The sequence below is a fragment of the Mytilus californianus genome, unplaced genomic scaffold (genome assembly GCF_021869535.1).
Source record: "Mytilus californianus isolate M0D057914Y unplaced genomic scaffold, xbMytCali1.0.p SCAF_14, whole genome shotgun sequence".
Lineage (NCBI taxonomy): Eukaryota > Metazoa > Mollusca > Bivalvia > Mytilida > Mytilidae > Mytilus > Mytilus californianus.
The window spans coordinates 4,243,478-4,304,836 of record NW_026262626.1 but is presented as its reverse complement, the minus strand read 5'-3'; the positions used below and the strand labels follow the sequence as shown (position 1 = coordinate 4,304,836).

The following is a 61,359-nucleotide window of genomic DNA, read 5'->3' as shown; positions in this document are numbered from 1 at the left end:
TATTGATATACGTTGGTATTTTATCCTTCGTTTGATTTAGGAATATTGATGAATTCAGATTATACATCGTAAAATTAAGATCAGAATGATGATCACTTAACTAGGGAGAAACGTAAATGAAATGATACTTGGTAAATAGCGTGATTAGAGAAATGAACATGGAACTATTTGTAAAATCAAACATCTAATATCATCATCCTGCTGATTGTATCCAATTCTAAATAGTTAATTGGCTGCATAATAGTGGTTTTACTAAACGATCAGTAGTTATTTTAGATTTTAACGTACAATTGATCATTTAATAGAGCCATCTTTTTCATATGATTTCGGGAGATGGAGTTTGGTTACCTTTAGTCGTAGATAAAATAGTTGCGATGACCACAATACTTTTCACCAACTAGATCGGTTTAGTTTTATTTTACTTGCGTGTGCAATTCAGTATAACCAAACAATTAATATTCGTTCTATGACAATATGACAGATTACGTAACCGAAGACATTGTGTAAGAACTAGTTTTGTCTGACGATTGTTTATTTTCCATGCAAAAGAAATTAAATATGCATTAAAATGCAGAAGTTATTTTTTAAAGCCATACTAAAATCAATAAAAAATCAAAGAAAACAGCAATGCAACAATGATATATTTAAATACCAAAATTGATTCCAAAGTTAAAGAATTGACAGTAAAGCATTCTTTTGACTTCAGATAAGCAAATTAAAATTAAAATTTTGAAATTGCATGTACTATAAAGTTTACATTTACTGTGATATCTGTTTAATTAACCAGGATTAAGAAAAAGTCATCAAGTTTCATTCTATATTATCCCCTGTTCTGTCTTTTGTCATTTTAGATATATAAATTGACAATGAGAGTCGGCTAGGAACAAACATAACGACAAAAGAAATGATTACAATTTTCCCATTGTGAACTTTCCAATTCTCTGAAGCCACATTCCAACAGCGTATACATATTGAGTATATATCTCCCCGTTCATACTACAATCCTGAGGCTGTGTTTCGTCAATGATTTCCTTGATAGAGCGTAGATGCTTACAAGGCAGCTATTCCATCAAGGGTTCCAATTTTTAAAGTTGAATTCTATCTCTCCGAAAGTGAAACAGACGCTGGACGCTATTATATATTTGTTTACCGTTATGAATATCTGTGTAACAGATGAACACAGACATGTTCCACTTGTCGCGATCACAATCCCGTTTTTTTTTCCGTCAATTTTGACATTATGAAATACGACTTATCACCGGATTTGTACTCACATGAGCAACACAACTAGTGTAAACATAAAGTCGTTGCCTGTTTTTAATTTTTCGTGTTGCTTTATCTTTAGATTTCTGTGCAATGTTTTGTTATTGTTGTTTATCGTTTTGTCATTTTTCTGATTGGTCATGATGTTGTATGTTTAATTGAGTTTGAATAACTTATGAGTTCCGATTGCTCCCTTGGTTTCTCCTTTTTTATCATGATTATGATACATTGCATGATTATTTAACGTATATGTTATACCAACCACAACAGTACAAACGGATTAATAATAGTGCACATGATTATCAACAAGCCAAACCTCCCATATCAATCACAATGTTGAATATTTCATCTGATTAAACAAACGTATATTATTGACTGTGCTTCACGGTGACTATGAGCTAATACGCTTGAAGGGAAGTTTGTTAGGGAATAAAAGAAGAAGACCGGTATTTTTTTTTATTCGCGATAACTTGAAAATGAAACAGAGTTTTGCTATTTTGCTATCCTCTATCAAAAGACTAGTTTTAAAAAATCCATTTAATGAAATTTATTTGTAATGACATATTTACATGCATAACAATGCATCAACAGTAAAAGAGAGAACAATCTACAATTAATGGGTTTGTGTTGCTTTTGCGTCAATTTTCTGGGAAATTCGTGATGTTTTACTTTTCTATAAATTTGATATTTATTTATTTAATGGTCTTTTCTATCCTATATATCCTAAAAAGTGTATTTTCACTTTCAAAATTTTGCATTCGGTCATTTATAAGGGTAAGCTAATTAACAAAACAATTGTTCGAAAAACTACAGATCTTCTACCTCAGGAATAGATTACCGTAGCTGTATTTGGCAAATATAGATAAGCAGTTGTGGTATGCGTGCCAATGAGACAACTCTCCATTCAAGTCACAATGTGTAAAACGTAAACAATTATAGGCCAAATAAAGGCAATAGTAGTATACCGCTGTTCAAAGGTCAAAGTACGGCCTTCAACACGGAGCCTTGTCTCACACCGAACAGCAAGCTACAAACGACCCCAAAATGACTAGTGTAAAACAATTCAAACAGGAAAACCAACGGTCTAATCTATATAAAAAACAAGAAAGATTTGTGAACTACATTAACAAAACGACAACCACTGAACAACAGGCTCCTGACTTAGGACAGGTGCATACAAATCACTGTTGACAAGCGGATGATGGTAACTGAAGTTACCACGATCCCAATATGGCGGAGGGGAATCCCCGTAAGATCTTTCCCTCTTAATTTCTTCGTTTTTAAATAAATGTATCTAATATTACTCAGCCGTCGTTTGGTTATTAACATTTGCAATGAGTCTGTAAAATATTAATCTTGTTGTCCGTTACTTAGAAAATAGAGAGTGAAAAAAGTACGTTAATGATGGTAGCTGTTCATGTTATTTTTGAAAGATCGTGGTAACTGATTTCTGGGATGGTGGTAACTTGCCATAAGGTTGTATAAAACGAGTACAGTTTTAGCAGTGATATATGGGCCCTCTCACCCTTAAATTAATTTACGTTTCGTATTTCGTCCTATATTATGATCCATAGTTGAGTACTACGTATCGGTATCAGGAGCAGATCCGGACATTATGAAAAAAAGAGGGGTGTGCTAACCAGGGTTTCTCAGAAAAAAGGGGGTGCTAGTACCTTATTTAACATTTTTTGTCAATTTGTCACATGAAAAAGACAAATTTTCCAATAAAAAGGGGGTGTCAATCCCCGGCACCCCCCTTTTTGGATCCGCCACTGAGTATCGGTCTGGATCTTTATATATAACCAATTTCATAATATATATTCACCATTGATATTTTTGTATTCTATCGAAAAGACAATACTATGGAAGTCACCAACGAAAGTGAAAGAAGCAGGATTGTGGTAATTTTTTTTCTATCGAAAAGACAATACTATGGAAGTCCCCAACGAAAGTGAAAGAAGCTTGATTGTGGTAATTTTTTTTTATATTGTACACTGGTCTACACTCATTTTAAAATTATTTATCTGCACCATTATTCAAAGTCCTTAAAATTGATAATTGCTTTTAATATATTCATTACAGAACATCTAGAATTTCTGTTTTACTTATGTAAAACATAAAATGTGTAAACAATTCCTTCTATTCACTATATGCTTTGATAAATGTAGATGTGAGGGGTTATGATTTTGAGATATCAATAGGGAAAACAATACCTTTCCGGCAATGAAGTTAGAAAATGAAAAATATGGAATGATTGGGGGCTTATATTTTGTTTCAAGAATTTGCGAATTTAACTGACATATACACCTAATAGTTGTAATTAATATGATGCGATTTAAAGGATGTGTGTCCGACAAGTTTGAATGGTATGAAACGTTTTCCAGAGATTCCTCTCTGGTTTCACTTTAAAGCTGAACACAATTATATGTTTATTTCCTGTTTCTGTTTCCCAAACCTACTATATTGAGGAGGGGAGGAGGGGGTTTGATTCCGAAATCCAAAGCTTAAAAGCTTGAAATCAAGCGGCCCCGAATTTAAAGAAATTTTAATCCCGACATCCTGAAATTTGAAATAGGAATTCCCGTATCCCAAAAGGATCAATTCCAAAATTCCGAGCTTAAAACCGCCTTATCTCGGAGTCCCGAAAAAAGTCCCCACCCCATATTGTGATGCTCTAAGAAGGCATTCTCTTATGCCTAGCATTTCTTGAAATATGTTTAACTTTTGATTTTTCCTTCATTACCTCAAAGTAAAATGTTTTTTTTTTCTTTTTTTTTTTTTTTTTTTTTATAAAACTCCTATATCTATCTATTCATTTTTGACAAGAAACAGGAATTGCATATAAATCTGTTTAAGGCTTACCCTTTTGAATTTTCAATTGTTTAATTATTTGATTCTTTGTTGAAACATATATAGTTTTTTAATTGGTATTACAACACTGTTTGTGAACTTGTTGCATTAAAGACAGTTTCATTTTACAAAACATTTTAATTTGTTTCCCCGACACATTTTTGTCTCTTGCGCTAGTACTGATCTATTCTCCAATATAGTGGTTTCAGTTAAGATGGGTTATTGTGTTTCATTTCATGTAAAGAGATGTTAAACACTATATATTTGAAAAGAAACCTCGTGTAATATAAAAGTTACCATCATCTTCTAACTATTTTGATCGACAGTTACCACCATCCCATCTTGGAGTTACCATCATCATCGCATTTTTATTGTGTTCAATTTTCTCAGTAACGGACAGCTGTTTAAGGTTAATATTTTACAGACTCATTGCAAATGTTAATAACCAAACGACGGCTGAGTAATTTTATCCACATTTATGTAAAAACAAAGAAATTAAGAGGGAAAGATCTTACGGGGATTCCCCTCCGCCATATTGGGATCGTGGTAACTTCAGTTACCATCATCCACTTGTTAACAGTGCAAATGCAACGGGTTTAAATTTATTCACAGGCGCCAACCTTCACCTAACCTGAAACAGTAGAGTAACATTACAACATAAGAAGAGACACTATAAAATATCAATTGAAATGGCTTAACTCGATCAAAAAGACATACAAATAAAGACATATTTTGGGGTCTTCAAAATCTTCATACTTCGTACTCTTTTTGGCCTTTTAACATTTTGTATCCTATCATAACTATTGAGTCTTTTGGAGACGACACGTTCGTCTGGCGTACAAAATAAGAAGCCTGATATCTTTGATCTGTTTTTTAACATATTTTAATGGTATTTAAATTTGATAATGTATTAGGGTAAACAAAATACCTTTCTATATATTATGTCGTATTACGAGTTATGACTAATTTACGTAGTTTGACAGGAGAAACAGGCGGGCTGTTACTAGTGGAGAATGAATTACTTATTTTTTCCAAGCATCAGAGTTAATTCAATTGTTTTTGTGTTTTTCATATTGCTCAATATTTAGTCTTCTCTATAGTGTTCTGCTGACTGTTGTTTGTTTATATTTTTTTCTCTTATGAGTTCGGTTTTGTTTGTCTTACTTCGACGAATTTGTTTATTGCCACCACGTGTTAGCTTCTCTCCTTTTTTTAACATTTGAATGTACAAAGTTGTTGAAGATGTATGTAAATAAAATGTGACTATTTCCATGAAAGCTACATTTCTTTTAAATTTAGATACAACATCCTTATCTAAAACTAAAAAATATAAACCACATGGATTACAAATAAACTCGATAAGACTAAAATCCGTCTTAAATATATTGAAAAAGTACGAAATATATTCGTGATTATGAATATGTCAGAATATAACGCACATTTTTTCTTTGCATAAAACGTATCATCCCACCCTAACCCCATCTTAATCTGCAATGGAGTTACCTATATGTTTGTGATAATAGCAAAATAGCCATTTACAGAACCACATTGTTGCACAGCACAATAAAGGGGAAATCTTGTGAAAAAAATATTTCTACAAAATCTGAGAATTGTTTGCTTTTTTCAAAGCTTCGTTTATACTTTTTATATCAATGCATGTCGGTTCCTGTTGTGAAATTTCATAAAGCGTCTTTAATAGAGCACCGATGGTTGCTGTTTCGCCTTTTTTATTACACCAGGTTTTGAGCAGTTGTCGACAAAATTCTCGGGCACTGTCCTTTGTGTCATGCTTAATGTGGCACACCTCACTTCCGGTAAATCCAAAGTACTCCCCAGTTATACCGAGGTGCGACGGAATGAGAGCTTTACTGAAATATGTGACTAGTTTGTCGTTCAATACCATTTTTTCTATATTCTGAATGCTTATTCCCAACCATTCATCTGCAAAAGATAAAATATAAATGAAAATAAAAATTATGTAATTAAAATGTTTACCGAAAACTAATTGTTTTTCATATGCATCAATTGGTGAATAATCATTTATGATGATTGCATATATATCCTCTTTTTGCTGCATTTCTCCACTTCAGATATTTTACTTTAGATATTCAACTTGCAAGCTTAAACGAACATGTTAGAAAAATAAAATAAAGTTATCGAGAGTGAAGAAACGTTGTACATCCATAGCAAACAGAGGGAGACATTGTATTTTATTCAGTTATTCAAGTGCAAAATCCGTGTCGAATAGGACACACGTTTTATTGTCAATGAAGCTAAAGCTTCCAATGAAGTGATGTTTTAATTGACAATTTCTTAGAAGAGGGACGAAAGATACCAGAGGGACAGTCAAACTCATAGATCGAAAACAAACTGACAAGGCCATGGCCAAAAATAAAAAGACAAACAGACAAATAATAGTACAGATGACACAGTATAGAAAACTAAAGACTAAGCAACATGAACCCCACCAAAAACTGGGGGTGATCTCAGGTGCTACGGAAGGGTAAGCAGATCCTGCTCTACATGTGGCACCCGTCGTGTTGCTTATGTTATTACAAATCCGGTAAATAGTCTCATTCGGTAAGTCACATTCGTGAAAAGGGAAGGGTATTGTAGTAACGACATAAAGAACATATCCGATATCATTTGTGAAACGGTTATTCCATAACGGTCAACCAACTCGTGATGGCGTCCGTAAAATTTACGAAGGGATGATTTCAACTTCACCATTTGGAACTCTTGTCTTAATAGCTTCCTTGTGAGCAGCAATCCTCTATCAAGGAAATCATGATAGGAAACAAAAGCCCGGGAATATCGTATCAATTGGGAGATATATACTCCGTGTGCAGGCGCTGCTGGAATGTTGCTACATAGAAATGGAAAGTTTATAATTGGGAAGCTGAAATCATCTCTTTAGATGTTGAAAAGAAACAAAATCAAAACAAAATGTTTATATAAAAAAAAAGAGTCCACTTACCTACTGTTGTTGGAAAACGCATGCTACAAGAAAAAATATTTATAATTTATTATACTTTATGTCAAAATGCAAGAATGGTTAATACGAGGCAGATAATTTACTCTATCCCATGGCAAATCTATGTTACCCTTCACGGAGACACTTGATCAATTGTGCGCTTTATTAAAAACGGATGGTTGCTATGTACAGAACATTCAGTATAATAAATTAAATAACACATATCTGAGAGGGTGATAGAGCAGATTGCTACCACTCAAAAAGACATTATCAACCTTGGCTTCGCCTCGGTTGACAATGTTTTCTCGGGGAAACAATCTGCTCTATCACCCTCTCAGCTATGTGTTATTTATATAGTGACAAATCATTATTACACAATTTTGATAAAATGGTAAAAAAATAATTACAAACTTTGAAGCAGTACCAAACAAATATAAATTGTTAATCAGTTGCTTGGTGTTTGGAATGAGAGAACAACCTTAGGATACAAATAACCAAAACATTTTGACTTTAAATCTTCTGCTATGTTTTCTTTGTATTGGTTTTTATATATTTTATATTTATGTGCATCTTTTGCATTCTTTTTTCATTAAGTTTTTCTAGCGTAACTGTAATCTTTAGCTATATAATTCAAACCCAGAAATACAGAAAACAACAAAGAAATGTAAAGCACAGAGAAAAACAAAAAGTTAAAAAGAAAAGCTAAAACTCTATACTACTGTTAAGGTATAGAACCACTAATTCGGGCTCGGTCAAAAAGAAGAAACAAGAATGTAGTACATATTTTAAACAAACTAGTTCCTAGAAAAGCAATGGGGCTATGAATTAGTGGTTTTATTCCTTAAATGCAGCTAGTGCAGTTGATGATGGATATAACGATTGTGATACAAAATTACATGATACTGTGAGACTACCTATACATACCTTTGTCTAAGTTTTTGGTTTTCATTTTCAAGCATCTGTACTTTCAACTGTAAGAACTCAAATTTTTGCTCTAAAGCTTTACTGAAATTAATTATGGTAAAGAAATAATAAAATTATGCGCTACCGAGATCTAAAGTTAATCTTTGATAATGTTGCAATATGCAAACATCTAAATTTTATCAAACAACACAATGTAAAATTTCAAAGGAATGTTTTATGTGACTTTTGGAAGGTTGAACAATTAAAATTCCAAGCCCTTTACTTACTGTAAATGCGTAATTTAGTTTTCTTCACTTCAATGCGCATATTTTTTTTGGATTTAAAATAGCTGTGTACCATATTGAAGGTATCCGCTTGCCATAACACTTGGTTTCATTAGTCTGTACCGAGTCTTGACTATAATAGTCAATCTCACATTACCTGATTCTATTTCCCACAAAAATGGTAAGTAAAATTGAATGTACCTCAATATATAATACATTATTTACTCAATGATATTGCGAGTATATATATTATCGAGTTGACCCAGCTTTGTTAAAATTATCTATCTGAATGTAAAACTACTTCAGTTTGAGAATTCAATCGAATTAAATCAATGTAACATAGAAAAGGACATGAAATGTTTTCATTTAATAAAGTTTATTAAATTTTGTAAATACCTTTTCTGACTACTTACATATTCGTGTCATGTTCAGCATGTGCTAACTGGATCTGGTCTGTTTTAAATTGCAGGACCTTTTCATTTCTATTAGAATCGTCCATCCTTCAATATGTAAAAAAAAAATAATGACAAAATGTCACTAAACTTCACGTTTACACTAATTCCCTTGAATATTGTTTATGTAATTAGCATCAATTGACTCCAATATTGAAAGTACTTTGTTCAGGTATCTCAAAAGCAAACACCCATGCTTCCCAATTATCGTTTCATTTTCCAATGTAAACTATTTTTTTATGTTGATTGGTCTTCTTCTATTATAGTTTGTGATAAAAACACTTTTAAGAACTGTGAAATTGCAAAAATAACAGTTGAATTCTTTAATATGTGTTTTGGTAGCGTTGAATCAATTCTACTAATGCAAAGGTCTCAAAATATTGTAGTCAACGCAAGAAGTCGGAAGCGCTGAAGCAATTACGACATAATTCAAAAATAATAACATTTATATTCTACTTCGCTATGCCTATACGATCATAAAGATTGTCTTAATAATGTGTAAATAAAACAAAAAACAATGTGGGATGGGAAATCGCACTGATCAGTTGAATAATAAATAATGCAAAATCTGTAAAGCATGGTCTACAAATCACAGAATAAATTGTAGGAAATCTACAAATAAAAAAAAGTACAAGAAAGAGATACATGTACTTCTATGAAATAACACATTATGAATGAAAAATATACGTGTCAATTCTGATCAGTGAATTTTTCTCGACGAAAGAAAGGCGTGAAATCGAAAGATTTATATGTGATAAAACCGAATTACTCAAGGTGTAAGTAAATACTTATACGCCGAAGTTCAGAAATTAATGATTTTTAAGGAACATCAAAAGATGATGATTGTGGATTGGTGTTAAACATCCTATGGCATATTTCACATGCATATCAAGACAAGATGTGAATGTGATTCGAATATTAACCCCGCTATGCACTAGACCAAAACGTTGAGCCTGACATTTAACATGCTAATTCACGATGTAACATTCTGCAAGAAGACATGTCATCCTACCTAGACAAAATGACTGACTGCAAGTCTTTTTACTTTTAAATACCAGATGTCTAGCAAAGCAGGACAACATTCCAATATTCAAGTCTTTCTTGTATAAAAAATGCAACATCACGCTCTCAATTCAAGTACACTACCATGAGACAACTGATGTGGGTGGGTGCAGCTGAAGCCTATATCACTATATGATTTAAGATTACAAGGGGCCAAATAAGTGACCTTATCATACCTTCTCCAAATTTCAATGAATCACTCGTCATTAAAATAAGTTTCATTTACCTTTCCTTTAACAATTTGTTGTCTTTTTCTAACACTCTAATCCGTTCTTCCAATTCAGCATTGATTGGTCTATAATATAAAATACAATGGTTTGCCGAAAATAAAACATACTCAATGGAAAGTGATGGTGAAATAAAAACATATTCCTATTTCAAACATGTAAGGTAGAATTTTATTTTTAAAAATGAAATTATTGTTTATGTTCTTAGCATGAAGGTCCAAAATGTTCATCTGCAAAGCGTTGGTATAGAATTAGATATGATTATACACTTTTTCTAAATTATAGCACAATCTTATAAATATGTATACATACTGTATTGCCATTGCATGTGGGCCACCAAATGTTTCATCTATCACTGTTGTCGACACAGAGATGTTTGTTTTAACAACCCGCTCTGTCGAATTTAAACAATACGCTGTGCTGTTTAATAAATATTAAAATTCATTACTGATTTCATGTATTTTTGAATAATTAATAAAATATGTTTACACTAAAGTCGAAGTTGAATTTCTAAAAGATCCTATTGCATGTGGCCTCCGGCATTACTGAGATATATTATTTGTCGAAATGCACATCTGGTGCTGCAGTAAAATTCATCTGATACTGCAGTAAAATTGGTACCGTTATTGATACTAAATGTATACGATATCATTTTTTTTTCTTTTAAGAGTGTTAATGTTTTTTTTTTAATTTTCTGACTGTCATAATTCAGTCCTAAATATTCCTAATGAAGATGACTTTAAACGCTACAAATTTGACATTTGTGACTTTGATTTGCAAGGAATATTGTTAATTGCCTTTGTTTTCATACTTGGCCGGAATCCGACAAGTATTAGATACAATACAAAGGTAACAAAGAAACAGGCCGTTAACAACCGTTGCCGGATAGTTTTTCTGCACGAGTAGTCAGGTCAAGGTCCGAGGCGATAGCCGAGGACCTTGACCTGACTACAAGTGCAGACAAACTATACGGCAGGTTGTTTCCGGCCTGTTTTTTGTTACCTTTGTTTTGTATCTGACTTGTACGACGTTTCAAGAAGGAAGAAGTACATTTTGCATTTAGAAGAGGTAGCAAAACTAAAGATATTAGAAACTTAAATGGCCATATACCAGTTAATGTAAGTTACAGTTTAAACCCAATTTTTTTCTCCCTTCCCTTCAGCCGATATTTTTATCTAAAAAAATTCAAGAATCTAATAACTTTATGAAAAGAACCATTTCAAGTTAAAGGTGAATGTTATACACATTTGAGACTTTTTGAAATGCAACATCGCAAGTAAGTAATGTATAAAAAAGATTTCAGAGGTAAGCAAGCTACCATTTGATTTTATTGGGGGGGGGGGGGGGGGGGGGAAGGGGGGGGGGGGAAGGAGGGTTAAAATAAATTTAAAATAAACAGGCCTCATCCTTTTTTTGTTGAAAAAATGCAGGATGTGCCATGTCCATGTCTTGTTATTATATATATATATATATAGGCATATGTTTTGAATTCAAAAAAAATGTTCATGCTTATAGGTTTTTATATGTCTCTGATAGTGTTGATCAGGATTAAACACGCGTCACTATATGATCCAATCAGAGCTTACCGTCCAAAATTGATGACATAAGTTGAATGATTTTCTTCACGATTTGCTGCATATTTGAGCATGTATTATACCGACACTTTTTATTTATAGGATCAATCATGCATTGGTGAGTTGATAGGGATTTTATCTTTTGATTAGATTTGATTTTTATATATATATATTTCCTGTCTTTTTATTGAAATATAAACGTTGGTACCAGCATTTCTTTCAGCATTGTCCAGAATACTATTCATATCCATATATTGAAAAAAAATACATTTACGGACCGACCATTTAGCTTCAAAAGAGGGTGTGTTCTTTTCTGCGTAAGAAAATTATTTAGTTTTTCAACGCTACAGCCCAAATATTTTTTGTTCGAAATCAGCACTATTATATACGGTATTCGGAAAATCAGGAGTCAGAACATTATTTTCAGTGTCATCTGCTTGACCATAATATATTTTTTCTCATAAAATTGGGGATCAAAATGTTTTTTTTATTAGGAAAAAACCGTAACCGCGGCCTTTTGAAGTTAAATGGTCAACCCCTTAGTGTACTAATATGGATAGTTACTGGAATGTTATAGTTAAAAATATAGTTATTGATGCTAACGTAAATATTTTTAATTAAAAAGACAGGAAATATGTCGGTGAAACAAAAAGTTAAAATCTAATTGAAATTTAAAGTGCCCATGAACTCACTGATCATGCACGAGTGATTCTATTCATAAAAAGTGTCCGTGTAACAACTAAAAAGTGTCCGTGTATCATCTAAAAAGTGTCCGTGTAACACCCGTTAATGTACTGTTTTTCTATAGCTCTGCTGGGGGCAAAGTCGTACAAAGGATTAAATCGTCACATTAAACATTGTATCAATAATTGCTTATAAGTAACGTGATTGGTTACTCTGAAGAAAAATAATACCTGTTTACATTCGCTTGATCTAACGACGGTTCATTAACCCTTGTGAAGTGTATCCAATTTTCCTGCTCTGGTGAACATTCCTTGACTTTTGTTTCGTCTGATGTACTACTTTAAAAAAACCGGGATTACAATATTATAGGTTATCAAACGGACATGGTCTTCTTTTTCAAATGATTATACAACACTGATTCTAAAGAACAAATAGCAACAATTTCAAACTTTCACTGTCGTTTATTTCTGATCATTCGTTGCGATGTAGCCGTTTTGTGATGTAAAGCAATTATAAATAAATCTTCTTTTCTTTTGTGTTGGGTGGTTGTTGTTTGTTTTTTTTGGGGGGGGTGGGGGTTGGGGGGGGGGGGGGTATTTTTACCGTGGAATGATTGGATTCTTTCGGGAAATGTCTGTATTAAGTTTGGAATATGACAGTTGATTTTCATTCGTTCCATTAGTTTTGTAAATGCATACGATATTGCCTGATTTTTTAAGTTTTTTTTAGGTTATTCAACTCACGAATTATTATGATACAGCCCTGAATATTCTTCAACAGGTGATATTTTTTTTTTGTTTTTTTTTTTTATTTGGCCGTAATTAGACACTTAATACAAGGGGACATTCATAAGTCGATAGATACTGATAACGCCACGGAAAACAAAGAAAGACGACAAAAAACACTTCATAGAAAACTGAAGACTAGGCAAATCAAACCCCAGCAAAAACTTAAACGATCCCAGGTGATCCGAAAGAGTTTGCTGATTCTTCTTTATTAGTGGCACCCGTCATGTTACTCATGGTATGTACAATTTCGGTGATGAGTCACAATTGGTGATGTCACAATCGAAGAGAGGAGCACGGGATTGTTGTTACGACATTTGGAATACTTCGTTGTCATCTGCGACACAGATATTCCATAACGGTTAACCAACTCGCGTTCAAAACAGTCACCAACCTTTGAATTGTCTACTAAGAGGACATCGTCTTTATATCGGAACGTGAAGTTAAGGTATAATGCTGCTGTATGTAACGTTATTGTTAAATGTCTTTCTGAAAAATGAAAAACAATACCTGTTCCCATTTGCTTGATCTAATGACTGTTCTTTAACTCTTGTTACATCTATCCTATTTTCTTTCTCTACTGACAGTTCTTTGACACATGTTTCGTCTGATGAAGTTCTTAAAAAAAAAGAAAAGTTTAATTTATCAAAAGTATGTGGTCTTTCATTTTTCAACATGATTACTCAATACTGATTCCGTAGAACAAATATCTAAGCTATTGCAAATTTTCACTGCAATGTATTCTTCTTCATTCGTCGCCATAACGCTGTATAAACGGGTGTCTGTCTGTCACCGCCTCATTGTTTCGGAAATGGTTTCTAGACAGGTAGCACACACGGTATTCTTTGTCATGTCAGTGCATGTACCAGCAGCGCAAGACATACACATTGGTTCGTTTGATTCGTTATCTATGATGTATAAATTCTTTTTTTAAGCATTGATTAAAACAATAATTAATTCCTTATTTTGTTCAGTAATATGTTTGACTTCAGATACCATATCATTATGTGTGTATTGGTTTTGACTTTCTGACTTTAGTGATAGCCTTTATTCAAGTAAACATTAAAACAATTTTGTTTATTTATCTTCTTGAAAAGTTTGCCTAGATCCTACGAACATACCATTTCCTTTACCCAAATATATTTTCGAGTGTAACTTGAAAGATTTACAATTTCCTACCTCTGCACTGAAATAATACTCAGTAGGGGTTAACATGTCATTCATTTGATATCTATATCAAACTATAAATTGTAAGCGTTCTTGTGTCTTTTTGTTTACACTTGAATATCTTTACAGTACAGAGAATGACAGAGAGCCTCGATAACAGAGTGGTCTAAGTTTTTTATCTACTGTATCACTAGCAAGCTTAAACACTCAGATTGTGATTTCGAACTCCAATCTTAATTGACTAGGATTGCCAGTTTTCCTGACGAGAGTCGGTGGTTTTCTGCAGGCACTCTGGTTTCCTCCACCAGTAAAAGCTGGCAGCCACAATATAGACAATAGTGCTGAAAGTGGCGTTAAACACTAACAAACAATAAAGCAAAGTCAATCAAAATCAATCAATCAATCAATCAATCAGAAATCACATGAATGCCTTTATTTTTTCCCATTTGTCAAATATTGTGATAGTTCACTCCGGTTTTTGGTGGTGTTCGTGTTGTTCAGTCTTTGTTTTTTGTATATTATGTTTTGTATACTCTTGTTTCTTTTTTTTCCGTTTTTCCCTTGATGTTGTCAGTTTATTTTCGACTTAAGAGTTTGATTGTCCGTTTGGTATCTTTCTCATCTCTTTCACTTTAAGATATATGTTCCTAAGGCTGTATATTCACAAATGGTAATAAGAGAAAAAAATAGTTTATTGGTTTTTACAATCTTTATACAGTTCAATGAACCCCATACAGGTTTTTGCAAATTAACACTATTATTTTGATGGATAAAAATGTATTTTATGACCTCAATATTGATAGTCTTTGGTTTATATAAGCAACCAAAATTTCAGTAAGGATATATTTCAAATCTCTGTTCAGGGTTGTAACAAAAATTCGGCGTAATTAGATAGAACAGCCATCGATTATATGAAGAAACAGACAAAAATATAAATGAATAATTATCCTGATTAACTCTTGATATCATAGAACTGGAAAAACGTTGTTTCAAAATTGAACTAAACATGACAAAAATCTTGAATTTAATTTATATGTTTATTTTCATACTACAATCTTTTATTTCGACTCATAATATTTAATCTTTTGATGACCTTTGGCATTCTCATCTTCATTAACAAAAAAGGAAGAAGCACCTAATTTTTAAACAGTTTTAAAAGGAGAAATAAAAACTAATATTAAGAGAAGAAATTCAAACATAAACATCTGTTCAAGATATTAAAATGTATGAATCTAAACCGATGAAATGCTGATGGAATAACTCAGGGAATTCGTAAGAAGGGAAAGAAGTTCAAGTTCCACTAATGAAATACTTCCCGGTTACAATAAGAGTAAAATTGGTTTTAAGTTGTATTAAACAATGGAGACTGAATTATTTAGACAAGAAACAGCTGTGACAGAAATGTTTCGTAACGGTCAAACAAGTCAAAAGCGGCACACAGAACTGTCGCAGAAAGACCGCGATTTTACCTGTACGAAACTTTTGTTAGTAGCTTTCTTTTAACCAATAATCCTCTATCAAAATAATTAATGTAGAAACACCAGAATTTCAAAAAGAAATCCACAAGACCAGAGAGCTCAAAATCGTGTGGTTGTTTTACATTTGGCAAATTTTTACTGCTGATTCTCTTATTTTTCTGTGCCCCTCCCCGTCCCATTTTTGAAATATTGGATCAGCCACTGCTTTTAAGTATCGTATAAAGAGAAACATATATATGTATTTCTGAAATGCTATTACATAGAAATAGCAAATATACAACTGACAATAGAAGTCTTCTCTTTAGCAACAAACTATCCTCGCAGTCAAGTTTTAGGCATAAGCAAAGGTATATATATAGCAGTAAAACTATATATCACGTTTAGTAACTTATAAAAAGATAACGAATGACGAGTTAATAGCAGAAAAAAATATATTTAATTCATATCCAACATCTGTTGGAATTTTGCTTTTTAAAAATTGAAAAGTTCACAACGAAAATTAAAGCCGTCCTTTTTTTATAGCAAAAGTTAGTTCATTATCAATTCTCAGGTATACGTTAAGGCATGAACCAGGTAAATATTGTGCTGAATCAATTGTATACAACTTACCTCACTGTTACATGTATATCTTCTAGTTGCGTCAGCGGCATACTTTCAAAATCGTCACTGTTAAACTGTTTAGTGTCTTTTCTATAATTTACATACATTGGATGTTAATTATACAGTGTCTTTGTTTTGGTTTACAGTTTATATCACATTGCTTTTTTTCTAGTATATTTCTGTTATAAGATTGCCATGGAAACAAATTGCAAAATTCTTTCTTCAAGTTTAAAATCAAGCTACAAATGACATCTTATATTGAGGTCATATGGTCAAATATATATGTCAAAACAAAAACAAAAAAACATTTGGAGTTGGTATGCGATAATTAAAAAAAACTTACACCGACTTGATGGGAAAAACTATCAGAACAAAAGGAAACTCGTATATGCGCAAGACATCGGAACGCCACTGTTTATGATGCACTGCAGCTGTAGAAGATATTTGACCTTAGAGTTTACACTGACTACATAATTTCAGCCCTTACCATGTGGTTAATACCAAAAGTAGTGTTAGCCTAGTTTCAACTAAATCTAGTAAGATATATCAATAATGTTGATTGTACCACGTAATTCTGTTTCGAAAAACTTCCTTAGAAAAGTATATCAACACCGTCTGATTTCCATGCGCTTGCTTAAGGTTAAGGAAAAACTCTGCGATTCTATCGCTTTTAAACCATTAAATGTTACTGGTAAGTTTTTTAAAAATAGTTTCGTCAAATAAATTAATTTTTTGTCTAAATCCCGGGCAATTTACATATTGTAAAGCTTGTTGAGATATTCGAATTTTGAAATTATTTCTTCATCTTTAAAAGAAAAAATCCCCTTTCATTATCACTTTGAATTGAAATTTCACAGTAGTAAAATTATGAAAAATAAAGATATGAATCCTTACGAGCAGACAACTTTGCTGATATCTTCAAGTTTAGGGCCTCGAAAAAAATCTCGTGAACATGATCTCACACATATTATATCAGTCATCCAATTAGTATCTGTGGCGACTTTCAACTTAGGTGATGTCGATTTCATAGCACTGGTGTTGAAATTTCGTTTTTGGGCGTATACTTTGGTCATTAAAGATGCTCGTAATTTTTAAATTGAGATATGTACACGTCAAAAGATGGACCAGAAGGTATTTTAAGCAAGCAAATAATGGAAAAACATCATCTTTGACATTGGTCTAGTTAGATGTCGTTCCGTTGTGTCCACTTCAAGAAAACATTCATATATGAAAGAGACTCTTTGGTTTCAGTAGTATCCTTATGTCTAGTTCGATGGAATCTAAAATAAAAGATACGCAAACTCGATGTAATGTAGGGTTATCGGGTGACATTATATCATCAACTTATTTGAAGGTGAAATAAAAGAATATCACATGATGCTTCATCTTTTTATTTTTGAAAACGTTTTGTCAGAAATCGGCATAAACTAACGCATGAATAAACATAAAAAGCGTTTTTAAAATGGTCACTTACTCAATATCTCTACCATCATTTTTGTGGATATGTTGGAAGCTATTTCTGGAAAATAAACATAAAAAACTGTTAAAACTGTTACTGAGTTAGGATATTATTATTATCAACCTTAAAATGTGTTAAATAAATAGTCGGCTACTCACTTCAGACCAGCACGTTGAATTTGCTACATCGTACAATTAGTATATTATATCATATATTGATCAATTACAGTAACTGATCGTTGACGTATGGTAGTATGGTAGTAAGGTAGTAAGGTAGTATGGAAGAAAAAAATAATTATCAAAGATACCAGGTTTATAATTTGGTACGAATAAGAGATTTACTATAACAGATACTTTCTATAATTTGAAATGTTTGATTTAGATCGTTGAAACTTAAAAAGGCTAGTGGCGTTGTAATAAAGGTATAATTTTCGTGTACATAAGACTCATCACTAGCACTCGATTTAAAACGGCGGAAGGCCAAATCAATAACAAATGAAACTAAACATTCCATAAAGTTTTGCCAAATTTGGAAGCCTCGGAATATTCAAACCTAGGTGTTTCTGTTGATGAACAGTTAAGTAACAGGAAATGATCGCGTCAATGACATTTCCTTGTCAGCTTAATAGCGCAGAAATCTGCGGTGGTGACACCCTTTTAGTTAGGCAGTGGCATTGAACAAGTGGGTTTAAACATTGACAAAGACACCAGGCTTATAATGAAGCACGCCAAAACAGTTTTTCTTCTAGATGAGACTCATTAATGGCGCTGGAATCAATCAATAAAGTCGGTGAGCATTGAAAACCAAACTGTGCTAAACATTTGCTGATATCAAGGATTCATTAGGACTTAACTGAAAAAGAAGGGCAGATAATATTTCACAAAACAGTCCCGAGTATCTTAACTTTACGGAATGGTTTATACAATTAACATATATCAGCATATTCTTTCAATAAATGATTATTTCAAAAACAAATATGTACACATCTTATATAGAACTGTACTACAAACAACTGTTTTCTTATCTTTATTTTATATACCTATTTGCAGTTGGTATGCATTTTCTTTTAATTTCCTGAAATACAATTTCAGTCTTTACGTATAAAAACATAGTTAATTGCATTACAAAGTTTGAGTTCTTTGTTCTGTTTGTTCAAAGAAGAAGCGAATGTTCTTTTTCTAACCCGTTTTTGTAATTAATGGCACTTGATTATTGAAATCAAATGTCGAACGTTCCTTCATCGATGAAATTTTTAATGAATTTGTTAACTTAATATATATGCTAGTCACTTCTAATTTATTTTAATTTGAAAGTATCATTAGCAGAGGTGCTATAACAAAAGGTTGACAACTTAGATCAGTAAAATACGTTTATATTATTAGCACTGTGTCGGTATTAATGAAATTTATAACGTGTTGTTTTCATTTTTTCAGTGCATTTATCCGATAGTATTTCAGGCCAAATTCAAATGCTATAGTATAATTATTTACAGCTGGACGTTAAACAGTCATCCATTATCTTTATCATAACCTACCTGTTTAGATGTACCAATTAGACCTAGCATCTCTTGTTGTACTGAATCTAAGATTAAACATAATAGATTAACTAATTGAAAATTGTTTAATACTATTCTACTTATTCTAGAAAAAATATTGAACACAAGTTTTATAACTTGATATTGTATAAAAATATAAGTATCTTACAGTTGTAAAATATTCAAGACTAGACAGAAACACAACACGGTAGTATAAGCTTATTATTGATTATAACATTGATTTCACAAGAATGTCTTCAAATGTAGACTAATTACAATGGTAGAACCATAAGGCAAGTTATAAGTATTGAGAAGTTGAAAGTAAACTGAACTTAAAAAGGCGAAGACTTTGCAACAGCACCTTAATTCCCGAATTAAAGGTACAAATGTAATTGATTTAGAAACAAAAGATAGCAATTAGCTTAACCCCCGACACGAGTTCGTGCGTCGGTCTGAAGTTATTAACCTTATCATAGATGCATTCGTTTTTTCTTCATGTTTTGTTCTTTACGGCATTAGGTATTTGAGGGAGATCTTTGATTGCCTCAGACGAATGAGATTTATCACATAATTTGCACGAGCCATGATCAACATGACGGCTACCATAAGTGGAGCAGGATATGCGTACCCTTTTCAGATCACCTGAGATCGATCACCTGAGATCACACCAATTTTTGGGTGGTTTCATGTTCCTCAATCTTTAGTTTTTTATGATGTGTTTTGTGGATTTTTTTGTTTGTTTTTTCGTCGTCTTTCGTTTGTTTTTGCCATGGCGATGGCAGTTTCCCTTCGACTTATAAATTTTGAATGTCCCCTTAGTATCTTCCGCCACGTTTAAAAAGAATTTATTCACATTTTTTCTACACATTTTGTAGACAACTCTCTATTGTGGGGAGATATGAAAAATGTTCCATTGATGTACGAACCACATCTCCATTTATGCTTAACAAAACACTACCATGTGAAACTTCATATGTCAAAGAATGTTTGCTTTTACTGTAGATCAGTTCAAAGTACATCATCGACACAAACTTATGAATCTCGAAAATAGTTCGTGAAGCTTTAAAATAGACATCTGACTGAATTTTCATAATCGTGTAAATCATTATCTTGAACAAACATATAGTAATTTTGTGCATATAATCCAGGTCAACCATATAATAACGTACTTGTGTCATTACATTCGCCGTTGATGAAGCGATAATTTATGATTAAAAAAACTGTTTTACTATACTCTCCAATGACTGTTTATTCATATTCATTTTCTGGGCAGGCTGTACCCTATTTCTAGTAAGAATTACTTTCTTGCCAACTGATCATAAACACTTGCACTGGTAACAAAAAGCATAGACATAAAAGTTTTAATTGACAATACTAGTACGCGCATGAAGCATCGGTAAAAAAATCATAACATTACACATTGGAATTTTTTTAGAACAAGTTACTTAACGAACATCACGAAGTTCATTTTTCCTGGCAAATAAAAGACAACTTATACGTTAAAAAATAAGGAATGTTTTTCAACTCTCATTTCTGCAATAATATCTCCTGATTGTAACATTAAATTCCACTTTTAAATCTTATTGCATTTTTTTGGGACAAAAACGTTCAACTAATAAACGCAAATTAAAAATATTAATGTTTGAGTCCTCAAGTACTAATTAAACCATGCCAATTGTCACAAGTCCGGACCCTCGTTGGCCGTTGTAATTAGTTATAAATCTCTTAAGAGAGCCTCAGATTGAATGTATCTATTGTCTATAGCGTATTGAAGTCAATAAACCTACCAAATTTAGATTTTCCGTTGCTTGTTGCTGCCATAATTCCAGTATTTTTTTGGTCAAATAACTAGGATTCTGTGTCCAACTATAAGAAAATTAAGATTACAATATAGATCTTCCAGAATATTTCATCTGCCATTAACACTTCAAAGAATCATATTTCTAAATTAAATCGTTACATGTATGTTAACCTGTTTCGTGTGTCTTAGTTAATCCTATCTTATTTCGTATCTAAAAATCTTCCTAATCGACTAAAACTTAGCTCCATTTAATTCAACCGTGCCATTTACTTCAACAAATAAGATTTTGGGTTTTGGCAACGTTTCATATTAGTTGTTTATATACCTACTTGTACGTATCTTCATTTTTAGTTAGGAAGACACTATAAATTTAATTATCTGAATACCGCTGTCGATAAAAACCGGTAGTGAAATTCGACCCATCATTTCATATTGACAGCTGAATATAAAGATAGATGATAGGACACATCTTTTTGGTTCTTATACATTCTTGGCTTTCAAATATTCGGCTTTGATGGTTCTTGATCAGGGTAAATCCAGAAAAGCACTTCGGAAATTTATATAGTATTGTTTTCATTTTTTTTTATATATTAGAAAACATCGGTAATATTATTGATGCTTGCAATGTTTCGTGTCTCAAAAGGGTTAATAACCACTACGTGTTACTTTTAGAGAGTTCAGCTGCAACGATTGTCATATCTCATAAACAAATATGTAACTTCCAACAAACAATGCCCCAAACAGCATGTACCATTAAAATACTAGTATTGACACTTATATTGAGGTCCCTTTTGGTCATATAGCTCATAAAGATTCTACGTATTCATAAATCTCAGGTTTTCAATTAATACGTTTGAGCGTTCCTAGTGAAGGTAATCCAGATAAACGCTTTTGATGCAAGACATTTGTAAAGTGTGATTTTCATTCTCAAGTATTTTTGGCGATCGACAAAATTTGAAGGAAAATAAAACTGTCTGGATGAAGGGTTGATGATCAAGATGAAGAAGTAAACTAATATACATGTATTTCCCTTGCCTGAGAGACATATGGAGATTTGTTTATCGAAGAAAGGTGTGAACAGATCTTTATATCTCCCTTAGCCGAGGGAAATTACTTTTTTATTCCACTGCCCTTATTTTTTTCTTCCAATACATAAAATATTAATTTACACACAATTTTTTTCTATTTCTTTTATAACTAAACACATCATAAACACAGATAAGTCAGTTAAAAATCAAAACGATATCAAAATCGGTGAAACGCGCATCTGGCATTCGAAATTATAAGCCTGGTATCTTTGATGAGTTTTTTTACAACCACTGGGTCGATGTCACTGCTGGTGAAGGTTTTGTCCCCGAGAGTATCACCAGCCCAGGAGAAGCATTTATGTGTTGACATGAAATGTCATTGTTATTGTGATATTTATAATTTAACTGCTTAAGAAACTTTGAACTGTTTGAAATAATAAGAATTTTTTACCCCAAGAGTAGATTACCTATGCTGTTTTTGGCAAAACCTTTCGGAATTCTTGGCCCTCAATGCTCTTCAACTTCGTACTTTATTTAGCCTTTCAACTGTTTTGATTCGAGTGTCACTGATAAGTCTTTTGTAGACGAAAGGCGCGTCCTTGCGTTCAAAATTATAAGCCTGGTATCTTTCTTTTTTCATATACGAATACTTTTATTTTGTGTGTTCTCTAACAAAAAATATTGTCTTTTACGTAAACCTTTTTTTATGTTTTACTCTAATTGCTTATAAGACTTATCGAAACAATTTTATTATGAGGTATAAATGGGCTTATATCTGTTTAACAAAGTAAACAAATATAATTCATAGATGATTCTGTGTTTTGCATGGTTATAGAATAAACCTTGTACAGAAAATACGAAAGCTGGACTATATGTTGTCGCTATTTACTGATGTAAATTTAATTTTCATCATGAATTTGTTTTATGGGTTTATATTCTGGTTCTGTAGTCGGTGAATATGAAGACCACGGGGGGGGGGGGGGGGGGGGGGGGGTCTCTTCCTATATGAAGGTATTATACATATGTGCCGCTGGAATGGGTCCCTTTCTTGATACGTCAAATATATCAATGGGGTGCAATTTTACAGAGGAAATATATCAATAGGTAGTAATTGACCAATTGTGATATATCAATGGGTCATAATTTTTCAGTTTATTGTTCGACGATCTTCACTGAATTTCCCAATTTTTTTAGGTACTATTTGAGCTGATAAATATATGAATGGGTTATGATTTCGCTGTGAAATATATGTATAGGTAGGGATTTCACAATTATGCAATATATGAATGGGGGGGGGGGGGGGGGGGGTTAAATCACAGCTGCACAACTGTACCCAAAATCCCATGTTGAGACCCCCCGTGATGAAGACTAACCGCATATGCAAAATTTGTTAAGTTGATAAAACCTAACGTCGACGTTAAAATGTCATTTTGTATTTTCAAATTAAAATAGATATATACAACAAGGTTTTCATTGTCGGTTTAAATCAATATTCATCATGTTAGTCAAGAATGAAATGAGCTTACCTATCATTGTATCTATTTAAGGATACGTTATAATGATCCAAGATGTCGAAATATGTTACGTTATTTATTTAACCATGCACATATTTAAATTGAACGATTTAAAGACAAGGTAATTTATAGTATATATCTCAAATATATTATGTTAAGGTTATAAATATAACAATTGCTTTGCTCATGGGTCGTATGACATTGTGGACACACACATATATGAACTTAAATTTGTGCTTAAAAGACATGATTTCGTTATAAGCAGAATGCGTACTTAGATAGCAGATTTTTTATAAAGTTATTTGTATGTTTGTTATGTTCACACATTGTTGTCAATATAATTGAATTTTATGCGATTGTCATATAAGTGAGGGGTTTAGCCTGCTATAAAACCAGGTTTAACCCACTGTTTTCTACATAAGGAAATGCCTGTACTAGTCAGGAATATAACAGTTGCTTTCCATTAGTTTAATGTGTTTGAGCTTTTGATTTTGCCATTTGATAAGGGACTTTTCGTTTTGAAATTTCCTTGGAGTTCAGTATTTTTGTTATTTTACTTTGTATATTAACTTATTTGCATCGTGGTTTTAGGTAAACTAACATAATTGAATAACCGTCTTATCCTGGTTTGATGTTTTATTGTGAGTTTATCTATCTTTTGTCCTGCTACTTAAAGAGATAAAAGTGAGAGTGTTGAATATTTACTGAACATGAACAAATGTTTTTCGCACGTCCATATACTTGTCCAAAATAAAGGAATTCAATCAATGTTCGCTACCTCTTCATGTTAACATACAGAAAGGAAATTTAATCAATGTTGGTTACCTCTTCATGTTAAAATACTGGAGGGTAATTCAATCAATGTTGGCTACCTCTTCGTGTTAAAATACTGGAAGGGAATTTAATCAATGTTGGCTACCTCTTCATATTGAAACACTGGAGGGTAATTCAATCAATGTTGGCTACCTCTTCATGTTTTAATCAATCCATATTGGTATCGTTGTAAAATATATGATCATCTGTGTTGAAATGTTTTAAATTTGTAAACGCGTTGAGGAGGATTTAGAGCTGTTAGATATTTTCAACTTGACAACTAATGATTAAACTTTTCTTAATAATAGTTATGATATTCTCATTCACATTAAGTTTAAACACTCCCTCAACTATAATTGATATCGACTTTTAAGATACGTAAGAGAATAAGTGATAACTTTTATATCGTACGTGAGACTGCCACCAGCCAGCCGATGGGCTGCAATGAAATATAATTGGTATGTTCATTGTTTGTTAATGTACTGTAAAACGTTAATATGTCCGATTCAGGCAAAAAAGGCCTTTGCAAGATTTCAAAATTCTGGTTGCAATATTTTTCAACTTTGTTTTTGATTTGGTCTTCTAACTCATTTGACTTGAATGCCATAACAATATTGCGTGAAGTTTTGTCCTCGAGGATACCAATAGCCTAGTAATTAGCAGTTCTGTGCTTGCGTGAAATATCATTTGTACGGTAATTTTTGGTAAATTAAATGTTTTTAAACTTTAAAATCTGTCGTAACAGGTTTGTCTAACTTCAGGCATAAATGACCTACGCAAGATTTGGCCCTTTTTAAAACTTTATATTTTCAATACTCTTCATAATCATTATTGATTTTGGTCTCCAAACTGTTATAAACTCGAATGTACGCCACTGATGAGTCTTAAGTAGACGAAACGTACGTCTGGTATTCAAAATCATAATATTAAGATAAGGAGATGTGGTATGATTGCCAATGAGACAACTATCCACCAAAGTTCAAAAGTAGTGAATGTAAGCAATTATGAGCAACCATACACCATAAGCCTGGCATCTTTGGTGACTTTAATTTGCTAAAACAATATCGAAGTATGTCGATTAATAAGTGATTCTTGCATAACAAATATGCTCCGAATATAAATTTTATCCCGATTTTCCACAAAGCAATCAGATGGTTAACTGTTGTTTGTTTGTTTGTTTTTCTTTCTTTTTAGGTCATGGCGGTCCTTTCTTCGATGTGAGTTTTGTTATTTTACACTTGGTATCTTCTTTCTTTTTATACAAGTGAGAGGTTTAGCTAGTTGTAAAACCAGGTTTAATCCACCATTTTCCACTGTTCGTTTTGAATTTTCCTTGGACTTAAGTATTTTTGTTATTTTACTTTTTATACTTTTAAACCATAAAGCATGGATCTTGACTTTCAAGCAATACGATTTGGTTAATGTAATGGAAACAGCCTGCACATATGTTGAAATTGTGTTTGTGACATATCGACAATGCTGTACGTGTAACTTAGTGGACGCAAGGTTCCCATGAGAAAATACAGAATTATATCTTTTCCAACTTTATATTAGAGATATTTAGAAATTAACAGTAAAAAACGATACAAGATTACGCAATACCGAAAATAATGGCATGTTGCTAACGTGCGATTTGAAAATTTATTTTTCGTTAATCGTGCTCGAAATTAAATTTTGAAATCCCGTAAACACGTTATATAAACTAAGGAACAGATAATTAACCCATTTATGTGATAGGGTTGGCGCAGGATCAGCATGATTTCAACAGGTATTGAAATTCTTGAATACGGGATTGTTTTGTTTGTATTAGTGTTTCTGTTATCGAGTATTTCCTTATAGAGATGAGTACTTTTTTCTATACGGATTTTTATTATATGATCTTTAATATCGTTTTTTTTTGGTCCACTGATCGACATTAAGAAGGAGAGGCTGGGATTTCAAAATGTTTAACCCCGCCACATGATCATGTGTTTGTTCCAAGTTGTGCGCACTTTAATAAATACTCTATTGTTCATGTCTTATACTATTTTTCTTATTTGAAGAACCATGAGAAAGATGGTGTATACATCTTTAATAGTCTTTAGGATTATAAAAATGGTCGTATATCTTTGGTAGTCTATCCCATGTTTTTTTTATTTATAATGAGAAAATGATGATGCTGTTTTGTGATATTTTTTTTCAGATCTTGTGCTCTCAAAAGCTAGATGTATTTGCCATTTTACTTGTTCAAAAACACCACACGGATCAGAGACAATATAGTGTTATTCCATTTACAATTAAAAAAATTACTAAGCACATTATATGCCACTTATGGAATTGTCCATTAGATTGACAAAAATTCTATCCGCAGTGAAACTCACGTAGTGGTATTAACCATATGTGGATTCTAAAAAACTCTAAAGAACTTCTGGATAGTTTTATATCTCGATCTTTCTTTGAAATTAATTCTATCAAAACTTTTGATTTTTCAAACCTGTATACCACCATTCCCCATGTGAAATTGAAAAATCGTTTAAAAGAAATGCTTTTCAATATAAAAATGGTAGCATACGCTATAAATTTATTGCTTTGGGATACCATACTGCATGGTCTGTTAATAGTGAACGAAAAGCTACACAGAGGAACAAGTGATCAGTATGCTAGAGTTTCTTATTGGCAACATATTTGTTGAATTTGGAGGTAGACTTTTTCAACAAATTGTCGGCATTCCTATGGGAACGAACTATGTGCCTCTCCTTGTCGACCTCTTCTTAATTTCATATGAAACGGAGTTCCTTCAGACACTTATCAAAAACAAGAAGATCAAAGAAGCCAGATCATTTAATTTCACATTCATATATATTGATGATGTTCTTTCTATTAATAACCCAAACTTTTCTGATTGGGTTCAATTAATATATCCTCAAGAACTAGAGATTAAAGAGTCAATAGACACTGCTTCATCCGCCTCATTTTGAGACCTACACCTCGAATTTGACATAAGTGGTCATCTCAGTACCAGAATCTATGACAAGCGATACGATTTTAATTTTGAAATTATAGATTTCCCCCAGCTAAGCAGCAAATTTACCAACTTCACCTGCATATATACACAAATAAAACATGATGGTCTTGAAGTATAGATTCTAGGTACTGACGGTTTTTGTCGTGTTAATTACGTGTTATAGTGTTCTTTTTATTTGTCTTTTCATATTTTTAACCCTTACTGTTTAGTCCATTTTTGGTATATACTTCTGGCTTGGCTAGGTATTTATACATCCCACCAATGTGTTAATGTGCTATGGTAATTTTTGTATTCTTGTCTTTCATTTTTGCCTATATACTTTGTCTATAGAGTGTCTATATGCCATTTTGTTTTCTTTGTTGAAATAGTTATTTGTTTTATAGTGATTAAGATTATAACACAATGTTGATTGCTGTTCCCCAATTTTTGACATTTTTACCTATTATGTCTGTTTGTTTTGCTCACGCATTGTTGTTAATATAATGGATTTTGTTGCGACTGTCAAACAACTGAGAGGTTTAGCTAGCTATAAAATCAGGTTCAATACACCATTTTCTACATAAGAAAACGTCTGTACCAAGTCAGGAATATGACAGTTGTTTTTCCATCCGTTTAGAATTTTCCTTGGAGTTTGGTATATTTGTTATTTTACTAATGGTAATATTTTATATGAATGACAATACTAAAACATAAAAGCAAAACCGTAACACAATAAGACTAGAAAATACATGTATATTTTAATATGATTTAAATTATTTCATACTTTTCTTGGATTTTGCCTAAGAAATAATGAATAATGGATTTGACATATTTTTTAAAGATGAATTTATATCATAAAAAAAAACAAAGGGTTAGTGTTCAAAATAAATTTTGGAGACGCGTAAATGCAAACCCAAAATTAAAACAAAATACAGTGTGTTTTCCGATGCTTTAATACCAATAATGATTGGTGCATGTTGATGGTCCAACGGAAACACTTCTTTTCGAAAATACCAAGTCTTATTTCATAGGTTTTGTCGTGAAATAATTTGTATATATATAAAATATAAAATCGATATTCTTTTATAGTGTCCTAAGAGAGGCGAAAGATACCAAAGGAACATTCAAACTCATAAGTCAAAAATAAACTGACAACGCCATGGCTGAAAAAAAAGACCAACAGACAAACAACAGCAAACAAAACACAACATAGAAAACTAAAGACTGAGCAACACGAACCCCACCAAAAACTGGGGGTGATCTCAGGTGCTCCGGAAGGGTAAGCAGATCCTGCTCCACATGTTGCACCCGACGTGTTGCTCATGTTAGTACAAACCCGGTAATAAGTCTAATTCCTAATTCACAAACAAGTGTCAGTTTTCAAATATCATAGTCTGATATTAAATGTCAAGTATACTTCAAGAAATCACCACACTGATCATTTATTGTTTACAGTAATAGAGGTTGGTTAATAAACAAAAAAAAAGAATTCAAATAGTATCACAAATGTGTTCTTTGTTTTAAGCTTTCTGTTTTTTGGTGTATGTTCTTACAGATACTTTGTAACAAATTTCAACTCTTTTAATAGTTTACCTCCTAGTATTTCTGGGGCATTCTTATGGTATAAATCTTACAAATACTGCCTTTTAGAAAGGTATATATTAGAAAATTTTCATTTTTATTTGAGAGAAATATATCAATAATACATGCGCTTATATATGATATTACATGGTACACAAAAACACTAAACTAAGCATCATTTGCCCATTAACAATCACAAAAAAATATTAGCTCAATTACGTCGCAGAAAAGAGCACGTCATAGGAGTTGATGTTACACAAATATACATTTCAAAAAATGAAACAATAGCCTTTAACAGATTCAAAAACTTTAACTCTCATTGGTAATGTTTTCAAAAAATTTATTGAAAAGGGCCTGGCTTAAAAAAATAACTCATCGTACACAAGACTACATATAAATAGAAACAGTGCTCTTCCGTAAAATGCAGCCTTTACCAGCAAGAAAAAAACCCATGATAGTTGATATACGAATCAATGCATAGTTATAGTTCCAATGCCCCTCGTCTCTGGTTTTCAATTTCGGTAATTCAATACAACTAATTGAATGAATGAAGTTCAGAGTTTTTAATCATTGAAAGTTTAAAGCTATATAAGTCTGTAGTTCTATTCAATGTATTGTTTCGTATGAGAATACTTTTATTGAATATTACCACTTTTGAATAATATAAATGTAAACATTCAAATCAATTTATCTTTTCATGGTTACGTTGTTTTAGAAAGTGCAGCATATTAAATAAACATATCTTTTCCATATATTTCCAGAACAAAAAGAAATCCTTGAAATACAATAGTCGCAGATAAGAGAAATCCCTGTCAAATCCTAGCGAGCACTGCACTTGGCTGTATAAAATCAGGCACTTTCCGTCGAGCAATTGTGATATTTCCGCGTTGTCTATCCTCCACAAATTGAATGATAGTTATAATGGTCTCAATTTCATCTTTTTTCTTCTTCGCTCGCTTACTCTGTGCCCGTTTACAGGAATTTATGTGAGCTTTTAATCCTGAACCATATTGAAATATTTTCTGACATTTTGGATAGCCCGGACATTGCCACTTAACTGGCATTGCTAATCCCAACTTGACAGACTGAAACACAGAAAACAAAATAAATTTTATAATGATCTTATAACTATGTATTTGTTACATTGCTCAGTCTTTTGTTTTCTATGTTGTGTTTTGTATACTGTTGTTTGTCTTTTGATCGTTTTTTTTTACTTTGCGTTGTCAGTTTATTTTCAACTTATGGGTTTAGATGTCCCTTTGGTATATCTCGCCTCTCTTACCAATTATGTCTGTTTGTTTTGTTCACACTTTGTTGTCAATATAATGGAATTTTATGCGACTGTCATACAAGTGAAAGGTTTAGCTAGCTATAAAACCTGGTTTAATCCACCATTTTGTACATAAGGAAATGCCTGTACCAAGTCAGGAATATGACAGTTGTTTTCCATTCGTTTGATGTGTTCGATAAGATGTGCCATTTGATAAGGGACTTTCCGTTTGGAATTTTCATTGGAGTTTTTTGTTAGCTTACTTTTTAATATGTGTGTGTCAATAAACGAAACAAAATTTACAACTCGTCATAATAAAAATTAGAAGATGCGGTGTGATTGTCAATGAAAGACCTAAAACAGGGATGTAAACGTAGGGTCTTATACAATGGATTAAATGGAATGCTTGCCAATGAGATATGTATACAACAAGGACCAAAGGACAATGATTACGTTCTGTAAACAGCATCGAACTTGAGATAAAGGATACAACAGATACAGTTAAATCTGCCTCATATCTTGACTAACATCTAGAAATTGACAATGAGGGTCGGCTGAAAACAAAACTTTACGACAAAAGAGATGATTTCAGCTTCCCAATTGTGATCTTTCCATTTCTATGTAGCAACATTCCAGCCGCGCCTGCATACGGAGTATATATCTCCCAGTTGATACGATATTCCAGGGCTTGCATTTCCTATCATGATTTCCTTTTTAGATGGTTGCTACTCACAAGGAAGCCATTAAAGCAAGAGTTCCAAGTGGTGAAGTTGAAATCATACCTTCGTAAATTTTACGGACGCCATCCCGAGTTGGTTGACCGTTATGGAATATCCGTTTCGCAGATGATAGCGGATATGTTCCAAATATCATAACTACATTCCCGTCCCCTTTTCCCCGAATGTGACCTACCGAATTAGACTTATTACCGGATTTGTACTATCATGAGCAACACGACGGGTGCCCCATGTGCAGCAGGTATTGCTTACCCTTCCGGAACACCTGAGATCACCCCCCAGTTATCGGTGGGGTTTGTGTTGCTCAGTCTTCTATGTTGTGTTTTGTGTACTGTTGTTTGTCTGTTTGTCTGTTTGTCTGTTGGTCTTTTTCTTTTTAAGCCATTACGTTGTCAGTTTATTTTCGACTTAGGAGTTTGAATAACCCTTTGGTATCTTTCGCCTCTCTTTTACTGTAGACTATAGACAAGTAACTGTAGGGTCTTAAACAATTAATTGGATGACATGATTACCAATAAGACATGTATCCATCAAAGACCAAAAGGAACAACTACAAGTTAGAATCCGTACTGAACATCAAAATTCCACAAAAAAGTTATAGATTCGAAATAAATGTACAACCATTTAATTGTCAGTAACCCTGAAGTACCTGTAAACGTCTTAAACATCTTAGATGATTTCACAGTTTAGTTTATCGCTTTACTATAGATAGGTCCTTTCTTATATACATCATGATAGTTGGACCTGTAATATCCAAAAAGTATTTGATCATGTATTATACAGCTTTGGTATAACCCTTGCAAAGAATCATTTCCAAATGCCTGAAATCGACTCTATAACTATAATTTGATATGTGGTTTCTCCTTTTTGAAGATTTACTCTTGTTCGCTTCAATATAGATCGGTGGTGAGAGGTAGCTACAAAGTTTATTACTACATTGTGCACATAATGTTCGTTTTTCAGTCGATTTTGGTAATAAGTATCCTGGATGTCAAAACACATTAAGTAGTCAATTTCATACCAACCCTTTGTAACATGAAAATCAACAAGTAATATATCTTTTCTCGTTTTTCTTCATTATACATTTAACCAAAACTAGTTTCAATCATGTGAAAAACTCGTTTCAAATTATAGATGCTTTCCTAGAGTTTTTGCTGGAGAGGTGCACATTACATCAAACTGCAATGTGCACTGTCTGACAGATCATTAATGAAATAATACATCCACAATCATCAATCATGTTTCATAGAATATAGGCACATCACTTTGACTAAAAAGTAATCATAGATGATCTGCTGGTGTATTTGATTTAGTCTGTCAAAGTAAAATTGCATGATTCTGTTAAAATATTTTGATATTTTCTTTATTTTTTTTGTTTAAAAAAAGACACATATACAAGTCAAAATGTATGTTTTAAAGAGCAGATGTCAATGACAGACAGATATAAGGATGTATCGTTATAAAATGAGTACTTGATAATATTATACTTTACTATCGTAACTACTAACAAAATAATCACAAAACAACTTCTTTTTTTTCAGCGGGAAACTGCGCGTAGGCAAAATAGTTGTTTTGGAACGCACCCGTAGTAAAAATAAAACGTTATGAGGCTGGATTTGCCTTTGAAGGAAGATGGAGTCTGTATTATTTATCGATACTTAAACGTAATCAGATATACAAATTTGCGGGAAATCGTTTGCTTTACAGCATGACAGCCTCCGTCAACAGGGGTAATACGCAAAAACAAAATTTATTAAAACAATTACGTTTTTGAATTCACTAGTATAAAGATGTTTATATTGATGTTCTTTCTGGTATTTAGGGAGCAACCATTTAACTTCAAAAGGGGGGTGGGGGGGGGGGGGGATTTTTTTGTCTGAGTCAGAATTTTTTTTTTTCGCACAAAGCGCGAACAATTTTATTTAGTTTTTCAACGCTATCAATCAAATTATTTTTTTCAAAATTTAATAGTATTTGGTATGGGGAAAATCTGGATTCAGAATATATTTTTTTGTCATCTGCTTGAACAGAATTTTTTTTTTTCATCCAATTGGGGATCAGAAATTTTTTTTAAGAAAAACCATAAACCCCCCCCCCCCCCCCTTTTGAAGTTAAATGGTCGTTCCCTTATGACTTCATCCTCATTTTAACTTCTGACAAAAGGCCATAATTGTTTAATATTCGTGCGCACGGGAATCGGTAACATTTGTTTTGTTTACTACCACTTGGTCATTGTCGCTTTTGGTGGACTATCGATTCATGAGGGTAACATCAGTCCAGTAGTCAATGCTTCGAAATTAGCTGTTGAGATTTAAATCAAATTTTAAGTCTGTAAATTTCCATTTAATAAACTATGTTGTTATTGCCAAACAAAAGTAAAAGGAAATATTATTTCTTCTACAAATTTTGATAATATTTTTATGATAAATGCATAATATTAGCTGTGAACAAGGTGCAAAAAATACAAGATATTTTGTTGTTTAATCGAAATGCTGTGAGTACATATTATCATACGAAATAAATAAATAAATAAATAAATAAATAAATAAACAATTTCTTTTGCTGTGATCACATATTCTCATATGTAATAAATAAATAAATAAATAAACAATCACATGAAATAAATAAATAAACAATGCCTTACCTTAGAATTAAACCATTTGTAAATAGAAGAAAACAAGTTAACTTGATACCGGGGCGACGTGGCTGATTTTTAAGACGAGAGCCTTTTGTTTAAGAGATTAATTAATCGTTTTAATCTTTTACGTTTTTAAAAGTAAAATACAACAATCCTTAGGAGTTAAAGTATGTGTTTAAATGGTCAGAAATAGAACTATATAATATATATGAATGAAAAGGGAAATCGATTGCAAGAAATTTTATTAAATATTTATGAAATGCAAATATAAATATCAAGTTCATGTCCTTATACTAGTAGTTGGTAAAAGGAATATAGATTAATTTTAGGTAGAACAAAATTGATATCGATCAATATAAATAACAAAAGATCCTGATATTCAAAATTTTAAATGAGAGATGAACACGTCGTTTATAAATGAAATTTGGTACATTTTTTAATATCGTATATCTTCTTTAATATCCTTTGTCTGTTAATGTTTTGAGGGCAAATTTGTATATGCTTCTAAAATGCGTCAATTTAAATAGTTTGTTTTGTTATATTTCTCTAGTTCTGGTTATTTTTTAGTTCTTGTTTCTTTTCAAGTCCCTTTTTCTGTGTTTTGTTTTCACTTTTGTGTAAATAAAAAGTAGATGCAGGGTTAAAGTCAATGCGAGATCAATCCAAATAACGAAGTAATACTAGTAGATAGTTTTATATTTCGGTGTGTTGGACATGTTTCTTTTATGAAAACAAATTATTTTCTATGGGAGTTGTTTATATTTTATATTTTGGCCTCTTGGAGTTGTTTCATTTATAGCATTCTCTAGTCTGGGGTAAGTTTATGACTACTTTCTTTTGGAGTTTCTTCGATTATGTAATTATTACATCGTTTGTCTGGGAGTGACATTTATGAAGCACGGTGGTACTTCTTTAATATTATTCTGAATACAGTTGCTTTGTTGAAATAGTCATTTGTTTTTATAGTAATTTAAGATTATAACACAATGTTGACTGCTGTACCCCAAGTTTTGACATTTTTACCTATTATGCCTGTTTGCTTTGCAAACCATAGTTATACAACCTGGTTTAATGCACCATTATCTACACAAGGAAACGCTTGTACCAAATATAACAGTTATTTTCCATTCGTTTGATAGGTTTGAGCTTTAGATTTTGCCATTTGATAAAGGACTTGCCGTTCTGAAATTTCCTTGGAGTTCGGTATTTTTGTTATTTGACTTTTTTCTATTCAGTTTTTTGTTTGTTTGATAACTATTATATCCAAAACTATGTTTTTTTTCTAGAAAGACCAAAGGCTGTATTTGTACATTGAGCACGCCGAGGTTACACTACATGCTAACAAAATAAGGATTAACAACAGGGATTAACCGACCTTTCTGTGATAGATCAGTGGTTGTGTGCAAAACGAACAGGGGAACATATATCATGTAAATTCAGGACGATGACAGTTAAACAATAAATAGTTAAGGTAGGCTCTGAAGAGAATTGTTTATCAAAATGAAGATCAAGACATTTTGACTGTCTCTAGAAATGTGAGATATGTTGGGTTGTGGTAGAAATGCCGAGCAATAAACCACCAACCAACTCCTCAAAGACTTCTTGCAAGAATAACTTTACTTGCCAAAAGTAAAATAACAAAAATACTGAACTCCAAAGAAAATTCAAAACGGAAAGTCCTTTGTCAAATGGCAAAATCATTTGTATGACAGTTGCATAGAATTCCATTATATTGACAACAATGTGTGAGCAAAACAAAAAGACATAATAGGTAAACATGTTAAAAATTGGGGTACAGCCGTCAATATTGTGTTATAATCTTAATCACTATAAAAACAATTAACTATGTAACCAAAGAAAACACAAAGAGCATGGGACTATCCCATTACGATTTCGACTGTATATACATCATGCATAACCAAAAGAACACCCTCCTCAGCAGAGGACTTACTCCCGGTGACCTTATTGCTATCATGACTCTTTGACTTCCTTCATACTTCCTGTTTTCTTCTTTATTATTCTTTTCTAAATTGAATGTAGTTGCACTCGTGTTTTTTTTTCTTCCCGAAGTTGATTGCTATTGATGATTTTGAAAACCTTAAGATTTAAAATACATCTGTATTTCTTATTTTCTATTTCTCCTTCATACCCAAAATTCAAGTCTACTCTATGAAAAAAATGTTTCATGTCAAATATTCGAATTATAAAAAAAAATAGTTTGTACACAGCCAAGTCGCTTTCATTTTGACATGTGCTGTTAATAGTTTTGATCAATTGTTAAATGCTTCGAATTATTAAACTGTAACTGTAAAATTGTCGAAATTCAATATTCACTTCAGAATTTATAAATTAACAGACATAAAGTTTGTTGCCGTTTTATCTTAAAACGCATATTGAGTTAAGTATCGATACATGCAGTTATATTGTGTTATTATAAACTTGTTAAGGTTCGATACTAAATAAGTCTAAGAATGAAAACAATATGCTTTTCCAGTTCAAATTATGTACATGTTGGCTGTTTAAAATATTGTTTAGAATAGGTGCCATGGAATTCATTTATTCGACGGAATACCACTAATAAAGAAGGGTGTCTGTTTAGCTGTGTGGTTGTATAAATACATAGACACGTCCTATTGTAATTGTGACGTTAAACCTGATGACTGGTGCAAGGTAATAGCAATGCTCACTAAAAGGCATCACTCTTGTAACAACTAATTGAGGGTTCGTATGTGGTCTGTTGCTAGGCAAAATATCTGCCCCACATTCAACACACCCTACTTCTCCCAGTGACAGTCTAAAATCCTCGCCCTTCGTCGACCGACTTTGCAAAACCTACATAATGAATGTGTTGTTAATGTTTTATTCTCGTCCTAATCATGAATGAAATATTTGACACATGATGTAAGGCAAAAAACTATCAAATCAAATCTTTATTCATGTTGTATAAACTTATATTTGAGAAATGAGTAATATCACAAAATACGTAAATTGTCTAAAAGTTTGGGAAACGGGAACATGTTTAACATGACAACTACCGGGTACGCCATCCCTCAATAAAATTCAATTATAAAATGTATTACCTTTAAATCATATTTCTAGAAACTACAACACAGTTTAGATATAAGGAATCACGGCAGATATGTACAGCTTACATAATATATTTTCCCATCTATTATGTCTGTTTGCTTTGCTCACACATATTTATCAATATAATGGAATTCTATGCGACTGTCATTTTCCAGCTGTCATCCTATAAACTGAACAAACAGTTATTTTCTACAGCCAGACTGTCAGAATTCTTTGAATTTGTTCAGCCAATGACACCGTGACAAAGCTATTACAGGAAACTATAGCTGCCGAGTTATAGGCAAAAATACATTAATATATATGTTTATCGTGAAAACAACAACAAATATGAATTTTTACAAGGTAAAGGATTTTATTTGTGTTGACCTACCATCTGGCCGAAAAAACAGTCACATGTTTTCTGTTGAATTTTGAAGTGAATCGAAAGACAGCATAACTAATTTTCCCGATTTGAATCAATTGAAATTATTTCCCCAGAGGGAGGCTTGTGAATTTTCCACCTGATATGCATGTAATATTGACCAACGGACGTATTGAGACATGAAAAACTTCTTCGTATTTCTCCGTAACTTGGGTATTTTTGTTCTGCACGGGAAAACATTGAAAAACCTAATATCCTGGATTCATATATATTTAAAGTTGTTGAAGTGGATGCATGGATAACTCTGTATGGACATGTAAATTATGCAAATGAGTGTCTTGTATGCTCTTCCATCCTCACAGTTATTATAAAATTTTAAGAATGTTCATACATATGTAAGGATTAAATTAATAATATCTCGAGACAAATTCAAAAATCCATGCCAATTTTTTTCTAACTGTGGTATTTGGAAAAAAAATATGTGTGATAAGTTACCTTTTAACCGCTATCATCCTTACAATTCTTGATGGATTCTGATAAAACAGATCTGTAAAGTTTATATTAACATTTTTTAAAGTTTGAAATACGCTTCTTGGTGGTCTCATTGTAGTGTACCAGCCTCAATTGGCGGAGGTCGTGGGTTCAATCTCTGGCCGGGTCAAACCAAAGACTTAATATTGGTATGTGGCGCTTCTCCACTAGGTATGCGGCATTAAGAAATAAAAGCAAAGACTGGTCGATTCACTGTGTTAACGGGTAGGGTGACAAGTTTTCCTGTGGACTTCCTTTGTAAACTAGCACGTTAAAACCAACTCACTTCTTGGTATTTGGAATTTTTTATTCTTCTTGTTTCGTCGATTTTCTGCAGATGATTCCCAGTTTTCGTATTTGGAACTAAGGAAAGATCACTATTAAATATCATGTGATCATTCCGCCAGTGCCAAGGACAAAAACATTTAAAGATATCTATGAAGACCTAAAAAGTGCATTTCAAAAATTATAATCAAAACAAATTACTCCTAGAAATTGAAAACCTGTGATCTATAAAAGGAAATATAGTAATACACCTACATACAATACTGGCGTGTTTGTGTGTTGGCTTTCTTTTTTTTTAATTTTGTTTCGTTTTGTATTTGGTTTTGTTTTTTTCTGTTATACAACCTTCTTCGGATATGTCTGTGTTTTTCACTTAGAATTTGTCATTGTAATTCAAAGTCAAACTATCGCACGGTTTTGTCGTTTCATCTTTTTGGCTTTTTGTGCAGACCTCAGAAATACGGACACATGCACATCATACTAGTATTACGCAAATACAAAGACATTGTACTTTACCTCTGTTATTTTGTAATTTACAATGCAGTTCAAATCTGTTGTCTGTATGTGAGTTGAGAATGAGAGGATACAAGAAAGAACTGATTTTACCACCTGACATCACTAGATAACTTCTCTTCAAAAACATTTGGATAAGTTCAAATTATTCTGTAATTGTTTTATCCGTTTCTATGGTAATACGATTGAACTACAATATTACTCGCTACACCTCAGATCGCGCTATTTTGGTGATATGCTAATGAACCGGCATTGAAGCCGATACATTGTATTTCGCCGTCTGGTGAATCTTTAGGGAAGATCACCAAACAAAATTAAGACTATAGTTTGATGTTAAACAATTTCAGTCTTGTCAATGCGGAGCTTCTTTTTAAAGTAAAGAATAAATGCACTTTATTATATTAAAAACAGTGATATATTGAAGCTGTTGCCAAAAGATATACAGCAAATGTATGCTACTTTCCTTGTATATTTTTTTGTTAGGAAGAACTGAAAAAGTATAACAAAAATGTCAATCAGTGATTTAAAAAAATATATGCATGCTTAATAATTTATTCAAAGCATTTTATGACTCAGATATTATACAACATGTATATTAATTACATGTAACATCTTTATACATGCATATTTTGTAATCCTAACCATAAATATTTTTTGCAAATTCATATTTCAAGAACGGCTACCGTTAAGCTGTAATTATTTTCAGAACAACATGGTGCAGCGGTTCTGCAATTTACAATAATTAAACAATAACTACCTTATAAATGTTGACCATCTCAATCAATGTAGAAACTCTCCCCATTTCAGTATGTAATATTACTGTTCCTCTCCTTAGCGTGTGATATATTTTACAACGCACCTTGTTGTTAACATTTTGCTGTGTTTTTCACTACTATTACAATTTAGTTGAGTGTCAAAAACATCCCACAGCTACTATACAAAAACCGTGTCGAGTCACTTTCGTACAATAGGGTCGCTTAGCGGGAGATAGCTTTGATTAATAACAATTACATCATTCATTTTTATATAATGGTTAATAAATTATTTAATAATCTGATAATACTGATCTACATTAAATCATCGAATCGACAGATGTTTTCCCTCTTATTCTTACATGTACAAATGTACGTGTATGATTTAAAATTCACCTGGACAGATGTTGTACAAAATAATTAAGTTGTCTTTCATTAAAATATTCAAAAAAAAAATTCATTGTCTATGAAGTGGTTTTCAAAAGTCAGAGTGATATTATAAAGTTCAATAATTTTAAAAGTCTAATTTGAATATAGTTTTCCCATTTGAGCCTTATTAAATCTGGAATTTGAAATGAATATTTTATTGTTGTTTAATTGATTACATTAATTAACAATGAATCCCTTTAAATATCACGCAAACCACGAAAAACAGAGACGTAGCATTTCTCACAATGAAAACGATGACTATTGATTGTAAACGTAATAACAGATCTCAGACTGACTGTTGCTACAAACACAGTCATGTGAGCGTTACAATTTTCAATAAAGAAAACAGTTTACAAATGTATATGGTTTTTATTTAAAAGCTCTGAACATGCATGACATATTTGTCACTTGACGTTAAGCAACCAACAATCACTCAAACAATTTTAAAAAAGCTTGGTTTTGTACGTCAATTTGAAACACTAATTTGTATGCCAAAAACGACAAGATTTGAAAGTTTGCAATTTAAGTACCTCTACCAGGCGTTCTCAAATTCATCGATTTTATCTAGGGATGCAAAACGGCAAAAAACCCTATTCTAGGCATAATTTCCGAAATTACCTTGAGTTTGATTTCTTCATACCTGGGGTAACTGTTAAAGAATTATATATAAAGACAGTGCGCTAAATGCATAGCTCTTTAAGTAACAACCTTTTAACTTGTAAATTTCTTGTTTATATGTTTTTCTTTGTTTTTTCTGACGCCTGATTTTAAACAAAGAATAAACTGGACTGTAAAGTGAAATAACAATAGTGATTTATTGACTTTACGGTTTCTTATGGACAAAAAAGTCAAAGTTCTGTTTAACGCGTTCGTATAATGAATAATCTGATTTTTGTTTAGCGAAAATAAATTGTCTGGCTACTCTATGTTAAAATTACATATTGCTCCTTAAATGAATTCAAATTTAATATGTTTCTGTTTTTCTTTATCCTGTCGTGTTATTTATCTATGTTATTTATCTATGTTATTTATCTATGTTATTTATCTATGTTATTTATCTATGTTATTTATCTATGTTATTTATCTATGTTATTTATCACTTTAGTAATGTGAGTAGGTCGTTTATCATAGTTAGATTTAATTAATAGTGTTCATTTTTAGATACAAGCTGATGCTTTCTGTCTTTCCTTTGTAGTGCACTATCGGTTTGTTTCATATTTCCTTCTCTCTTTTTGTTGGAAATTGTTTCTAACATACTTAAAACAGAATCGTTATTCATAAACTTCGCTTTTGATAAAAAAAAAAAAAAAGAAGTTCTTTTTGGACGTTTTTCACAAGTTTACACCCTAGACTAAATCTATATCGTTTCCTAGTATTTTGGTATACAAGGTGGTGTGCGATATACGTCAACGAGACAGCTACCCAACATAAATAACCATCAGTTATAAAGAGGTCAATAAACCTGTATAGCCTTCAATGATAAATTAAACATACACTATCATAATCTACTATTAACACCAAATGTATAACAACATTAAAAACAAACATTAAGGATGGTCTGGATGGGGAATAATGGGCAAATACTGCTTAAAAGTTTACAAAAAAAAAAAAAAAATAATAGAGAAAAAGGCAAAAAATAAGGATAGAGAATAATGGAGTCCTAAAATATAAAGAATAAAGAACAATGGGCAAAGATTGTAAAGAATAGAGAAAAACGACCTAAAATTAAGAATACAGAAAGGAAGTACCTTCATCCAGACCCTCATTAAGATGCTGCTATCTTGAGACAGGCTCATGTACATGCAGCTGGTTGAATAAACTTTTTTCTAAATCTCATCCTATCACTCATTGATTGCATCTCTAAATATTCCATAATCATTTCAAGTGACAGATCATGTTCACTATAAAAAAAAATGGTACATGTACATGTAGCACACACATAAAAAATACCAAAGACAATGTTAAAAAACAGTATCATCACTTTTGCATACTTGTGTGTAATAAACGTATATAATGCACATTTGAAATTGGTGACTACATTCTAAACATAGTGAGTTGTCTTTCTTGTATCAGATATATGATTGATTGATTGATTGTTGATTGTTTTATATCCAGTGGTAAATATTTCACACATATACTGTTGATATTTAGGACGAGAATACACTAACAATTGATGCATTAGGTAGGTTCTGTGTAAGTGATAATTTTTCTTTTTATAGTTTCAGTCCATCTATTTTACTGTTCGAGAAACATGTAAAAGACAACAAGAGACTGACCCAATGACAGAACACCTTGTGTTCCTTATATCTATTAGTGTCATTGTTAAAGCACTCGTGTTATGCATACTTTAACTACAAAAGATCATCAGGGAAAACTGTAAAAACCAACCTTAATCTCCTTTGTGTTATCAGAAACAACACATTAAAATCATAAGAAAAAAATTGTTGAAAACTTCTCAAGTTATTGCACTGAAACGACATAAAGCCCTGTTTTCCCAATCTGTTAAGGACAATATAAGATTGGGTTTTCAGAATAAAGAATGGTGGGTAATAAAGGGGCAGAATAAAGTCAAAAAGAAAAATAAAGAATGGAGAAAAAATAGGACACATAAAGATAAAGAAAAGAGAATAATGGGGTGCTAAAATATAAAGAATAGAGAATAATAAGCCAAAAATATAAAAAATAGAGAAGGAAAAATTAGCTAGAAAATTAAAGAATACAGAAATGTAGGACCCTCCATCCAGACCCTTATATAACTCCTGAATGACAAGGGTGAACATCGTCGATATCGAAATCGATCTCTATTTTGTCATGAGATACATCACATCAAAATCTGAAAAGGGTTGGTTGAATTGCTCTCATGTCATATATACATGTAGCACAGAAGTTGTTTGGAGCCGTCCCTAAATAAAATTTACAAACTATAAACAATACAACCGAAGGCCCAATTCTGTTTATCAGTACTTTTATTTCACTAGTTTTATAGAAGATCTAAGAAAAAGTTTAAAGATAACAGACGCAAAGTGATAAGAAAAAATACAAAAATGAGAAAATGTAGTATGATTGGTAATGAGACAACTTTCCAAATGACGTAGAAGTTAACAACTTTAGCTCACCGTACGGTCTTCAACAATGAGCAAAGCCTATACCGCATAGTAAGCTATATACGTGTGCCACCCCCCCCCCCCCCCCCAACCAGGGACAGTGGTGAAACAGTATAAGTTGAAAAGGCCTTAACTCATCAGATCGATACAAAGCACAATGCTAATATTGGCCTTCCAGGACGTAAGCGCTTCTTGCTAAGAATGTCAAAGCACAGCATTCACTTCTAACTTATACACTTTTTCGAAATAAACAATTTTTTTACAAACGTTTTGAATCTGAAAGTAAAACTTTAAACAGAAAACATCGGCAGAACATGACTAGTTAACGGAAGCATTATTATTCCACGTGAAATCAATTCTAATATATCGTTGAAATTGGCATGTGAAATCAATTAAAATTCATATAGTTGAAATTGGCATAATGAAGATGTCGATTTTAAAGTTGATAGATCGTAAAATATTTTAATGCTCATCAAATTTCAATAGTTATCATACATGTATCATAGGATGATAATTTATTGTTTCACATTTCTATCAATTATTCGTATTAACAATATGTATAAATGTATAATGGCAATAACTGTTTTTTCAAATTGATAAAATGTGCCCCGCCACCCACCTACACTTTTGTGTTGTTTTCATACACATTGAAAACGTATGACAGAATCAAATGATTCATGTTTCAGCAAAAAAAGAATCAGGATTTGTATGAACACCTATTGTAAATAGTATCGGTTAAACTTGGAAATTAATCCACCTTTCATGTGAAATTAACATGTTCTGTAGAAGGAAAAGAAGAAAATCCGAAGTGCCAGTCATGGAGGGGAAAGCAATAGACAAAGACAAACTGGGTGAGGGCAGATTCGGAAAAAAACCCGACAAGAATGATGACAAACAGGAGATATTGGTACTGTGTAATTGACTACCCCTGCAAAAAATGTTTGTACTCCTAGATTATCTAGTATACGGTATGGTGACGGACCACTGTTAGGCAGATAACAGGTTGGATTTCTGGTCACTTATTTATTATTTGTGTAAAATTGTAGAATATTATACACATATCACTATTTTCGAATGTGAGATGTAATATTTTTTTCAACTGTTCTGAATAACTGGAAAAATGATCAAAAATGATCGGCAAGATGATAGAGTGACCCTTACCCCGAAGTAGTTTTGGTCTTTCATTAAATTGAGCACATTGTATGGAAAGAAATATATGTATATGGATATAGCAAAGATTAGTCACCATTATGATTTGCACCTTAATGTTTGTACTTCTAAGAAATGGGTCATGTGAAAATGAAAGGATCCGGTTTTGTAAATGTAATTTACATCAGGACACCATGTTTTGTGTCACAATTTTTCAAAATGCAACACGGATCTGAACATTTGTCGTGGACAAAAATTCAATATATTTTATTCTAAAATAGACCGGTCGTGTTGAATTCCATATAAATATAGTTGACCATTACTAACAGTATCCGAAATAGGGACTTGAACATGAAAGCTAAAATCTTGAACACTGACACATGATATGAGGTCAAGTTAAGGTTAACCAGTCTTTTAAACAAGTAGAACTTGCCATGAAGGATCCCATATACCCAATATAGTTATCCCATCAATCATTATAAGTAAAAATTCAAGTGACACAAAAACCCTAAAAAAAGTTGACAACAATGTTTTAGGCAGGCGCTTGGCCGTGCAAATGAGGTCAAAGAAACTGGACATATATAACAGACGGAAACTTCGTGACATAAGATATCTGTAAACAAGATATGAAGCATCCAGACCTTCTATCTTCTGAAATATAAAACTTTATACGAAAAGTTAACGCCGCCGCAGGCGAGACACAAATACCAATATGAATTTTGAAAATAAACTTTATAATCCAATTCACTCAGGCTTGCATCCAATTTCAGCTCGTTTCTTATAAATTTTGAAGATGTTGTACGATTTACTTCTATATTAAAATAAAAATGACCAAAATCATTTAAATATCAAACAATTTTTCAATGTATGATTATCATTACACGACGTAGAGATAAAGGAAGGTGTGGATGGGGGTTTACTGAAAAGAGAATAATGAGCAAAAAATATAAAGAATAAGAGAAAAATTGACTAAAAATTTAAAGAATACAGAAATGAAGGACCCCATCCAGACCCTCATAAAGGAACCGTTTATTTTTCCATTATTCATAAAAAAATTCATGATTAGATTTTCTGGAGATGCAAGATAATTTTTCCACGCATTATTATTGACACCTATTGCGTCGGAATGAAAGTATCAGTTGAAAGTTTATAAAAAATGTTTGTGTATCAAGCCTTAAAGCCTCTGTCAAACGTCAGAATTCAATTTAAATAATACTAATATGCACTGTCCTCCAAGATGAAACCGGTTTCTGCTTTTTGAAACTTTACACCGAATATCAAATTAAGTCTCACACATCGATTTTCAGAAATATGTCGAGTAAACCTAATACACAAATAAGAACATGTGGCATCATAGACTACTTTCCACCAGAAACAAAATGACAAAGTAAAAGCTATAGGTTACTGTACGATCTTCAACAATGAGCGAAATCCATTCCGCATAGGAAGCTATAATAAGATGCTCCACTGGGCGCAGCTTGATACGACCGCAGAGGTCGAACCCTGAAAAGTTGGGGCAAGTATGGACACAACATTCAAGATTGATACAGCTCTGAATTTGGATTGTGATTAAATATTTGACAAAGCATAGGTTTCTGACACAGAATGAATGTGGTCTAAGAACTTAAAATTTTTTAAATGTTCCTATTATGGTCCAATATCCAAAATCTAAATACATGGTTAGATTAGGCATATCAAAGAATCCAAAGAATTCAATTTTTGATGAAATCAAACAAAGTTTAATTTTGGACCCTTTTGACCGTAATGTGGACCAATTTGATAACGGGCCCAAAAATCAAAATACATGGTTAGATTCAGCATATCAAAGAACCCCATATATTCAATTTTTGTTGAAATCAAACAAAGTTTAATTTTGGACCCAAACTTGGACCAACTTGAAAACTGGGCCCATAATCAGAATTCTAAACACATGTTTAGATTCAGCATATCAAAGAACCCCAAGAATTCAATTTTTGTTAAAATCAAACAAAGTTTAATTTTGGACCCTCTGGACCTTAATGTAGACCAATTTAAAAAACGGGACCCAAAATAAAAAATCTAAATACACGGTTAGATTTGGCATATCAAAGAACCCCAATAATTCAATTTTTGTTGAAATCAATCAAAGTTTAATTTAGACCCCAATATGGACCAACTTGAAAACTGGGCCCAAATATAAAATCTAAATACATGTTTAGATCCAGCATATCAAAGAACCCCATATATATTAATTTTTGTTAAAATCAAACTAAGTTTAATTTTGGACCCTTTGGACCTTAATGTAGACCAATTTGAAAACTGGACCCAAAATTAAAAATCTAAATACACGATCAGATTCGGCATAACAAATAAATAAATGTGGTCAAAGATTTTTACAAATCTAATGCGCCATACTGTGCAATTAAAGATTACTTCTTGAAATTTTTCAATATTTGAAATTTGAAAAAAAAATAATATTTGAAGAATAATTCTTTTTAATTTCTAAATCTGAAATGAGAAAAAATTGACTCCCCACAATTTCTTTTTACCCCCCCCCCCCCCTCCTTTTTCCCCGAAAAAAATCTTTCCCTCAAGATATGGTTAAAATCTCAATTCAAATTTCCAAAGGAATTTGCAACCATAATTACCAATTTAAATTAATTTACCGTAGTGCTAACTTAATCTATTTTATAATAGAATCTAAAATATTGTGTCAAATCTTTCATATGGATTTTTTGGTAACATTTGCAGATATTTTTACTGGTCTTCCTTTATAAATATGCATTTCTTTAGACATAATTTAAAAGCAGTGTAAGGGAAGTAATCAAAACGTTGTGTTTGGATTACCTCCCTTACACTGTTTTAAATTGTCTTAATTGTTCATTAACCATTACTTTATACATAATTTAAAAGCAGTGTAAGGGAGGTAATTCAAATGATGTATTTGATTTATCTCCCTTACACTGCTTTAAATTATGTTTTGTACTAAAGTATTTGTCCATTAACCAGGACAATCTTAGTTTTTCCCCCTTTGTTGCCCCCAATTCCCAAACAGTTTGAGCCATAACCTACCCAAAGCAAATCCTAACCATCCCTTTGTGGTATGGAAACTTGTGGTATAATTTCAGAGAGATCCCTACACCGTTCCACAAGTTATTGTCTGGAAACTAGAAAATGCTTATTTTTGGCCCCTAATTCCTTAACTGTTGGTACCATCACCCCCAAAATCAATCCCAACCTTCCTTTTGTAGTATTTAACCTTATGGTAAAATTTCATAGAGATCCATTAACTTCAATTAAAGTTATAGTGTGAAAACCAATGCGTCTTCAGACGATGACGCCATACCAATATATGACTTGCGGTTGTACAAAAATGACTCTTTATAAATTTCAAGCGTCCAAAGCGCTTTTCTGGATTTACCTTCATCATGAACGCTTAAAGCCGAATATTTAAAAGCCAAGGATGTATAAGTGATGAAACAGTTAAAGAGCTATATGACAAAAAACCTTAATATAAAAGACAACTCATTGGAAGGTTACTTTGCCTGAGGGAGTTGGAACCTTATTAACTTAATCACCATGTCAGTACCAAAGTACAGACTACTCTGATGCAAGGTCTCTACATTACAAATTTAAATAATTCAAACAAGAAAACTACTAGCTTCATAAGAACATTTGTGATCTTATATTTTGTCTTACAATGATATATCAACCCATTTTTCCAAATACAGTGTTGAGAAAGTTTGATAAATGCAGATGCAATATTTTAAATTCCATTGTCTGCTGCAAAAATCTTAATTCACAGTTCTGGTGACTGGTGTAAACGAAATCTCTAATTTACTATTCAAAGTAACCATAAATTAAGAAATTATATACCTTGTTACTGTAAATTCAGAAATTATTGCGATGTTTTTATTATTGCGAAAAATGCAACAGGGTTATGATCACAATAATTTAAACTCGCATTTTGAAATTTTTTATATTAATTAAACAGGACTTTTCTCAATATCGCAAAAATTAAAATCGCATTTTAGTCTAAAATGACAAAATCGCAATAATAAATGCACGCAATAATTTCTGAATTTACAGTATATATTTTATGTTCTGTCATTTACAATCTCATACAAGAAAGTCTTTTATTTATCGTTTTTAACATTGAAGCAGCCTATGTTTCAACCTTTTGGTGGCTTTGGGCTGTTTTCTGCTCCTTGGTCGAGTTGTTGTCTCTGACACATTTCCCATTTCCATTCTCTATTCTATCTTTTTATTTTTCTAATGCAAAATCAGAAAGCAAGCCTTCTGAATATACACAGGTCACTTGCAATTGTACAACATCTCCTTATTTGTTAAAGTCATGCATGCATCATGTATAGCTTAAAGACATCAACAACTATCAACTATCTCAATCTTTCCTCTTCAGCAATTTATGCAAGCGTAAAAATCACTGAATAGAAAAATAATTTTATTTTCAAATAGTATATAAAATGCATAGTACAAAGTAAAATTTGATATGTATTAAAACATTTGTACATCATATAAAACAATGTGGAATGTGAAACAATTTATAACAACCATTAATACGCAAGATTCAGTTTAGTTAAAGAAGTCTTATTGTCAACCTTATATAGATTTAAGATCATTCCTCCCCACCCCCTTTCTAGTTCTATGGTTTTTTCCACAGAATGTTTTTTCAAGTAAACATATTTTATTTGTCATGCTAATGATGGGAAGACTATTGGAATTATATAATGGCAAAAATAAAAAATTCATTACATTTCCACTGGAGATCAGTGAAAATTATAAATGGATACAACCTCTTAAACAGTTTTCTCACAAATTTTTCAAACTCTGATGAGAATTCACAAATTGCTAAGATTTATTTTTCGATCTAATTTTAATGATCAAAGAAAAAAGAAGGCTTAATCCAGTACCTGGTTGATCTGGTTTCTTTCAGTGTTTCCAAAATTCACGAATCTTGTAAATAAGGGCAACCTAGTTCATTATATAGGAGATTAGAAGGTATGATTTTGTACTATATCTTTTATGTATAAAATCATGGCACATTTGGAAATAATTTTGTATATACACATAATTACATAATAATCATTATTTACATATTTACATTTTATCAATATCTAAAATATATAACACAATAATTGCACCATTTATCTTGCACTCAAAAATATAAAATATATAATAAACATTCAACAGTACAGTCATACAAATCACACAATAAATTTTCAGTTTGAGTTTTGATGATTTTTGTATAAAATAGTGATTGAAAAAGTGGTTTTTGAAATATTTGCCTCTTCTTATATTTTGCAAATAAATCCATTATTTCAATACATGTATTTTTAAAATATTTTTTGTTGGGCAATCATCGCTCAAAAAAGTGTAAATTTCCATTGCTCTGAAAAGAAATCAAAAGTATCCTTATGCAGTAAAATCAATTGATCAATAAAATGCTTCGCTGGGCGCAGCTTGATACGACCGCAGAGGTCGAACCCTGAACAGTTGGGGCAAGTATGGACACAACATTCAAGCTTGATACAGCTCTGAATTTGGATTGTGATTAAATATTTGACACAGCATAGGTTTCTGACACAGAAAGAATGTGGTCTAAGAACTTCAATTTTTTTAATTTACCTATTATGGTCCAATGTCCAAAATCAAAATACATGGTTAGATTCAGCATATCAAAGAACCCCATATATTCAATTTTTGTTGAAATCAAACAAAGTTTAATTTAGGACCCCAACTTGGACAAACTTGAAAACTGGTCCCATAATCAAAAATCTAAACACATGTTTAGATTCAGCATATCAAAGTACCCGAAGAATTCAATTTTTGTTAAAATCAAACTAAGTTTAATTTTGGACCCTTTGGACCTTAATGTAGACAAATTTAAAAAACGGGACCCAAAATTAAAAATCTAAAAACACGGTTAGATTTGGCATATCAAAGAACCCCAATAATTAAATTTTTGATGAAATCAAACAAAGTTTAATTTTGGACCCTTTTGACCTCAATATGAACCAATTTGATAGCGGGCCCACAAATAAAAAATCTAAATACATGGTAAGATTCAGCATATCAAAGAACCCCATATATTCAATTTTTGTTGAAATCAAACAAAGTTTAATTTTGGACCCCAATTTGGACCAACTTGAAAACTGGGCCAAAAATCTAAAATCTGTATACATATTTAGATTCAGCATATCAAAGAACCCCATATATTCAATTTTTGTTGAAATCAAACAAAGTTTAATTTTGGACCCCAACTTGGACCAACTTGAAAACTGGTCCCATAATCAAAAATCTAAACACATGTTTAGATTCAGCATATCAAAGAACCCCAATAATTCAATTTTTGTTAAAATCAAACTTAAGTTTAATTTTGGACCCTTTGGACCTTAATGTAGACCAATTTAAAAAACAGGACCCAAAATTAAAAATCTAAATACACGGTTAGATTTGGCATATCAAAGAACCCCAATAATTCAATTTTTGATGAAATCAAACAAAGTTTAATTTTGGACCCTTTTGACCTCAATATGAACCAATTTGATAGCGGGCCCACAAATAAAAAATCTAAATACATGGTAAGATTCAGCATATCAAAGAACCCCATATATTCAATTTTTGTTGAAATCAAACAAAGTTTAATTTTGGACCCCAATTTGGACCAACTTGAAAACTGGGCCAAAAATCTAAAATCTAAATACATGTTTAGATTCAGCATATCAAAGAACCCCATATATTCAATTTTTGTTGAAATCAAACAAAGTTTAATTTTGGACCCAACTTGGACCAACTTGAAAACTGGTCCCATAATCAAAAATCTAAACACATGTTTAGATTCAGCATATCAAAGAACCCCAAGAATTCAATTTTTGTTAAAATCAAACTAAGTTTAATTTTGGACCCTTTGGACCTTAATGTCGACCAATTTAAAAAACGGGACCCAAAATTAAAAATCTAAATACACGGTTAGATTCGGCATATCAAAGAACCCCAATAATTCAATTTTTGATGAAATCAAACAAAGTTAAATTTTGGACCCTTTGGACCTCAATGTGGACCAATTTAAAAACGGGGCCCAAAATCCAAAAACTTAATACACGGTTAGATTCAGCATATTAAAGAACCCCAAGAATTCAAGAATAAAACCCCATTGAAATTGATCAAGAAATAAGCAATTTATACGAAGTATCTTCTTTTGCACAATACTGTGCAATTGAATATTTCTTGCTATTGCGCAATACTGTACAATTGACAATTTCTTGCTATTGCGCAATATTGTGCTTTTGGATATTTCTTGCTATTGCGCAATACTGTGCAATTGAAGATTTCTTGCTATTGTGCAATACTGTGCAATTGAAGATTTCTTGCTATTGTGCAATACTGTGCAATTGAAAATTTCTTGCTATTGCACAATACTTATTATATAATAATTTACATATCCTGTTTGGTGTGTATCTCCTACCATATCATTATTATTTGCTTTTAAATATAAATCAGAAATAACCAACTTAAAATGGAAAATTTTAAAAGAAAAAAAAAAGGAAAAAAAGAAAAAAAAAAAAAAAAAAATCCCCCCCCCCCAAATTTTTTGAACCCCCTTATGATTCATCACCCCCAAACTCAATCCCAGCCTTCCCTTTGTGGTATGGTACCTTGCAGTACAATTTCAGAGAGATCCATACACTTGAACACAAGTTATTGTCTGGAAACTAGAAAAATGCTTATTTTTGGCCCCTTTTTGGCCCCCAATTCCTAAACGTTTCGGGCAATTACCCCCAAACTCAATTCCAGCTTTCCCTTTGTGATATGGAACCTTGTAGTACAATTTCAGAAATATCCAAACACTTACACACAAGTTATTGTCATGAAACTAGAAAAATGCTTGTTTTTTGCCCCTTTTTTGGCCCCTAATTCCTAAAATTTTGAGGCAATTACCCCCAAAATCAATTACAGCCTTCCTTTTGTGATATGGAACCTTGTGGTACAATGTCAGAGAGATCCATACACTTACACACAAGTTATTGTCTGAAAGTTACAAAAATGCTTATTTTTGGCCCCTTTTTGGCCCCTAATTCCTTAACTGTTGGTACCATAACCCCCAAAATCAATCCCAACCTTCCTTTCGTGGTATTGAACCTTATGGTGAAATTTCATGGAGATCCATTCACTTAAACTAAAGTTAGAGTGCGAAAACCAATGTGTCTTCGGACGACGCCAGACGACGCCGGACGACGACGACGACGACGACGACGACGCCAACGTCATACCAATATACGACCAAAAAATTTTTAATTTTTGCGGTCGTATAAAAACAATATGAAAATCAGTTTGTTTTGTTTCTGGTCAGTATAACATATATAGATAAATCTCTACTTATATGAGCTATTTCTGTAACTGCAATATGTACAATATCTATTTTGATTTAATCATATTGATTTTTTCTACTTTGATCAGTCAGAATTATGATACATTAAATACATGTGTATACTGTAAAAGACAGGCAAGAATTTCGAAAGTCTATTTGATATCTCCTAACTTTATTTATGTCTTTTCAAAATTCTGGACTACAGCATAAAAAAAAAAGAAAAAAAAAACAAACTAACTTTTATAAAAGTTGAATAAAAAAAATCTAACGAATGTTACTTTCACAGGTGTTTGAGGCACGCAAGTGTTGAGACACATGCAGGACTAGAAAAAATTAAATCACAATTTAAGATACCAGATGACTTATTGAATACAACATGTCAGAAAATGGTATTTTTCCATTTGACTTTTTTTGATCAAGAATCATTAATTGAATATGTATATGAATAATTAAACTGTAATATTTATGTCTGTATTGCACATGTACAGACAGCACTACAAACACTGTGAAATTTGCACTTTGTATCTCTTACTATAACTCAATGTTTTAATGTTTTAAGGGCACTCACCATAAAGGTCAAAACTAAATTTTCTTTTTGAAATGGAGATTATTATTCATGTAAATGGTGGAAATAAAAAAAATTACTTTATGATTAATTCCTGTTATAAATTCACGATTATAGAATAATAAAATAATGTAAAAATACTCATTATGCACAAATGAGAACGATATGCTTAATATCAGAAAAAAGTCAGATCTCTAACAAAGATTAAAAGAATCTCAGTTTACAAATAAAGATAAACAGAAAATATATAAATATAAATCAATAGAATATAAAAGGAGAAACTGCTGAATCTCATGATTACAAAAGTCAAATCTCATTGAAGGGAGAATATAATCTCAATATTATTATCATAAAAATTGGAATCTCATTTATTTCTTAATAATATTGATTAAGTTGGAGGTTTTGAGTATAAGTATTTGATGATTAAACATCCATGGAAAATTTTGAGAATTAAGTTTTTTGTTTACTATGTCCTATGGTACTTTCAAGATGGTAATTTGTTTTGATATTTCATTGATCATATGCTTTCATCAATCTTTACTTAAATCTCTAGATTAACACGGGAATAATCACAAAAGCACTTTGTGTATAGTTTGGATATAAAGTATTTGGAAATCATTTAAGCCAGATTCTAAATAACACATCAGATCTTTAGCTTCTGTTCAGTATTGCTAAGGCAACAGAGAGTAAACCAATAAGAACCCAGTTAGCCACAATTGCCGATGCTCCAGCAATTCTACACTTCAATGTCTCAAACCTGTGTAATAGAAAATAAAAAAATTATATAAATTTAATTTTGTTTTGCTTAATTTTTATGCTTTATTCTGTATCATTAAACTATTCAATTTATATACCATGTTTTTATGGAAGGTTTATGGTTATCTGTATGGCTAAAAGTGAATCACATGTAGATTGAAGTTCAATTTATTGATTTCATGTTGGAGAAAAGGCAATGATTTGATACCTGGCCACATCAAACCACAGAGTTGAAAATTGGTATTTGCTGCTTTTGCACTAAGCACATGGAATTTAGAATTATAAGAACAAAGACTGGTTGCCTCTTCCAAAAAATGTGTCCAAGAATGGCAATATTTCTTCCTGCAGACTGTTTCCTTGTAAACTAACAAGTTAAAAATTCAGCTCTTGTGTCTGAGTCTAGCACAAAGCAGAGTTCATGTTCATACCAACTTAAAATTTTGTCATCCAAATATGAATGTCCATCCAATTTATTGAACTCATCTTTATCATGTTTATACATGTTTGTATATTTACACTTACCCACAGATTAAGTACAACAAAGGAGGAAGGTAGACTTTTTTTTCCATTGAAATATTTTCAGAGCAATGCATCGTTTTTAAAATCTAGCACAAATGGTGTGTCCTCTAATATCATAATAAATTTAGTATTGACAGACATTCAGCATATTCTAAATTATTACTTAAGTTATACTTAACATCATATTGTTAGCCATTTTAACTTACCTGTTAGGTAAACCAGCTTCCATTTTCTGGTATTCATTTTCTATTGTTTGCCCATCATAGAACCAGGCATTATCATTGAATATATACTCATAACCTTGGCGACATTCACATTTGTAATTACCAATGGCATATCTTTTATCTGGAATTCTGCCAGGAGTAGGAATACACTAAAAATATACACAGAAAGCATTGTATATAACATTTAAACTGTACAGTGCAAAAGATTAAAACATAAAATAAAATAATTTTTTTTTCATTTCTAAGTTGTGTGTGTGATCACCTTTTTCTTCTATTTTTGTTGTTGTTTGTTTTCATTTAAAACTGTAGCTTCGTCTTAAAAAGTCAATTGAAATTTAGATTTTTAAGAAAAGGGCACACAACAGTAGCAATAAAGTAATACAATCTATCAACAAAACAAGTATGTCACACATGACATTTATGCAACACAGAATGAAATGAAGACTGAATGAAGAAAGAAGAAATTCAAGAGTATTCATACAATAAATGGGTTGTGTGTGTCCCATGGACACAGATGATGCCCCTGCTTGCATATAACATTATAAAGGGATATAACTCAAACAGAAAAAAGTGATGCTACTCAAATTCATACATGATCATTCTATGTTTTGTGGTAATAAGCATTGTGTATAAGTTCCATAACTTTTGGTTGAGGCAAACTTGAGTTAGAGAACAGAAACAAAAAATTCAACAATTTTTCCATTTGTAAAGGGGCATAACTCTAGAAAGGTAAAAGTGATGCCACCCTAATTCAAATTTAAGCTGTGTTTTGTGGTAATAAGAATTGTGTATAAGTTTCATAACATTTGGTTGTGGCAAACTTAAGTTAGAGAACGGAAACCAATTTCGGGACGTACAGACAGACAAGGGTAAAACTTAATGCCCCCTCTGCTTACGGCGGGGGCATAAAAATGTTGGACAGCTTTACTGATAATGGCTGAATGTTGGAAGTCTTTCAGATCAAGAACTTACTACAGGTATCATAATAAACTGTTATCACAGAGATATGTCTCGCCTTTTTGTAATTTTGATAATGGAAATGTTGAAATTAAAATAGCAATACTTTAACATATAAGTTATGCAAATATTCAAAGTCGATGAACCATGACTGAAGGTACATGGCTAAACAATCTCCATGGAATGAGATGTGCCAATGCTAATACAACTGCATACCAAATACCATTGACTTATTATAAGTCGTTCCCTTTAAACAAACCTAAACACAAACATTAACTTGTAAACTATGTAAAAGTTTCAAAGTCAATGAACCATGATCAGGGGTGGGCTATATAATCTCCATGGAAACGATACTTGCAAATGCCAATAAATTTGCATACCAAATATCATTGACTTAACATTAGCAGTTCATCTTAAACTGATCTAATCACAAACTAATACATGTAAACTAAGCAAAAGTTTCAAAGTAAATAGACCATGACTGAGGGGGCGGGGCCAAATATTCTCCATGGAAATGAGATGTGCTAATGCTTATACAACTGAACACCAATTAACATTGGCCTACCACTAATGGTTCCCCTTGAACTGACCTAATCACAAACTAATACATGTTAACTTAGCAAAATTTTCAAAGTCTATAGACCATGACTAAGGGGGCGGAGCCAAAAATCTCCATGGAAATGAGATATGCCAATGCTTATACAACTGCATACCAAATATCATTGACCTACCACTAGTGGTTCCCCATAAATTGACCTAATCACAAACTAATACATGTAAACTATGAAAAGTTTCAAAGTCAATAGACCTTGACTGAGGGGGCGGGGCCAAATAATCTCCATGGTAATGAGATGTGCCAATGTTAATACAACTGCATACCAAATATCATTGACCTACCACTAGTGGTTCACCATGAACTAGACCTAATCACAAACTAATACATTGTTGACGCCGTCGCTGACGCCGGAAACAGCATACCGGTCTCGCTTTTTGACTCCGTCAAGGCGAGACAAAAACTAAGATTTGGTAAGTGATCCATGGAAATGAGGTCAAGGTCAGATAAGCTTTGCCATGGACATACAGTATATACACCTTACAATAAACATGATAATGCTATACAACAGATAAAGTTAACATGTACCGTATAGTAAATCTGAAACTCAGATGTTGATAAATGATGTGGACAATTCAGTTAGTATTAACTGCACCTTTTGAAATATATAGCTTTAAACAAATAGTTAACACAGTCTTCACCAAGAGTCACCATTTACGCACCCCAAGACTCCCTAATCTATGACAATCATCTCAAGGGAGACAAACAAAAATCTACATTTTCAACAACAGAGCACCAACAGAAAGAAGATTCAATGCTATCTATTATTGGAACCAGGGAAAAATCACAGTAAATTTCACGTGATTATTCCGCCAGTGCCAAGGACAGACAACACAATACATAAAACCATACATTCCACCAATGTCAAGACAAGAAGATACTCAAACACCAAAATATAACAATTAACAACATCTCTTTGTTATTACAGGTTTCAAAGATATACCATATATATATATATAAGCTCATGTCCACCAATATTGTCAAATTAGTTTCTAACATTAGGTTTAAGTATTTTTAAATACTGGTACATGTGCATCTCAAAATCCAGTCAAATTAATCCATTTAAAGAAATTTCCTTGGTCTTTTTCTAACTTTCAACAACTGACTCTGAATAACATGCTGTCAGTCTAATAGAGGGAACACATTACATTGATTTTTGATTTTCCCAGTTTATAATTCGAAGGTTCCCCACAATCTTAATTTTTCCACACAATCATAATTCCACATACAAGATAGTGTAATTAAGTTGGTACTTACATAAGTTGATTGATAATGACACTTTGCTGTATTTTTGAAGGCATTAGCTTGGTAGAATGGACCAGGACACTGAGTTATCTGTAGGTAATCTAATTTGACATCTACTGTTACTACACCTCTGAAATAAGACATTCTCTTCATGATTATAATATATATTGCTGATAAATTTTTAAATACAATAGATGATTACATATATTTTTATCTGAATTATCATTCCTATTTTTCAAGAATTGTACATGTAATTATAGTGTTAACATCTATGGATAGCAGAGTTGGGAGTTTCCACTTCTGTACAATAGCAATAAGTTAAATTCATAATAAAATGTTCCCCCTTTTAGGAGACCAATATACAAATGTATGTTATTTACAGACCTATTTGTTTTCTTAAGTTTATTAAAGGCTGTATGCTAGATTTTTTTTTAATATCCAGATTCTCATTTTCAAAGTTACTTGATTTTACACTTACTTGAATTCTAGTCTAGATTTGAGACTGTCCAAACCAAAGAAAGGAACCACATATGTGACTACCCAATCCATTATCCTTTCATCACATTTGAACTCTGGTCTCAGCCATTCACCATGTTCATATTTAGGTGCAAAAAATGTCAATGGATAATGTTCAAATCTTATCAAACTAGTTCCTGCTGGATCTGACCTGATCATTGGTTTCAATGTAAATTTTTTCAGCATGACAAAGTTGGTCTGCCATCTAGCCTTCATGTTTCGGAACCATGGTTCATCCGTGTAAAATGTTTTATGGCCAGCAAAGTCTTCAGCTTTAAAATCTAAGTTTAATCCAGCTGTTCCAGCCTTATGTTCTACCCATGAATATGGACCGAAGTATTCTCTGGTGATTCCATTGGAAAACCTAGGGTCAGTATTATTAATAGGAGGAGACATTCTGAAACTGTATCTATCAAAGAAGGCCCCACTTCCCACAATCTTGAAGTTACTCATCACATTAGCAATAACTTCTCCAAATACATGGGTCTCATTCAATCTTCTATCCCCATCCATACTACCAAACTGTTCATATTCATCAACGTTCTGTAGGAAATTGCTTAGAAAATGAGCTAAACGCAATGCAGTACGACCTTCGGCTTCAAACTGTGCTTCTACCCCGTAAGCAGCATCTCCAGGAAGAAATCTTTCATAGGAATGTTTAGTATGACAGTTGGATCTAGTTGTTGTGTCTTTTCTGTCCATTATTTTATTCAGTCTGTCATATCTATCTGTGTCAAATAAATCTCTTTTATACCTCATATGTGGCTCTTCTCCTTTAAATCGTGGTACAAAGCGTTTCTTCCTTAATTTTGCTAATGATCTTTTAGCAACTAATTTAACCCTTGCACTTTGTGAAGACGGCATAACCTCACTAAGAAACTGTTCTTTGAGGGATGTTGCTACAGATCTCTTCTTTCTATCAACAAAACTAGGATTTTTCTGAGGAGGTACTTGCAATTCTGAAATTTAAGATGACATTATGTAAAAGAAACCCCTCAATAAATAAATTCTAAAATCAAAAATTATTATTTCTAAAAGGGACAATAAAAATGCTAAGATAAACAATTTTTTATTTACATAAAGAAAATACTTTAAAGCCTGAAATCTTGAAACCATTATACCCAATACATTTCTATATCAACCATGTATGAAACTATCCACTAAATACACATCCCCTAGGTGTTATTTACAGAAATCTTGGCGTTTACATTTTAAATGCTATTTCTCTATTCAACAGGCTTTCCAGAAAAACCACAAGTCTGTCAACGTATTTTTGTTCTGCCTAACAGAAGTTCCACTGGAAACTTTGTTATAAACAATGTCATAATATCTGTTCCTGTAGGAACAAATATTCTATACCATTTATTCCGTCGGGAACATTTACTGTAATATTTATTCCAGTGGAAATAATATTCCAGAATATTGTTTCCATTTGGAACTTATATTATGAAGGAACTTCTATTCCGTGACACCTCAAGGGTCTGCTAATGTACGAGTCTATCTAATAAATTTATAATTACCATAAATTGGAAGGCAGTCAAATCCATTTTCATATTCTTCTTTTGTAGCTTGTTCAATTTCTTCACCAAGGAAGGGTCCATCATGCCACCATGGGTAGTAGTATCCAGGCTGACAAGCACACTGGTAACCACCTCTTCTGAAGCCCCATCCCTCAAATCCCAAGGTCTCGCACTGAAAAGATAACATAATACTCATCAAGGATTTTTATCAATGTAATAATTTCAGTCACTTCAGGTTATTACAATGTACTCTCTACATGTCTTTTGGACTTTTGGTTACTCATCATTTGTGTCCATCTGGTGAGTCCATCCATTTCCAACATATTTTTACAGTTTGTTTTCAACTTGTGCTGCTACGTCAGGGGAGGGTTGAATATTTACCTCACCCAATTCTTTATATGCTCGTCTTAAGTCAGTAGCCTGCCATATAGTGGCAGTTGTTGGTTGTTGTCTGTTATGTGTGTTTAAGCATAATCTTGATAAATCAGGTGGTTGGTTTTTTTCGTTAAAATTTTCTCAAATCATGCCATGCCTGGGCATTTAAAAGGATACTAAAAATGTAATAGGATTTGCTCATTTTTGAAGACTGTAGTGTACAGTGACATATAGTTGCTTTCATCTTCAGGGTTCTTACTAAGGATTTTTGAAAGCGAGTCCAGGGACTCAACTCATTATTTTGGTCATGGCAAGTCCAACAATGAAAAGAACAACTTTATGGATTTAATTATTTCAGGCTCCATGCATATGATAAAACAGAGTTTACATGGAAATGACATCAAATTCTTTTTGTTTTTTTTTTTATACTTTTGCTATAAATGTTGATATGTGTGCTCAGTTGACAATATCATTTGAAAAATCTTGATTCATCTTTCATGCTTTGGACTCACCAGTTTTAAAAATACTGAGCAGACAGATTTTAACAGTCCAGGACTCTTGAACTTGCTATAGTGAGAACCCTGCATCTTCATCCTTTGGTCTCTTGTGGTTGGTTGTCTTATTGGCAATCATACCACATCTCATAATTTTCATATTGAGATTTCTTTAAGACCTCATTAAGATGTAAAACAATATATTGTTCATGAATATAAATGAGGTAGTGCCAATATCATGAATATCCTCTGAATATATTTCAGTCTTTCAATGCTGACTTTAATTCACAAAATATTAAATGTACACCAAAATTCTATTGCAAGCACAGCTAAAGTTTTAAGGATTTCATTGATTTAAAGTGTACATAATTTGTGTTATACGCTCATTTTACTCCTGAAAACTTACTTTGGTTTATATAGTAAACACTTACAATGGTAGACTTTTTACATCTTGCTGTGCCAGCAAACATATTAGGTTCTTTGTTACCCTCACTGACAGGACAGGGGTTGATATCAATCCTCTCAAACTCTATATCCTGTGTAGCCACAGCTGTAAACCTAAAAAAAAAGTTTGTATATGTAAGAGAGATTGATGGTTGCTTAACATCTAGTGGCAAAAGTATGAGAGAAGCCAGACCAGTGTTCCAAAAAATTATGATACATTTATCTTGTTGAAAGGCTATTCTGCAACTTTCATGTCGATCCGGCCCCAAGTTAATTTGTCCCATGTCAGTCCGACCCCGATTAAAATAATATTTATACGATTAAAATATATATATGAATTGTAAAACCTGAAAACATACCAATGTTTATGAATTTTATAATAATATTTATTGTGGACGGTAAAAAAGAGTGCCTTTGACGAACATTTTAATGAAATTGCACATTAAAAATCTGACCCAGTGTGTCAGTTTAGTAAAAGTAGGTTCTCATCCTGGTAGGCATGTAATATTTGCCACTGGACATAAAATCATTTTACTCTAATGTGTTGCTTCATGTACAACAAATACCCTTTCAGAATTAACTCATTAATTTTTTTCATCTAAGTCATGTTTATTCGTTTAGTGTAATTACACTGGAAAGCTTTTTTTTAAACATCAATGTGTGTACCTTGGTCTTCTCAAATGCGTCCAGTTTGAATATCTTGGCATGTACTCTGTCACTGGTGAACTAGCACTGATGATCCACCTGTTAGATCTGCCACAGTCAAAGTATGGTTGTGTCCACAAAACTGGTAGTCTGATGGACCCTGTTTGACCAGGCTGTGGTGGACCAAAGAACGGAATACTGCTAAATTCTTCTTTTACAAATCTCCCCGTCTCATTTGAGCGTCTA

The 61,359-nt window shown here is 32.2% G+C and overlaps 2 protein-coding genes and 1 long non-coding RNA gene across 7 annotated transcripts in view; all 3 read right to left on the bottom strand.

Annotated features, from left to right (window-relative positions):
* Window positions 1-5,379: 5,379 nt before the first annotated feature.
* On the bottom strand, window positions 5,380-23,770 carry LOC127724060 (uncharacterized). Of its 5 annotated transcripts, none has more exons than XM_052230844.1 (14): window positions 23,652-23,770; window positions 21,084-21,162; window positions 19,297-19,343; window positions 18,802-18,836; window positions 17,778-17,822; window positions 16,313-16,393; window positions 13,569-13,676; window positions 12,504-12,611; window positions 10,328-10,435; window positions 10,015-10,083; window positions 8,688-8,774; window positions 8,012-8,092; window positions 7,091-7,113; window positions 5,380-6,054 (listed from the first exon to the last, which is right to left on the bottom strand). In XM_052230844.1, the coding sequence occupies exons 2-14, from the start codon at window positions 21,115-21,117 to the stop codon at window positions 5,708-5,710; spliced, it is 1,173 nt and encodes a 390-aa protein (XP_052086804.1). In that variant the 5' UTR covers window positions 21,118-21,162; window positions 23,652-23,770; the 3' UTR covers window positions 5,380-5,707. The 5 variants fall into 5 exon arrangements, with proteins under 5 accessions (XP_052086804.1, XP_052086805.1, XP_052086808.1 ...); XM_052230845.1 differs by lacking the exon at window positions 23,652-23,770 and adding an exon at window positions 21,269-21,292; XM_052230848.1 differs by lacking the exons at window positions 18,802-18,836; window positions 23,652-23,770 and adding an exon at window positions 21,269-21,292.
* Window positions 23,771-29,101: 5,331 nt separating this feature from the next.
* On the bottom strand, window positions 29,102-33,823 carry LOC127724065 (uncharacterized). The gene is made up of 2 exons (XR_007992315.1): window positions 33,668-33,823; window positions 29,102-30,101 (listed from the first exon to the last, which is right to left on the bottom strand). It is a non-coding gene; the product is annotated as an uncharacterized LOC127724065 (long non-coding RNA).
* A 14,423-nt stretch (window positions 33,824-48,246) lies between these two features.
* LOC127724053 (uncharacterized) overlaps window positions 48,247-61,359 on the bottom strand; it is a 13,986-nt gene continuing 873 nt past the window's right edge. The window contains exons 1-7 of the mRNA XM_052230831.1: window positions 61,135-61,359; window positions 60,456-60,582; window positions 59,156-59,327; window positions 57,598-58,594; window positions 57,132-57,249; window positions 54,287-54,453; window positions 48,247-53,562 (exon numbers count right to left, since the gene is read on the bottom strand). The exon at window positions 61,135-61,359 is cut by the window's right edge and continues 873 nt beyond it. Of these exons, the coding sequence (XP_052086791.1) occupies window positions 53,457-53,562; window positions 54,287-54,453; window positions 57,132-57,249; window positions 57,598-58,594; window positions 59,156-59,327; window positions 60,456-60,582; window positions 61,135-61,359 (1,912 nt within the window). The 3' untranslated portion in view covers window positions 48,247-53,456. The remainder of the gene's footprint in view (window positions 53,563-54,286; window positions 54,454-57,131; window positions 57,250-57,597; window positions 58,595-59,155; window positions 59,328-60,455; window positions 60,583-61,134) is intronic.

What these genes read in the sequence shown, in the direction of transcription:
- LOC127724060 (XM_052230844.1), bottom strand. Translation starts at nt 21,117, where the DNA reads ATGGCAGCAACAAGCAACGGAAAATCTAAATTTG. An exon ending in TGCATACCAACTGCAAATAG is followed by an intron (nt 17,823 to 18,801) that starts GTATATAAAATA and finishes TTTATTTTCCAG; the next exon opens with AAATAGCTTCCAACATATCC. An exon ending in GCGTTTTCCAACAACAGTAG is followed by an intron (nt 6,055 to 7,090) that starts GTAAGTGGACTC and finishes TATCTTTTGCAG; the next exon opens with ATGAATGGTTGGGAATAAGC.